The sequence below is a fragment of the Balaenoptera musculus genome, chromosome 4 (genome assembly GCF_009873245.2).
Source record: "Balaenoptera musculus isolate JJ_BM4_2016_0621 chromosome 4, mBalMus1.pri.v3, whole genome shotgun sequence".
NCBI classification, from domain to species: Eukaryota; Metazoa; Chordata; class Mammalia; order Artiodactyla; family Balaenopteridae; genus Balaenoptera; species Balaenoptera musculus.
The window spans coordinates 44170003-44242091 of NC_045788.1; positions in this window are offsets into that span (position 1 = coordinate 44170003).

The following is a 72089-nucleotide window of genomic DNA, read 5'->3' on the forward strand; positions in this document are numbered from 1 at the left end:
TCTTTCTTTCTATTTCATTTATTTCTGCTCTGATCTTTATGATTTCTTTTCTTCTACAAACGTTGGATTTTATTTTTCTTCTCTCTCTATTTCCTTTAGATGTAAGGTTAGATTGTTTATTTGAGATTTTCCTTGTTTCCTGAGGTAGGATTGTACTGCTATAAACTTCCCTCTTAGAACTGCTTTTGCTGCGTCCCATAAGCTTTGGGTCGTCGTGTTTTCATTGTCATTTGTCTCTAGGTATTTTTTGATTTCCTGTTTGATTTCTTCAGTGATCTCTTGGTTATTTAGTAATGTACTGTTTTGCCTCTATGTATTTGTTTTTTTTTAAAGGAATTCCTTTATTTTTATTATTTATTTATTTATTTATTTATTTATTTTTGGCTGTGTTGGGTCTTCGTTTCTGTGCAAGGGCTTTCTCTAGTTGCGGCAAGCGGGGGCCACTCTTCATCGCGGTGCGCGGGCCTCTCACTATCGCGGCCTCTCTTGTTGCGGAGCACAAGCTCCAGATGCGCAGGCTCAGTAGTTGTGGCTCACGGGCCCAGTTGCTCCTTGGCATGTGGGATCTTCCCAGACCAGGGCTCGAACCCGTGTCCCCTGCATTAGCAGGCAGATTCTCAACCACTGCGCCACCAGGGAAGCCCTATTTGTTTTTTTTTAATGTTTTTTTCTCTGTAATTTATTTCTAATTTCATAGCACTGTCATCAGAAAAGATGCTTGATATGATTTCAATTTTCTTAAATTTACTGAGGCTTGATTTGTGACCCAAGATGTGATCTATCCTGGAGAATGTTCTGTGTGCACTTGAGAAGAAAGTGTAATCTGCTGTTTTTGGATGTAATGTCTTATAAACATCAGTTAAATCTATCTGGTCTATTGTGTCATTTAAAGCTTGTGTTTTCTTATTAATTTTCTGCCTGGATGATCTGTCCATTGGTGTAAGTGAGGTGTTAAAGTCCCCCACTATTGTTGTGTTACTGTCAATTTGCTCTTTTATAGCTGTTAATATTTGCCTTATTTATTGAGGTGCTCCTACATTGGGTGCATATGTATTTATAATTGTTATGTCTTCTTGGATTGATCCCTTGATCATTATGTAGTGTCCTTCCTTGTCTCTTGTAACATTCTTTATTTTAAAGACTATTTTATCTGATATGAGTATTGCTACTCCAGCTTTCTTTTGATTTCCTTTTGCATGGAATATCTTTTTCCAACCCCTCACTTTCAGTCTGTATGTGTCCCTAGGTCTGAATTGGGTCTCTTGTAGACAGCATATGTGTGGGTCTTGTTTTTGTATCCATTCAGTGAGCCTGTGTCTTTTGGTTGGAGCATTTAATCCATTCACATTTGAGGTAATTATCAATATGTATGTTCCTATTACCATTTTCTTGATTGTTTTTGGTTTGTTTTTTGTAGGTCTTTTTCTTCTCTTGTGTTTCCCACTTAGAGAAATTCCTTTAGCATTTGTTGTAGAGCTGGTTTGGTGGTGCTGAATTCTGTTAACTTTTTCTTGTAAAGCTTTTGATTTCTCCGTTGAATCTGAATGGGATTCTTGCCAGGTAGAGTAATCTAGGTTGTAGGTTCTTCCCTTTCATCACTTTAAATATATCGTGCCACTCCCTTCTGGCTTGTAGAATTTCTGCTGAGAAATCAACTGCTAACCTTATGAGAGTTCCCTTGGATGTTATTTGTTGCTTTTTCCTTGTTGCTTTTAATAATTTTTCTTTGCCTTTAATTTTCATCAATTTGATTACTATGTGTCTTGCCAGGTTTCTCCTTGGGTTTATCCTCCCTGGGACTCTCTGCACTTCCTGCACTTAGGTGGTTATTTCCTTTCCCATGTTAGGGAAGTTTTTGAGTATAATCTCTTCAAATATTTTCTCGGGTCCTTTCTCTCTCTTCTCCTTCTGGAAGCCTGTAATGTGAATCTTGGTGCATTTAATGTTGTCCCAGAGGTCTCTTAGGCTGTCTTCATTTCTTTTCATTCTTTTTTTTATTCTGTTTTGCAGCAGTGAATTCTACCATTCTCACTTCCAGGTCGCTTATCCATTCTTCTGCCTCAGATATTCTGCTATTGATTCCTTCTAGAGCAGTTTTCATTTTAGTTATTGTATTGTTCATCTCTGTTTATTTGTTCTTTAATTCTTCTAGGTCTTTGTTAAACATTTCTTGCATCTTCTCGATCTTTGCCTCCATTCTTTTTCCGAAGTCCTGGATCATCTTCATTATCATTATTCTGATTTCTTTTTCTGGATGGTTGCCTGTCTCCACTTCATTTAGTTATTTTTCTGGGGTTTTATCTTGTTCCTTCATCTGGTACATAGTCTTCTGCTTTTTCATTTCATCTGTATTTCTGTGAATGTGGTTTTCATTCCACAGGCTGCAGGGTTTTAATTCTTCTTGCTTTTGCTGTCTGCCCACTGGTGGATGAGGCTCTCTATGAGGCTTGTGCAAGCTTCCTGATGAGAGGGAGTGGTGGTAGGTCTGTCTTCTCTGTTTTGCCTAAATTAATCTTGCCAGTGATTTGTCTGCTTACTAGTCTTTTCAAAGAACCAGCTTTTATCATTGCTGACCTCTCCATTATATTTTTGTTTTCTATTTTATTAATTTCTGCTCTTGTATTATATCTTTCCTCTACATTCTTTGAGTTTATTCTGCTTCTATTTTTCTAATTTTTTACGTTGGAAAATTTAACTTTGAGTTGTTTTTTTTTTTTTACTGTAAAAATATAATGATTAACTATAACTTTAAATACAAAATTTTTAAATCAAAATATTTGAGTACATTTACATAAAATAAAATTCACTAACCCAAAGTATAATGTTTGGTATCTTTTGATGGTTATATGTATGCATTCATATAACCATCACCCCAATCATCATAGATAGTATTTCCATCACCTCAAATATTTCCCTTATGCTCCTTTGTAGTTAATAATTTCCCAGTCTTAGGTAACTACTTATCTACTTTCTATTATTATAGATAATTTGACTATTCTAAAATCTCATACAAATGTAAAGATACTGAATGTATTTTGGGGATTACAGTTGCCAAAACTCACTTAGCCATTCTAACACAAGCACAAACTTGGAATTACAAAGGCGTTAACACTCCACAGGACAAAAAGGGATCTTGACCAATAGGACAACAGGACAGCAACTGATAAGTAAATACTTCCCTTTTCAATTCCTAGGGTAGACATATTCTATGTGGCTCCTCAGAAAGTCCCCAATGGAATTGAGCCCAGGTATTTACTCAGTGACCATCCTGGGATTGGGTTTCCCTCTTTTTCTTTTTACTCTTCTCAGTTCCCTACTCAAATTCCTTGAAAATCATTTTCCAATATAAACTACTCCATGCAAACTCTTGTCTCAAGCTCTCCTCTTTGTGCCAAACCACGCTAAGAAAAATTATATTAATGGAAATGCTCAGGCATAACCACACAAGACAATGAAAAGCTTCCTCAAATTTTCTAAAACCATTACTTCATATGGATAGTTCTGGGAACGTACCATATGTGTTTTTGTTTTTGTTTTTGTTTTTAATGTGCTTTCTACATGTTGTGTATGGTGTACTAAGCACATCCTTTAGATCAAGTTTATTACTTTTGCTATTCAAATTCAAATTGTTCATATCAGTGTGTCAAAAGAGTGGTATTTTACCCATCATTTTAGAAATATGTAGGAGAAATCTGTATTTTAGTAATCACAGTTATGGTGGGGGTGCTATTTTCATTTTGTCAGTGGAGGAGTTCTGGAGTGCTAAACATTCTTGCAATGCCTAAGAAAGTGCCCAACAATAAGCAGTTGTACCAAATGCTGCCTGACTGAACCAAGATTCTAACTTTCTTTTATGTACACAAAGTATTTTGTCAGTGTGTTTAATAATCCACTGAATTTTCAAAGCTTGCAATTACCATGAAGATTAAGGGAAGATAAAGTCAACACTGAGGAGGCAGAGTAGAGAGTCAGAAACTAACTGGATCCTGGGTGAACTTACTCTAGGCTGAATCAACTGATTCAAAATTTGTTCTAATTTGTACACCTGGTTATGTGTGCTAATACATTTCCTTTTTCGTTAAGCCCATTTGAGTTGGGTTTCCAAATATATGCAGCCAGAAGCAACCTAAAATAACTAGACAAGGATTTTTATTATGATTATCTATAGTATGTTATTTTGTTTAGCATGAATGATCACCCCCATTTTATAATCCATAAGTAAAATGCAAAAAACAACTTAATACTTCTACATTTATTTTAAATCTAGGCTCTTTAATAAACTTTATAAACAAAGTGCAATTTTATTTTCTAGTTATATAATTATATAACCACTGATAATCACCATTTTCAAACACTATAGTTGGAATTAGTATTGAATTTATCAAATGCTTAGTCAGCATTGAGACGATGACATTGTTATGTTTAAGAGGTTCTTTAGGATTTTTCTAATTTTAAAACCATTCATGAATTCTGTGACTAAGTCTCATGTGGTCAGGTTGATGACTCTTTAAAGAATTGTATAATTCATTTGATAGCTTTCTATTTGCTCTTTTTAAAATCTGTTTTAATCAGAGTCATAAATAAGTTTCTTTTTTATACTGCATTTGTAATATTTGGTAATGGATTGAGTTTGTTTCCATGCATTCTACACCATGAAAAGTTTAAGTAGCCTCTGAATTTTCAAAATTACTAGCAGAATTGTATATTTTTATAATTTAAAAGTATCCTTTATATATCTCATGATCCTATGTCTATTTCTTAATTTTATTTAATCTTCTCATTTTTTCCTAATTATAATTGTCAAACTTTTGCATATATTGTGTCTTACTTTATTTTAAAGACCGTCATCTCAAGTATATTTACTAATCCTGTTTTTTTATGTTTTTTCTTAATCTTGTAACTTCTGCCATTATTTTATTATTTATACACAAAATGTAGTTCATACTACATGTACTATTTTGTTTAACATCATTCATAATCAGTATATCTTTTTATGAATGTACAATAACTTGCTATTTCCTTATTTTGAATTATTTATGCTATTTCTAAATTTCCTCTTGTTACTATTATATATAACTGTGATAAATATCATTAGAAATTCTTGTGAATTTCTCTGATTACTTCCTGAGGATAAATTCCTGTACAAAATCACTAGGCTAAATACTTTCTCTCTTGCTCTCTTTCTTTTTTATGAAGCAAATTAATTGGATCTTAAGAAGTTTGTACAATATCTATTGGTATACATTTATGAGTTTGCTTTTGAAACATATGGAAATAAATTTAGATAATGTTTGACCTTTTTCCAACATTGCTCACTAAAATTATAATTGGAAGTCGATGATCTTATATTCCTTTTTTTCAGTTGAGAAAATTGATTGAAAAACATCTCAAAGGTATTTAGTTTTAAAATTATCTTAATGAGGAGGAAAAGAATAGATATGAAAATAGTAAATTTCCATAGATCTTGGTGTTATACACAGAAGAAATAATTTAAGTGATTTAGCAGTAAGTTATAAACTCTGAACTCTAACTTTTTTATAGTGTCATACTTTAACTTTATTATATAAATAGAGGAAGGGAAACATCTAGAGTTGTTAATGCTTTCACTGAGATAAAAAAAGGAATATCAATAGGGGGAAGCAGAATGAGGCTATTCTCTATACATTTAATAACCTCTCTCCTTCTAACTTTCAGCTTTCTTTCTTGTCAAATTCTCTGTACTCTTCAAGGACACTCTAACTAGTAGCAAAGCACACTTCAACAAAATTTAGAATAACAAAATAACTCTTCTGGCCTCCAGTTTTATATATTAAAATGATTGCCTAGAATAAAGGAATATGATTTTATATTATAAGCTTACCTGTTGTTTATATTTTTTTGTGGTCTGAAGAAAGATGGGAAGATATGAGCCATTGGCTTTGGAATTAGAAATAGCTGTGTTCAAATTTGTGTCTGCTACTTATTAATTTAGTGACATTGGGGAAGCTAATTAATATTTCTAAGTCTCAGGAATATTTAACAGTAGGATGAAAATTTATATACGTTTATTTACAAACTATTTTTATTACTTATGCTAATATGTTTTCACTGTTTAATTGAGGTGTGTGTGTGGTGTGCATTCGTGTGTCCAAACAATTTCATAGGTTCAAGAAGCATAAGCATATACCACAGTCATTTTTTTTCTGAAGGAGAAAACTTATTGAAGGGAGACTTGGATTCAGATTTCAGATTTACTATCCATTAGCTATATAACCTTGGATAAGTTACTTAATTCTTTTTTGTTTTATGCATCATCCATCTTCTTTCCTATACCGGCCAGTTGAAGAAATTGCTTAGGTAAAGTGGGTTTTATTCCTGGAGCAGATTCTTTATCTCTTCCAGACCTTTTATTATTCCCCTAGCTAACCATCTCATTATGCATACTGCTAAGGTCAGACAAAGGATGTCAAACAGCAAAAACCTCCTTTGTCTTTTAGTGTCATTACTACACATGCCGTATATTCTTTATACTAAACTACCACTTATTTAAATTCCTTTCTTCTGTCCATCAATACTGGTATAATAACAATATGAAAATTTTTTTAAATATGTACCAGTCTGCTTAGAACATGTCAAACTATTATTGCAAAACACTGGGTGAACCAATCCCCAAGAGCCATCTGTATTGAATCAAGAACTCTCTGGAGCTATGAATATTTTGTTTTGTTTCAGTAGTTTTTGTCTGTCTTTTCTTTTTTTCTTCATAATCTTTACTTGGGAAAAATTTACATTGAATTCACAATCAGGCTTATTCTGTTCTTCCCAACACAATAGTGGAAATGAAACAAAATGTATAGCCAGCATATTGTTGATATACTGTTACCGTAATGCTGGTGAATGTGGCATTTACATGCCTGACAGATGTTTACCTTTGTGATTATTTAGAATTATATTTTCCATTGCCTTTCTATAACGTCTATTAACAGGAAGCCGAGAGCTGAAAATTTAACTCTGAGTAAATTTTTCACTAACAATAATGTATAAGAAACAAGTAATGTCATTTTTATTTCTATTATTATCAATTATGTCTGATTCTGACAATAAATGTCAACCAGAGGCTGATCACCTGACTCTCCATCACCTTCTAAAGATGAGTCCTTCACACCCCTTCTTCACCAGCAACTGCCCCCTATAAAATCTTTTCTTCTTCCTCAGTAAATTGTATTTTATATACAAACTATATTATTTATTTCCAAACTGTTGTTAATTACTTAGGTAAATATGTTTTCACTGTTCAACTGATATATTTTTTTAACTGCAAAATTATTTGTGTCTGTTGCATTGAGATGGAATGCCTCATATTTTTTCCCATTAAAATTAATGGAGCTATATACAAACACACACGTGCATATACACACATACACATATACATATATATATATATATATACATATAGAGAGACATATGTGTGTGTGTATAAGCAAATTTTTCAGATACCAATAAAAATTATTAACTAAAAAAATATATGAATTTATTCCTGAGAGATTCAGAAGCCAGTATAACTTTTACTGTCTATAAACGTAACTTCCTTATTGAATATCATAAATGAAACTTTGGATTAAATATCAGTCATTATTAAATTCCATAAATATTGATAGCGTATTGCATACATAATGTTAAAAAGTATACACTTAAAAGGCATTTGGGAGGATAGAGAAGATGGCGGAAGAGTAAGACGCGGAGATCACCTTCCTTCCCACAGATACAATAGAAATACATCTACACGTGGAACTGCTCCTACAGAACACCCACTGAACACTGGCAGAAAACGTCAGACCTCCCAAAAGGCAAGAAACTCCCCCCGTACTTGGGTAGGGCAAAAGAAAAAAGAAATAACAGAGACAAAAGAATAGGGACGGCACCTGCACCAGTGGGAGGGAGCTGTGAAGGAGGAAAGATTTCCACGCACTAGGAAGACCCTTCGCGGGCAGAGACGGTGGGTGGCAGAGGGGGGAAGCTTCGGAGCCACGGAGGAGAGCGCAGCCACAGGGGTGCGGAGGGCAAAGCGGAGAGATTCCCGCATGGAGGCTCGGCGCCGAGCAGCACTCAGCAGCCCGAGAGGCTTGTCTGCTCACCCGCCGGGGCAGGCGGGGGTGGAGCTGAGGCTCAGCTTCGGTCGGATCGCAGGGAGAGGACTGGGGTTGGCGGCGTGAACACAGCCTGAAGGGGTTAGCGCACCACAGCTGGCTGGGAGGGAGACCGGGAAAAAGTCTGCAGCTGCCGAAGAGGCAAGAGACTTTTTCTTGCCTCTTTGTTTCACGGCGCGCAAGGAGAGGGGATTCAGAGCGCCGCCTAAACGAGCTCCAGAGACGGGCGCGAGCCGCGGCTATCAGCGCGGACCCCAGAGACGGGCGTGAGACGCTGGGGCTGCTGCTGCCGCCTCCAAAAATCCTGTGTGCGAGCTCAGGTCACTCTCCACACCGCCCCTCCCGGGAGCCTGTGCAGCCCGCCACTGCCAGGGTCCCGTGATCCAGGGACAACTTCCCCAGGAGAACGCACTGCGCGCCTCAGGCTGCTCAACGACGCCTCTGCCGCTGCAGGCTCGCCCCGCCTCCTCCGTACCCCTCCTTCCCCGCGGCCTGGGTGAGCCAGAGCCCCCGAAGCAGCTGCTCCTTTAACCCCGTCCTGTCTGGGCGGGGAACAGACGCCCTCAGGTGACCTACAGAGGCGGGTCCAAATCCAAAGCTGATCCCCAGGAGCTGTGCAAACAGAGAAGAGAAGGGGAAATCTCTCCCAGCAGCCTCAGAAGCAGCGGATTAAAACTCCACAAACAACTTGATGTGCCTGCATCTGTTGAATACCTGAATAGACAACGAATCATCCCAAATTCAGGAGGTGGACTTTGGGAGCAGCATATATTAATTTTTCCCCTTTTCCTTTTTTTGTGAGTGTATATGTATATGCTTCTGGGTGAGATTTTGTCTGTATAGCTTTGCTTTATAATAGCTTTATTTTACTTCACTATATTATAGCCTCTTTCTTTCTTTCTTTCTATTTTTTCTCCCTTTTACTCTGAGCCGTGTGGACGAAAGGCTCTTGGTGCTCCAGCCAGGCATCAGGGCCGTACCTCTGAGGTGGGAGAGCCAACTTCAGGACACTGGTCCACAAGAGACCTCCCAGCTCCACGTAATACCAAACGGCAAAAATCTCTCAGAGATCTCCATCTCAACATCAAGACCCAGCATCACTCAATGACCAGCAAGCTACAGTGCTGAACACCCTATGCCAAACAACTAGCAAGACAGGAACACAGCCCCATCCATTAGCAGAGAGGCTGCCTAAAATCAGAATAAGGCCACAGACACCCCAAAATACACCACCAGACGTGGACGTGCCCACCAGAAAGACAAGATCCAGCCTCATCCACCAGAACTCAGGCACTAGTTCCCTCCACCAGGAAGCCTACACAACCCACTGAACCAACCTTAGCCACTGGGGACAGATACCAAAAACAACGGGAACTACGAACCTGCAGCCTGTGAAAAGGAGACCCCAAACACAGTAAGATAAGCAAAATGAGACGACAGAAAAACACACAGCAGAGGAAGGAGCAGGGTCAAAACACACCAGACCTAACAAATGAAGAGGAAATAGGTAGTCTACCTGAAAAAGAATTCAGAATAATGATAGTAAGGATGATCCAAAATCTTGGAAATAGAATAGACAAAATGCAAGAAACATTTAACAAGGACGTAGAAGAACTAAAGAGGAACCAAGCAACGATGAAAAACACAATAAATGAAATTAAAAATACTCTAGATGGGATCAATAGCAGAATAACTGAGGCAGAAGAAAGGATAAGTGACCTGGAAGATAAAATGGTGGAAATAACTACTGCAGAGCAGGATAAAGAAAAAAGAATGAAAAGAACTGAGGACAGTCTCAGAGACCTCTGGGACAACATTAAATGCACCAACATTCAAATTATAGGGGTCCCAGAAGAAGAAGAGAAAAAGAAAGGTACTGAGAAAATATTTGAAGAGATTATAGTTGAAAACTTCCCTAATATGGGAAAGGAAATAGTTAATCAAGTCCTGGAAGCACAGAGAGTCCCATACAGGATAAATCCAAGGAGAAACATGCCAAGACACATATTAATCAAACTGTCAAAAATTAAATATAAGGACAACATATTAAAGGCAGCAAGGGAAAAACAACAAATAACACACAAGGGAATCCCCATAAGGTTAACATCTGATCTTTCAGCAGAAACTCTGCAAGCCAGAAGGGAGTGGCAGGATATACTTAAAGTGATGAAGGAGAAAAACCTACAACCAAGATTACTCTACCCAGCAAGGATCTCATTCAGATGTGATGGAGAAATTAAAATCTTTACAGACAAGCAAAAGCTGAGAGAGTTCAGCACCACCAAACCAGCTTTACAACAAATGCTAAAGGAACTTCTCTAGGCAAGAAACACAAGAGAAGGAAAACACCTACAATAACAAACCCAAAACATTTAAGAAAATGGGAATAGGAACATACATATTGATAATTACCTTGAATGTAAATGGATTAAATGCTCCCACCAAAAGACACAGGCTGGCTGAATGGATACAAAAACAAGACCCATATATATGCTGTCTACAAGAGACCCACTTCAGACCTAGAGACACATACAGACTGAAAGTGAGGGGATGGAAAAAGATATTCCATGCAAATGGAAATCAAAAGAAAGCTGGAGTAGCAATTCTCATATCAGACAAAATAGACTTTAAAATAAAGACTATTACAAGAGACAAAGAAGGACACTATATAATGATCAAGGGATCGATCCAAGAGGAAGGTATAACAATTGTAAATATTTATGCACCCAACATAGGAGCACCTCAATACATAAGGCAAATACTAACAGCCATAAAAGGGGAAATCGACAGCAACACAATCATAGTAGGGGACTTTAACACCCCACTTTCACCAATGGACAAATCATCCAAAATGAAAATAAATAAGGAAACACAAGCTTTAAATGATACATTAAACAAGATGGACTTAATTGATATTTATAGGACATTCCACCCAAAAACAACAGAATACACATTTTTCTCAAGTGCTCATGGAACATTCTCCAGGATAGATCATATCTTGGGTCACAAATCAAGCCTTGGTAAATTTAAGAAAATTGAAATCGTATCAAGTATCTTTTCCGATCACAACGCTATGAGACTAGATATCAATTACAGGAAAAGATGTGTAAAAAATACAAACACATGGAGGCTACACAATACACTACTTAATAACGAAGTGATCACTGAAGAAATCAAAGGGGAAATCAAAAAATACCTAGAAACAAATGACAATGGAGATACGACGACCCAAAACCTATGGGACGCAGCAAAAGCAGTGCTAAGAGGGAAGTTTATAGCAATACAAGCCTACCTCAAGAAACAGGAAACATCTCGAATAAAAACCTAACCTTGCACCTAAAGCAATTAGAGAAAGAAGAACAAAAAAACCCCAAAGCCAGCAGAAGGAAAGAAATCATAAAGATTAGGTCAGAAATAAATGAAAAAGAAATGAAGGAAACAATAGCAAAAATCAATGAAACTAAAAGCTGGTTCTTTGAGAAGATAAACAAAATTGATAAACTATTAGCCAGACTCATCAAGAGAAAAAGGGAGAAGACTCAAATCAATAGAATTAGAAATGAAAAAGGAGAAGTAACCACTGACACTGCAGAAATACAAAAGATCATGAGAGATTACTACAAGCAACTCTATGCCAATAAAATGGACAACCTGGAAGAAATGGACAGATTCTTAGAAATGCACAAACTGCCGAGACTGAACCAGGAAGAAATAGAGAATATGAACAGACCAATCACAAGCACTGAAATTGAAACTGTGATTAAAAACCTTCCAACAAACAAAAGCCCAGGACCAGATGGCTTCACAGGCGAATTCTATCAAACATTTAGAGAAGAGCTAACACCTATCCTTCTCAAACTCTTCCAAAATATTGCAGAGGGAGGAACACTCCCAAACTCATTCTACGAGGCCACCATCACCCTGATACCAAAACCAGAAAAAGATGTCACAAAGAAAGAAAACTACAGGCCAATATCACTGATGAACATAGATGCAAAAATCCTCAACAAAATACTAGCAAACAGAATCCAACAGCACATTAAAAGGGTCATACACCATGATCAAGTGGGGTTTATCCCAGGAATGCAAGGATTCTTCAACATATGCAAATCAATCAATGTGATACACCATATTAACAAATTGAAGGAGAAAAACCATATGATCATCTCAATAGATGCAGAGAAAGCTTTCGACAAAATTCAACACCCATTTATGATAAAAGCCCTGCAGAAAGTAGGCATAGAGGGAACTTTCCTCAACATAATAAAGGCCATATATGACAAACCCACAGCCAACATTGTCCTCAATGGTGAAAAACTGAAACCATTTCCACTAAGATCAGGAACAAGACAAGGTTGCCCACTCTCACCACTATTAGTCAACATAGTTTTGGAAGTGTTAGCCACAGCAATCAGAGAAGACAAAGAAATAAAAGGAATCCAAATCGGAAAAGAAGAAGTAAAGCTGTCACTATTTGCAGATGACATGATACTATACATAGAGAATCCTAAAGATGCTACCAGAAAACTCCTAGAGCTAATCAATGAATTTGGTAAAGTAGCAGGATACAAAAGTAATGCACAGAAATCTCTTGCATTTCTATACACTAATGACGAAAAATCTGAAAGTGAAATTAAGAAAACACTCCCGTTTACCATTGCAACAAAAAGAATAAGATATCTAGGAATAAACCTACCTAAGGAGACAAAAGACCTGTATGCAGAAAATTATAAGACACTGATGAAAGAAATTAAAGATGATACAAATAGATGGAGAGATATACCATGTTCCTGGATTGGAAGAATCAACATTGTGAAAATGACTCTACTACCCAAAGCAATCTACAGATTCAATGCAATCCTTATCAAACTACCACTGGCATTTTTCACAGAACTAGAACAAAAAATTTCACAATTTGTATGGAAACACAAAAGACCCCGAATAGCCAAAGCAATCTTGAGAACGAAAAATGGAGCTGGGGGAATCAGGCTCCCTGACTTCAGACTATATTACAAAGCTTCAGTAATCAAGACAGTTTGGTACTGGCCCAAAAACAGAAATATAGATGAATGGAACAGGATAGAAAGCCCAGAGATAAACCCACACACATATGGTCACCTTATCTTTGATAAAGGAGGCAAGCATATACAGTGGAGAAAAGACAGCCTCTTCAATAAGTGGTGCTGGGAAAATTGGACAGGTACATGTAAAAGTATGAAATTAGAACACTCCCTGACACCATGCACAAAAATAAACTCCAAATGGATTAAAGACCTAAGTGTAAGGCCAGACACTATCAAACTCTTAGAGGAAAACATAGGCAGAACACTCTATGACATACATCACAGCAAGATTCTTTTTGACCCAGCTCCCAGAGAAATGGAAATAAGAACACAAATAAACAAATGGGACCTAATGAAACTTAAAAGCTTTTGCACAGCAAAGGAAACCATAAACAAGACCAAAAGACAACCATCAGAATGGGAGAAAATATTTGCAAATGAAGCAACTGACAAAGGATTAATCTCCAAGATTTACAAGCAGCTCATGCAGCTCAATAACAAAAAAACGAACAACCCAATCCAAAAATGGGCAGAAGACCTAAATAGACATTTCTCCAAAGAAGATATACAGATGGCCTACAGACACATGAAAGAATGCTCAACATCATTAATCATTAGAGAAATGCAAATCAAAACTACAATGAGATATCATCTCACACAGGTCAGAATGGCCATCATCAAAAAATCTAGAAACAATAAATGCTGGAGAGGGTGTGGAGGAAAGGGAACACTCTTGCACTGTTGGTGGGAATGTAAATTGATACAGCCACTATGGAGAACAGTATGGAGGTTCCTTAAAAAACTACAAATAGAACTACCATACGACCCAGCAATCCCACTACTGGGCATATACCCTGAGAAAACCATAGGTCAAAAAGAGTCAGGTACCAAAATGTTCATTGCAGCTCTATTTACAATAGCCAGGACATGGAAGCAACCTAAATGTCCATCGACAGATGAATGGATAAAGAAGATGTGGCACATATATACAATGGAATATTACTCAGCCATAAAAAGAAATGAAATGGAGGTATTTGTAATGAGGTGGATGGAGTTAGAGTCTGTCATACAGAGTGAAGTAAGTCAGAAAGAGAAAAACAAATACAGTATGCTAACACATATACACGGAATCTAAGGAAAAAAAAAAAAAAAGGCCATGAAGAACCTAGTGGCAAGACGGGAATATAGACACAGACCTAGTAGAGAATGGACTTGAGGATATGGGGAGAGGGTGGGGTGAGATGTGACACGGTAAGAGAGTGTTACGGACATATATAAACTACCAAATGTAAAATAGATAACTAGTGGGAAGCAGCCGCATAGCACAGGGAGATCAGCTCGGTGCTTTGTGACCACCTAGAGGGGTGGGATGGGGAAGGTGGGAGGGAGGGAGATGCAAGAGGGAAGAGAAATGGGAACATATTGTATATGTGTAAGTGATTCACTTTGTTATAAAGCAGAAGCTAACACACCATTGTAAGGCAATTATACTTCAATAAAGATGTTTTAAAAAAAAAAAGGCATTTGTATAATTGTTGTTATGAATTTCAAATATTATTTGTCATATAAATGATATATGAATCTTAACATTCTGTTTTAAAAGTCCAGAATTTAGAAGTACCAAATTTTGATAGTAAATATGTCTAATTTAAATTTAAATATGTGAAACAAAAGACTGTGACCACAGAATCTAGTCTTTCTTCTTAGAAATTAGGATTTATTTTTTATTTTTGTCTAACAATTTAACTTCTTTATGCTCATAAATAGCATAATAATATGCTATTTATAATGCTATTTATATAATAGCATTATTAATACTCAATAATAGCACAATAATAATTGTCTAACAATTTAAATTCTTTATGCTCATAATTCAAATTTATCCATTTTATTATCTATTTTAAAGTAAATTCTTCCTACATCTCACTGTTTACAATAATGGTTCCTTCAAAAAACTATTCCTTAGAATATATATATATATATATATATATGTAAAATCCCTTAGTGGCAATAGTGAAGGTATGGCGTCTTCATCAGCACTTGTGACTTTGTCCTTGTAAACATGGATAAGTCATAATTCGGATGGTGACCTTCTATATCTCTTTATCCATCCATCTAATATCAGCTTGTCTCTCCATCTATCCATCTACCCATCTGTCCATCCCTATCTACCTATATATTTATCTACCTACCATCTGTCTGTATTAGACTTATTCATTTCTTTAAGAAAAAATATATACTTGAAGCTTATATAAATGTAATAAAGTGCATTTGACCTTGTTTGAAGAAAAGCTCCATGGATCCTCCTGGATGGTGTTATTATGGCATAAGTTACCTAATTGCAACAACTTAATCCGTCGAAAAAAATTAGGCATATTTCTTTTGACTAAGTGCTGACTGCATCAATATTTCAGATAGAGGCCACAATTGTTAAAATATAAACCCTTGAAATAACCAATTTACCAGAATCAGAGAAGAATAAAAAGAAATATTTAGTGATTTTGTTAACATATGAAAGGACCATAGATTTTTTTAAAACTAATTAATTAATTAATTTATTTTTGGCTGTGTTGGGTCTTCGTTGTTGCACGCGGGCTTTCTCTAGTTGCAGCAAGTGGGGGTTACTCTTCAATGCGGTACGTGGGCTTCTCATTGTGGTGGCTTCTCTTGTTGTGGAGCACAGGCTCTAGGTGTGCGGGCTTCAGTAGTTGTGGCTCGCAGGCTCAGTAGTTGTGGTGCACGGACTTACTTGCTCCATGGCATGTGGGATCTTCCCGGACTAGGGCTTGAACCCGTGTCCCCTGCATTGGCAGGCAGATTCTTAACCACTGCACCACCAGGGAAGTCCAGGAATGGCTTTCTTGACATATGAGAAACCATTTTTGCCTTAGCCATTTTGTGATCTAAGCCTGGCCACAATGCTTGCCCTAGTAGAGGTCTCAGGAATTAAAGATCTTAAGGGAATAAAGGAATGCAGAAACATAGCCTGCTATCAGGCAAGAGAAGTAACAATAGTAAAGATAATATATCAGTTGTAATGACTCCCAGTTATGTTTCAATAGTAAAGATTAGCCTGAAGCATTCAACCACCAGATCAACTGGAACCTAAGGGATGTTGATGATGACCTTTCTGACCCTCCTGACTTCAATCAACTAAAGTTTGGACTCCACTGAAAGCCCAAGCCCCTTCATGAATAGGCATGTACTTTTAGCTTAAAATATCCCCTTGGACTTCCCTGGTGGTCCAGTAGTTAAGACTCTGAGCTTCCACTGCAGGGAGCATGGGTTCCATCCCTCATTGGGGGAAATAAAATCCCGCATGCCTCAAGGCCCCCTCCAAACAATAACTTTGCCAATTTTGCTGTTGGGGAGACACTGCATTGGGAAAGATCCCCAGTGTCCTCCTTAACTTGCTGCAAGTAATAAGTCCTTCCTGGGAATTCCCTGGTGGTCCAGTGGTTAGAATTCCAGGCTTTCAACTGTTGGGGGCCCGGAGTTGGATCCCTGGTCAGGGAACTAAGATCCGGCAAGCCACATGATGGGGCCAAAAGTAAATAAATAAACAAACCCTTCTTTTGTGCTTTGGCTTGGTTACTCTGTTGGCTCCACACCCACCAGAGGACAGTAACACTGTCTCTAACAGTTTTTTTGTTTTTTGTTTTTTTTTGGTTGTGTTGGGTCTTCATTGCTGCCCATGGCCTTCTCATTACAGCGGCTTCTCTTGTTGCAGAGCATGGGCTCTAGGCGTGTGGACTTCAGTAGTTGTGGCATACGGGCTCAGGAGTTGTGGCTTGTGGGCTCTGGAGCGCAGGCTCAGTAGTTGTGGTGCATGGGCTGAGTTGCTCCACCACATGTGGAATCTTCCCGGACCAGGACTCGAACCTGTGTCCCCTGCATTGGCAGGCGGATTCTTAACCACTGCGCCACCAGAGAAGTCCCTCTAACAGTTTTAAGGTAAAAGATTACATCGCGTGGGACACGTCTGTCAAAAATCAATTTTTTTTTTCTTTTTGCCTTGCTACGTGGCTTGTGGGCTCTTTGTTCCCCAATCAGGGATCAAACCCTGACCCTTGGCAGTGAAAGTGCAGAGTCTTAACCACTAGACCACCAGGGCAGTCCTAGAAACTGAGATGTTTTCTTCAGGGACCATAGATTTTTTAATCATGGGAAGTATCCACTGAGACTAATTACAAAGTTAAAACTGAGTTACCAATTTAATGGCTTTGGCATGAGGAGAACCTGACTCTTGTTCTGATAGTGATAATAATAGTGATAAATCATAATAATATCAATCCTAATATTAATTACTGTTACTACTACCACAGCTAACATTTGCTAAACAGTTAAAACTGGCAAGACATTGTACTAAGTATTGAATATTTTGCCTTAATAATTTTATTTGATTTCACATTCTCAATGTGAAAAATACTATTATTGCTTATCATTTTACAGATGAGGAAATAAACTTAAAGAAATTTAAAGAAATCTATCAATAGTTTCTCAGCTCATAAACTAAGGATCTTGGATTTAAAACCAGGTTGTTTGACTATAGAATCTACCTTCTTAACCACAATGCCCCATCATTCTGAAAATAATCACCTTCTCAGGATCTCCATTTCTTTATCTGTAAAATGAGAAATATCAGATTAACAATATCCAATTCTTATGCAAAATTTCTAATTTTCTTAAGTATTATAAAGAAGGGAACATTTAAGGAGAAAAATTTTACTTGGTTCTTTTTATTCTCTGTAATAACACAGTGCGTAGCCTAAATATTTGTATCCACAATATGCTTTGCTTTTCCTTGATTAATGTTTGTAGAGTTAGGGAATCACTTTATAAATGTGTAAAGAACACATAGTCTCTACTGCACAAAGTAGTCTTTTTATCTTTTATTCCCATTTCTCTAATTTATTGTTTTTTTGTAGTGTTTTCTTAAGCTCAGTTATTTATTTTGAGGCTTTTTTTTGTAATAAGTTTTGTGGCCTATTATTTATTATATTATCAACTACCATGAAATCATATTCATATTTTTTAAAAGAGCATTCCATTATTGATCATTATTCATAAATTTCCTAATCGCTTTTAGCATTCGTAGCAAATTATCTTCCTTGTCTCAAATTGGTTAATTATGTGTAATAGAATCTCCTTTTCCTGTGGTTCAGCCCATCCATGATCAGTTTTTTGATGTCAAGAGCACTCAAGTGGTAACTGAAAGATCTAATATGTTTTAACAAAAGTTCATTTAATTCAGCTGAAATTATGAAAAAAAGCATCAATATTCCACATAATTCTTGATATACTCAGGTCAGTCTTAGCATTGTAACTCTGATATTGTACCAAAAAATGTAGATATCTTACTAATGGCATTGTCATTATGTTTAATTTGAAAAAAGGAAGGTAATCACCATATGAGTTTTTAAATAGATGCTTTTTTTTTTTAATTTCTCCTTTCCTCTTGGCCGATTTAATGGCCCCTATCACTGTGTGACTTATAAAGTCAATTACTAGGCAAGGGATTAAAATCTGAGAGATAAGTTTTACAAGGTACATTGAAATATTCTACATGCTGGTTTAAGACGTGACCCTCCAGAGTAACATTTCAGTGTGCGATTAATAGAAACTACACTTAACTATACTATACATATGGAACTTGTCTTGTTCCTTGTGCAGTATGGTAAATCTCTTCTTTGTTGTGTCTGTGGTAAACAAGTAATAAACTTGTTTACCACAAGTTTACTTGGGTACAAGTTGTTGTTTCTGTGGTACAAATAGTAAACTTTATTTCTTAAGAATATATAAAGTGAACTGGAGTTTTTATCTCCTAACAGCTAAATAGTTAAATTGGGCTAAACTAAAATGTGGAAGAGCTTTAGTCAAGATAACATAATTCAAGGCTGGGATTTACTTTCCCTGATCACAATTAAATAATACAAGTTTTATGGGAAATAAAAACAGTTTCAGTATACTTCTGTGTCTTTGGATCCTTTTTCATTATTATTTTAAACAACTATAGTAGAAAACACATCTGAGAAATAAAATGTGTTCTAGTTTTATTATTTCCTCCTTATTACTAATTATAGACACATTATTTAAAATATTGCATATAAACATTCAATGGCTATAGTGTTTATTAGTACATTTTATTTTTGTCATAATATATTCTTATTAAATAATCACCAAAGGTTAAATATAAGTTAATGTTATCCTGAAATACCATTATCATGACAAACCATTAACTTTTCTAAACTCACTTGACATAACTTGTCATTATGTTTAAATGTGCTCAGAACACTATTAATTATAATTTATAAAAAAAATTTATTAGCATTATAGGTTAAAATATGATTGAATGCAGATTGCACATGACCAAGTCAGTTACAATGATTGTAATAACTTTACTTGGGATAAATATTTTTACTAGAAATTAGTTAATTCATTGTGAACATGATTGTTTCATTTACAAAATGAATCCTATTGGCCAAAATAATTAAAAGTATCCAATAAGTGACAAAAATTATCAAAGAAAAACTGAAAAATACCTCTTTAGTTTATAATACATCATATATTTTATATTTGTTCCATGCCTACTGTTAAAAGACTTTTAAGGTGACAATTTTAAAACAAACATATGCAAGATAATTTTGTCAATTTTTTTAAAATGGAGAAATAATATAACAAATAGCTTAGGTATATTGTTTAAACCTTTAATATACTAGAATAATTTGAGAACAGATTAGATAATGTATTCAAATTTCTCCCTGTAGGTTAAGTTATAATAAATATAGCTAATTAAATTCATAGAGAATTCCCAAGCCTCTTTTTTAAGAAATAAAATTTTCAGATCTGTATTTCTCGCTGCCCATTTTTACTGCTTATTTTCTGTCACTGGGAGTTCAGTGATCAAAAGAACAGAATTGAAAAGGCTTACAGACTCTGCACTTAAAAAGATCACTCAACAGAGTGATGAGTACCTGAAGTATATATGTTGAATTCATAATCAGACGTCAACAGAAAGAGGGAAAATGTTCATATATGTATTCAGCATGAAAGGACTGCCTTCTACAGTGGCCTATCCATGTAAGGGACCTGGCAAGTGTGGGCACAGATGGTTAGAGCACAGCTGGAAGAATTACAAACATTTGGACATCAATGACACCAATGCTGAACAACTTATAGTCACAATTTTTTTTAAAAAGAAAAAGAAAAAAATCCCTTAGGCTATTTCATCAACTTTAGCAGTTTCTGGAAACCTTACTTTTGGAGAAACTGATTTTTGCTGGGAACCAAAAGAGACATCTATCAAGAGTATGAGAAGGCAGCTCACAGACTGGGAGAAAACATTTGCAAAACACATATCTGCTAATGGACTGTTATCTGAAATATACAAAGAAGTCTTAAAAATTCAACAATAACAAAATGATCAACCAAATTTTTTAACTGGGCAAAAGACCTAAACAGACACCACACTAAAGAAGATAAACATATGGCAGATCAGCGTATGAAAAGATGGTCCACATCATGTGCCATCAGGGAAATGCAGGTTAAAATGATATATCACTACACACCTATTAGAATGGCCAAAGCCTGGGACACTGACAACACCAACTGCTGGTGAGGATGTGAGCAACAGAAACTCTCATTCATTGCTTGTGAGAATGCAAAATAGTACAGCCATTTTGGAAGAGAGTTGGGCAGTTTCTTTTTTTTTTTTATAAGTTTATTTATTTTTGGCTGTGTTGGGTCTTCGTTGCTGCGCACAGGCTTTTTCTCTAGTTGCGGCGAGCAGGGGCTACTCCTGGTTGCAGTGTGCGAGCTTCTCATTGCAGTGGTTTCTCTTGTTACAGAGCATGGGCTCCAGGCACACGGGCTTCAGTAGGTGTGGCACACAGACTTAGTTACTCCGCGGCACGTAGGAAATTCCTGGACCAGGGCTCGAACCCATGTCCCCTGCACTGGCAGGTGGATTCTTAACCACTGTGCCACCAGGGAAGCCCCTGCAGTTTCTCGCAAAATAAACATACACCTACCAAATGATCCAGCAATCATGTTCCTTGGTATTTACCAAGGAGTTGAATGAGTTCAAAACTTATGTTCACACAAAAACCTGTACACAGATGTTTATAGTGGCATTATTATATTATATATATTATTATATTATAATTGCCAAAACATGGAAGCAACCAAGATGTCCTTCAGTAGATGAATGGACAAAATAGTTCATTGTCTACTTGTACCACAGTGCTGTCAAGCCATGAAAAAACTTTTAGGAACCTTAAATGCATATTACTAAGTGAAAGAAGTCAACCTGAACAGGTACACACTCTGTTATTCCAACTGAATGACATTCTGGAAAAGGCAAAACTATGGAGATGGTAAAAATATTAGTGATTGCCAGGGGTGGGGGGGAGGAAAGGATGAATAAGTAGAGTACAGGGCATTTTTAAGTCAGTGAAACTAATCTTTATGATAATATAATGGTGGATACATGGCATTATACATTTGTCAAAACCCATAAAATGTACAACTCCAAGAGTATATTCTAATGTGAATTATGGATTTTGGGTGATAATGATGTGTCAATATAGTTTCATTGATTGAAACAAATACTTCACTATGGTGGGGGGTGTTGATAGTGAGAGAGGTTTTGCATGTATGGAAGAGGGCTGTAAAGGAACTCTCTGTATTTTCCAATCAATTTTGCAGTGAACCTAAAACTGTTCTAAAAAATAAAGTCTATGGAAAAAGAGAGAGGAAGAGAGGGAGAGGGAGAAAGGCAGGGAGAGAGAAAGAGGGAGAGAGAAAGAGAGCACAGTCAACCATTGAAGCTCAGAAAAGATAAATCTGAATAGACCAAGGGAACCAGAAGTGAAAAATTTTGTCATAGCTTTTTGGTTATAGACCTTTCCCATTGAAGTGGGAAATATGAATCATTCAAACCCAATCATAAGACCCCTTACACCCTTTCATACTTTTTAGATTATGACCCACATAAGAAATACATTTTATGTTGGGATCCATTGTGCACAGACAATCATTATATATATATGCACAAACAATTGAAAGAAAACATCCACTAAACAATTTTACACTTAATACATGCAGTGTACTCATATTTTCTCTTTTAGTCAACATTATTAAAAAATATGCTGGACAAGTTTCAGTTAAATGGCTATTTTTCTTTTTTTTCCACAACTCCAGTTTACAAAACATCACCTGGAAGGCAGTCTAGTGTTGAGATCAGAGATCGTGTTGAGGTCAGTCACACAAATGATTGCTGTTCTTTGGTATTTTGCAGATTGCAGAATGGATAGATTAAACTAGTTCAGAATCTTATGTCTGCCTGGACATTTAGGGGTTGACTTCATCTAAGACACTAAGGGACATCTTGTGGTTGAACTCACACATGAAGGACAGGACGTAGCAAATATTCCATCTTCCTCTTCTAGCCAGGAGCATAGCACTAGTGACTGACAGTTATTGAATACTAACTTCCAAGTGCTTGTTTCCTGGGAATTGATTAGATTAGCCAGAAGAGTTCGTGATGGATATACGCAGCCAAGGAAAGTCACACATCATCCCTCGGTTATCAGAAAGGAATCCTACCCTACACATAGAAAAAGATTAAAAGAGTTGGTGTTGGACTAGGGATACAAAGGATCACTGTCACTGACTGACATTTTATTCCTCTGTATGGAATACTGCAGAGATTTGACTTGGTGAAAAGAAGACAGAGAATAAGTCTTGTACATGTGTACTCAATGCTTTATTCCTTCCCATGGTCACAAAGGAGAATTTTGCCTTTATCTATTCAGGCTTTCCTATCATTTCTTTTCTTTACCACCAGGAACTCCTGTTAGCTTGCCCCACCACACAAAGGACTGCCCTGGAGGGAGCTGGAGAGTTGCATCTTTACTTGATTAGCTCCAGGCATGTCTGTATCAGAGTAATACCTGGACTTGTATGAGAGGTAATAGTGGGAGAAAATCATAACCATCATCACCATAGTCAGATAGAGAAAGGGGAAAGCGGCTAGAAAAATAAGAATCTACACAAGGTGGATTGGGATAATGTTCCTTTGAGGTTATTTTGAGAGGAAAAGAGAATTTTGAGGAGACTCTATCCTGCTTATGAGGGTAAGATAAAAAGACGAAGGAATTTTATGTCGTGTTGCCCTACATTAAAAAAAACCTCCATTGGTGTTTTCTTCAGAAATTGCATTAAAGATTTAAATTGCTTTCAATCATATTTTGGTTGAAATTCTTCACGTTGTTGCATTGTTATTTTTGTTGTAGAGTAGTAATAATAATAATATTATTGTAAATAATATTAAAACAATACTCAAATCATCATTACTATTATTATCATTACCATTACTATTGTTTCAAGAATACTATGTGCCAGGAGTTATCTACAACTGATAGGAGTTAAATAAAAACTGAAAATTAAAAGTGTTAAAATCTCATAAAGTTAATTTTTCCAACATTATATAATACCTAGGATTGCTCTTTAATCCACCTCTAAGTCTCAACTCACATTTTTTTTTTTAATTTATTTATTTTTGGCTGTGTTGAGTCTTTGTTGCTGCGCATGGGCTTTCTCTAGTTGCGACGAGCGGGGGCTACTCTTCGTTGCAGTACGCGGGCTTCTCATTGCGGTGACTTCTCTTGTTGCAGAGCACGGGCTCTAGGCATGCGGGCTTCAGTAGTTGTGCCACGCCGGCTCAGTAGTTGTGGCTCGTGGGCTCTAGAGCGCAGGCTCAGTAGTTGTGGCGCACGGGCTTAGTTGCTCTGTGGCGTGTGGGATCTTCCCGGACCAGGGCTTGAACCCGTGTCCCCTGCATTGGCAGGAGGATTCTTAACCACTGTGCCACCAGGGAAGTCCTGAACTCACATTTTGAAGTTGCTGGCAAAGGGAGGGATTTAGAATATTAGTAAACCTAAATATAGTATAGGTATAAATTCAAGGAAGCTAATTTCAGTTATTGAAAATACATTTTTAAAATATGAGTCATTTCCTTTTTCTCTTATTAGGAATACAATTGAAAGTTTAAAGGCAGTATACAGTATACTCAGCAACCTTGGGAAAGATTAAGGCTCAAATCTTAAAGCAACAAAGCAGACAGCCATGAGAGTTTACATATATTTCAATTTTACAAAGTTTTCTTTTTAATGTCCCAGTAGTTGATGGCATTATTAGACATATTTTACTATCTACTAGCTCCATCAAATAGCAGACAAGATAGAAATTATGAATGGAGATCACTATTCCTTGTGGATTAAATTTGACATGATATACTATGGTGTTTCGAATACCCAGTTTTATGTATCTCTGCTGAGAAATGGAAATCTTTATTTTGTCTCCTTTATCCGATTTATTACACTATTGAATCCAGAAACTGCACTTAATCCAGTATGATTCCTCATCTGTCTTTCAGCTGAAAATAACAACCAAAACAAAAATCAATGACCATTTTTTTATAAAAAGATCCCTCTCATATTAGAAAAAAATAGCAAGGCTTTTCTTTAAACAATTATTAGCCTGGCCAGGGAGAATCATATTCAGGGAACTTGTTTGATAAATATTAATGTCTAGTTCAATATTAATACTTTGTTTTTAGTTGTGACACTGTAATATTAGCAAAAATGTCATGTGACACAATCATAAACCTATATATTGAAGTGAGATTACATCAATTGTTTGTTGGACTTGAGGGGAGAATTTTGCTTCCTCCTTTGAGGCATTCTATGACACTGTTTCTCAAAGTCTGTTCTGAGGACTACAGACATTAATCACTTGTTAAAAAAATTCCTCAGTCTTGTCCCTAGTCCTACTGACAAAAATCTTCCAGAGTTACAACTCAGAACCTACATTTTTATTTAATTAATTAATCAATTTATTTATTTATTTAAAATATTTATTTATTTATTTATCTATGGCTGAGTTGGGTCTTTGTTGCCGCGTGCAGGCTTTCTCTAGTTGCGGTGAGCGGGGGCTACTCTTCGTTGCGGTGCACAGGCTTCTCATTGCAGTGGCTTCTCTTGATGCGGAGCACAGGCTCTAGGCGCACGGGCTTCAGTAGTTGTGGCACATGGGCTCAGTTGTTGTGTCTCGCAGGCTCTAGAGCACAGGCTCAGTAGTTGTGGTGCACGGGCTTGGTTGCTCCGTTGCATGTGGGATCTTCCCTGACCAGAGCTTGAACCCATGCCCCCTGCATTGGCAGGCAGATTCTTAACCACTGCGCCACCAGGGAAGCCCAGAACCTACATTTTTAAAAAGTACATCTAGAATGAGAAATACTGGCCTGTGTTTCAGAATAAATTCATAGTCCACAGAAATCTTTAATTTTCTAAGCAACTAGAATTAACTACCAAGGATGTTGTAATTAATAATAACAGATAATTTATAATTAATATTAAGTAGAATTTAAATTATATATTTAATTCAATTTGAAATATTATCAATATTTTAAGAAATAAAATATTTTCATGTCAATTTAGAAATATGCATTAAAATTTTAATTGTTTAATGGTAATTGAGAATCTAGTTAAAAATTAAGAAATATATAATATGTAATATTAAATTTTAATATTTAATAATATTTAACATTACCATGACATTATATATTCCAAAATAGGTTAGTGTTTAATGTTCTTTACAGAAGACTTGTACCAGGGAATTTATTTTTAAAGAGATAACAGAGTTTATAATATATTATGGGTAGAAGGAGGCTTAGGGATCTGCTACCCCAAAACTTCCACTATCATGATGAGAAAAGAGAAGCCCAGGGAAGTAGCAGAACTAGGATCTGCACTTGGCTCCCCAGAGCTTTTTTTTCTTACACTATGCGTCATTCTGAGTTGTTATACATGTGCCTTTCAAACCGGTGGAAGAGGATGCTGGTTAAGAACATACACTTTGAAGTCAAAGAGATTTGGACTTGAACACTAATCTATTTTTGTAACATTAGAAAAGTTTCTTAATTCTCTGTATCTCAGTTTTTCAGCATATTGGGGAAAACAGAACCTATCTCATTGGATAGACATAAATATTAAATCAGATACAGCATTTCAGGTGTCTAACCCTTTATTGCTCTCTACCTTATATATATTTACATATATATAATGGTCATACATATATATAAATAATGATTTATTTATAACCATTTATATTTTGAATTTAATATATTTTCAATAGATAATGCATTCAAGTAGTTGTTTTTAAAAATTAAAGCATTATGAAAAGCTATACAGTAAAAATTCTCCCACTTTGCCTCTACAAGTCTCCTTCCCCTTACCTGTAGATAACCACATTTGTGTATGTGTGTGTGCCTGCTTCTAGATTTTCTTTATGTAAATACCAAAAAGTACAAATTAATATATATTCTTTTTTCCCTTCACACATTAATGATGGCCACACACTGTTTTACAGATACTTTGTTTTAACTTAACATTATATCTTGGAGGTCACACAATGTCAAATTACAGAGAATGTCTTCAATTCTTTTTTACAGAAGACTCATAATAGTAGTCATCATTTTTATGTCAATTAGCATGCGCGAGACACTATTTTAAATGTTTTAAGTGCTTTACATATATTAAGACATATGTAATGGCATATTCTTCAAAACCACACTAGGAAATGTATGTTTATTTCATTCCTATTTATAGCTGAAGAAGCCATGTTTATGAATGTTGCCCCAATGAACCATAACTTATTTATCCAGTACTCTACTAATGCAAAATCATGTTGCTTCCAAACTTTTCTTTTTATTAAAACCAGTGCTGCAGTAAATAATCTTGGACAGAAAAATATTTGCAAGTATATCTATAGGATAAATTCTTAGAAGTCGGATTACTGAGTAAAAATGTAAATGCCTTCGTGATTTTGATAGATGTTACCAAATTACCCTCTTTAGTGATTTTTAATGTGTAGTTCCACCAGCAATGTATGAGTGTTTATTTCCCCATAGCCCTGCTAACAGAGTATGTTGCCAAACATTTAGATTTTAACCCCAAATAGGACAAAAAAATGCTATCTCACTGTAGTGTTAATATTAATTTTTCTTACTAGGAATTAGGTTGAGCATCTTTTCATTTCTTCAAGACCAATTTGTATTTCCTTTTCTGTTCATAACCTTTGCCTATTTTTAAAAATTGGACTGTTGGTCTTTTTGTTTTTTAAATAAATATCTAGGAATCCTTTTTACGTATTCAGGAGATTGACTCTGAATACAATGTGACAACACTTTTTTTCAGTTTTCACTTTTAGAAATAGACTTTATTTTCTGGAACAGTTTTAGATTTACAGAAAAATTGAAAAGATATTACAGTGAGTTCTCAAATATCTTGCACCCAGTTTTCCATTTTAATATATCACATTAGTATGGCACATTTATTACAATTAATGAACTAATATTGATATATTATTATTAACTAAAGGCCATATTTTCTTCAGGTTTCCTTAGTTATTACCTAAGAAGCAACGTACCATTTTCATCACATCATGTGAAGAGTACATGCTGTCACATGATTTATCACTGTTGGTATTGACGTTTATCACCTAGCTAAGGTAGTGTTTGTCAGTTTCTCTACTGTAAAATTACTCTCCCATCCTACCCCCTTTCCCCTAGGTCTTTGGGGAAAAGCCACTGTGCTCAGCCCCAGCTTGAGCATGTAGAGTTATGCTTCCCCTTCTCAAGGGGGTAGTTTCTGTACATAAATTACTTGGAATTTTTCATGAGAGATGCATTCATTATCCTCTCTTGAAACATTCCTTCGCTTCTTTTTATTAGTATGGAATCTCTTTTTTGTGTGTGTGTGTGCTTTAGGTTAAAATTCAATACTATTTTTTATATTTTATTGTTAAAAAAAGCTTTGTCCATTGGGAGCTCTTTCAGTTGGCTCTTGTGTGTTCTTTTTGACATACCCCCATTAATGCTTGGTTTGAGTACTTCTCACTTTCTAGCACTACAAGATTCTCTAGGCTCATTTTTTTACAGCTCCAGTCCTAGAATCAGCCATTTCTTCAAAGAGTCTTAGTTCCTTTTATTGTAGAATGATATTAGAAACCAAGATCTGGGCAGTATGTGTGCTTCATGCTTGGGTGCTATTATTGCCTTCAGGCCTTTTCAGCCAATAAAGGGAGAAAATATAAGTGTATATATTACCTCGTGTGTGCATATGTAATTTCTATATGCAGCTATCTGTATCCATATTAATTAAACATGAGTTCATATGGATAACTCCAATTCTAATCCATTACCACAAGGATTATTCTAGCTCTCTCCCCTTGATTAGCTATAAATTCCCACTCCAATGGTGAAAAACCTGGCTTCCACAATCTGCTATCCACTTAATTATTCAATTCCAATATATGTATAGAATTATCAAAATTAACTGGTACCCGCTTAAGAACTAAAGTGTAGTGCTTTTGTGCAGCCCATATGCCTTTAGTTTTACAGATTCAGATCATCTCCAGAGTATGTAGGCCAGCACATTTTCTGCCCATCTCCTTTAGTGAGGTTGTTTCATATATTTGTAATAGGTTGTCTCTTTTTATTTTTTTAACATCTTTTTTGGAGTATAATTGCTTTACAATATTGTGTTAGTTTCTGCTGTATAACAAAGTGCATCAGCTATATATATACATATATCACCATATGCCCTCCCTCTTGAGCCTCTCTCCCACCCTCCCTATCCCACCCCTCTAGGTGGTCACAAAACACCGAGCTGATCTCCCTGTGCTATGCAGCTGCTTCCCACTAGCTATCAGTTTTACATTTGGGAGTGTATATGTGTCAATGCTACTCTCTCACTTCATCCCAGCTTACCCTCCCCCTCCCCGTGTCCTCAAGTCCATTCTCTACGTCTATGTCTTCATTCCTGTCCTGCCCCTAGTTTCATTAGAACCACTTTTTTTTAGATTCCATATATACATGTTAGCATATGGTATTTGTTTTTCTCTTTCTGACTTAGTTCACTCTGTATGAGACTCTAGGTCTATCCACTTCACTACAAATAACTCAATTACGTGTATTTTTATGGCTGAGTAATATTTCATTGTATATATGTGCCACATCTTCTTTATCCATTCATCTGTCAGTGGAAACTTAGGTTGCTTCCATGTCCTGGCTATGGTAAATAGTGCTGCAGTGAACATTGTGGTACATGACTCTTTTTGAATTGTGGTTTTCTCAGGGTATATGATCAGTAGTGGGATTGCTGGCTCATATGGTAGCTCTATTTTTAGTTGTTTTTTTTTAATTTAATTTTATTTTTTTTTATACAGTAGTTTCTTATTAGTTATCTATTTTATACATATTAGTGTACATATGTCACTCCCAGTCTCTCAATTCATCCCACCACCATCACCACCCCCTGCCCCGCTTTCCCCTTTTGGTGTCCATATGTTTGTTCTCTATGTGTGTCTCTTTCTGCCTTGCAAACTGTTGCATCTGTACGATTTTTCTAGATTCCACATATATGAGTTAATATACGGTATTTGTTTTTCTCTTTCTGACTTACTTCACTCTATATGATGGTCTCCAGGTCCATCCATGTCTCTACAAGTGACCTAATTTCATTTTTTTTTATGGCTGAGTAATATTCCATTGTATATATGTACCGTATCTTCTTTATCCATTCATCTGTCGATGGGCATTTAGGTTGCTTTCATGACCTGGCTATTGTAAATACTGCTGCAATGAACATTGGGGTGCATACGTCTCTCTGAATTATGGTTTTCTCTGGGTATATGCCCAATAGTGGGATTGCTGGGTCATATGGTAGCTCTATTTCAAAGTTTTTTAAGGAACCTCCATACTGTTCTCCATAGTGGCAGTATTAATTTACATTCCCACCAACAGTGCAAGAGGGTATCCTTTTCTCCACAGCCTCTCCAGCATTTATTGTTTGTATATTTTTCTGATGATGGCCATTCTGACTGGTGTGAGGTGATATCTCACTGTGGTTTTGATTTGCATTTCTCCAATGATTAGTGATGTTGAACACCCTTTCATGTGTTTGTTGGCAATCTGTATATCTTCTTTCCTGAAATGTCTATTTAGGTCTTCTGCCCATTTTTGGATTGCATTGTTTGTTTTTTTGTTATTGAGCTGCATGAGTTGTTTGTATATTTTGGCAATTAATCCCTTGTCGGTTGCTTCTTTTGCAAATATTTTCTCCCATTCTGAGGATTGCCTTTTCGTCTTGTTGATGGTTTCCTTTGCTGTGCAAAAGCTTTTAAGTTTCATTAGGTCCCATTTGTTTATTTTTGTTTTTATTCCATTTCGCTAGGAGGTGGGTCAAAAAGGATCTTGCTGTGGTTTATGTCATGGAGTGTTCTGCCTATGTTTTCCTCTAAGAGCTTTATAGTGTCCAGTCTTACATTTAGGTCTCTAATCCATTTTGAGTTTATTTTTGTGTATGGTGTTAGGGAGTATTCTAATTTCATTCTTTTACATGTAGCTGTCCAGTTTTCCCAGCACCATTTATTGAAGAGGTTGTCTTCTCTCCATTGTATATTCTTTCTTCCTTTATCAAAGATGAGGTGACCATATGTGTGTGGGTTTATCTCTGGGCTTTCCATCCAGTTCCATTGATCTATATTTCTGTTTTTGTGCCAGTACCATATTGTCTTGATTACTGTATCTTTTTAGTATAGTCTGAAGTCAGGGAGCCTGATTCCTCCAGCTCCGTTTTTCTTTCTCAAGATTGCTTTGGCTATTCGGGCTCTTTTGTGTTTCTGTACAAATTGTGAAATTTTTATTCTACTTCTATGAAAAATGCCATTGGTAGTTTGAAACAGATTTCATTGAACCTGTAGATTGCTTTGGGTAGTATAGTCATTTTCACAGTGTTGAATCTTCCAATCCAAAAACATGGTATATCTCTCCATCTGTTTGTATTGTCATTAATTTCTCTCATCAGTGTCATAGTTTTCTACATGCAGGTCTTTTGTCTCCTTAGGTAGGTGTATTCGTAGGTATTTTATTCTTTTTGTTGCAATGGTAAATGGGAGCGTTTCCTTAATTTCTCTTTCAGATTTTTCATCATTAATGTATAGGAATGCAAGAGATTTGTGTGCATTAATTTTGTACCCTGCTACTTTACCAAATTCATTGATTAGCTCTAGTAGTTTTCTGGTAGCATCTTTAGGATTCTCTATGCATAGTGTCATGTCATCTGCAAACAGTGACTATTTTACTTCTTTTCTGATTTGGATTTCTTTTATTTCTTTTTTTTTTTTTTCTCTGATTGTTGTGGCTAAAACTTCCAAAACTATGTTGAATAATAGTGGCGAGAGTGGACATCCTTTTCTTGTTCCTGATCTTAGGGGAAATGCTTTCAGTTTTTCACCATAGAGAATGATGTTGGCTGTGGGTTTGTCATATATGGCCTTTATTACGTTGAGGTAAGTTCCCTCTGTGCCACTTTCAGGAGGGTTTTTATCATAAATTGGTGTTGGGTTTTGTTGAAAGCTTTTTCTCCATCTATTGAGATTACCATAGGGTTTTTATCCTTCAGTTTGTTAATAGGGTGTATCACACTGATTAATTTGTGTGTATTGAAGAATCCTTGCATTCCTGGGATAAACCGTACTTGATCATGGTGGAGGATCCTTTTAATGTGCTGTTGGATTCTGTTTGCTTGTATTTTGTAGAGGATTTTTACATCTATGTTCATCAGTGATATTGGCCTGTAGTTTTCTTTTTTTTCTGACATCTTTGTCTGGTTTTGGTGTCAGGGTGATGGTGGCCTCGTAGAATGAGTTTGGGAGTGTTCCTCCTTCTGCTATATTTTGGAAGAGTTTGAGAAGGATAGGTGTTAGCTCTTCTCTAAATGTTTGATAGAATTCACCTATGAAGCCATCTGGTCCTGGGCTTTTGTTTGTTGGAAGATTTTTAATCACAGTTTCAGTGCTTGTGATTAGTCTGTTCATATTTTCTATTTCTTCCTGGTTCAGTCCTGGAAGGGTCTTCTTTTCTAAAAATTTGTCCATTTCTTCCAGGTTGTCCTATTTATTGGCATAGAGTTGCTTGTAGTAGTCTCTCATGATCCTTTGTATTTCTGCAGTGTCAGTTGTTACTTCTCCTTTTTCATTTCTAATTCTGTTGATTTGAGTGTTCTCCCTTTTTTTCTTGATGAGTCTGGCTAATGGTTTATCAATTTTGTTTATCTTCTCAAAGAACCAGCTTTTAGTTTTATTGATCTTTGCTATTGTTTCCTTCATTTCTTTTCATTTATTTCTGCTCTGATCATTATGATTTCTTTCCTTCTGCTAACTTTGGGGTTTTCTGTTCTTCTTTCTCTAATTGCTTTAGGTGTAAGGTTAGGTTGTCCATTTGAGATTTTTCTTGTTTCTTGAAGTAGAATTGTAGTTCTATAAACTTCCCTCTTAGAACTACTTTTGCTGCATCCCATAGGTTTTGGGTTGTCGTGTTTTCACTGTCATTTGGCTCTAGGTATTTTTTTATTTCCTCTTTGATGTCTTCAGTGATCTCTTGGTTATTTAATAGTGTATTGTTTAGCCTCCATTTGTTTGTATTTTTTATAGTTTTTTTCCTGTTATTGATATCTTGTCTCATAGTGTTGTGGTTGGAAGAGATCCTTGATATGATTTCAATTTTCTTAAATTTACCGAAGCTTGATTTGTACCCAATATAGGATCTATCCTGGAGAATGTTCCATGAGCACTTGGCAAGAAAGTGTATTCTGTTGTTTTGGGATGTAATGTCCTATAAAAGATCAATTAAGTTCATCTTGTGTAATGTGTCATTTAAAGCTTGTGTTTCCTTATTTATTTTCATTTTGGATGGTCTGTCTTTTGGTGAAAGTTGGTGTTAAAGTTCCCTACTATTATTATGTTTCTGTCGATTTCCCCTTTTATGGATGTTGGCATTTGCCTTACGTGTTGAGATGCTCCTATGTTGGGTGCATAAATATTTACAATTGTTATATCTTCCTCTTGAGTTGATCCCTTCATCATTATGTAGTGTCCTTCTTTGTCTCTTGTAATAGTCTTTATCAGTCTGCCTTCCTTCCTGGGATTCCTCAACCTCCTAAATGTTTTCTTTTTTTAATTTGTATACATTAAGGTTCACCTTTGTGCTTTAAATTTTGGTGGGTTTTGACATATACATAATTTTATATCTGACATTACAATATCATACAGAATATTATCACTACCTAAAATATTCCTTGAGCTTCACCTATTAAATGTGTTTTTCCTCAGAACCCCTAGAAACCACTGATCTTTTTGTCTCTGTAGTTTTGCATTGTCCAGTATGTTGTATAATTGGAATCATATAGTATATAGCTTTTTCAGACTGGCTTTTTTCACTTAAAAACATGTATTTAAGGTCCGTCCACATTTTTTCATGCTCTGATAGCTCACTTGTAGTTTATTGCTGAGTAATGTTCCACTGTATGGATTTACCATAGTTTGTTGACCTATTCACCTATTGAATAACATCTTGGTTAAATCCAGTTTTACAGTTATTATGAATAAATCTGCAATAAACATTTGTATGCATGTTTTTATGTATACATAAATTTTCAAATAATTTGGGTAGATATATCTGGGAGAGTGAGTACTGAATGATATGGTGAGGGTTTTGCAAAAACTGTCAAACTGTATTCCAAAATGAATATACCATTTTGCATTCCCAAAAGCAATGAAAGTATTGTTCCATGATCTTTTCAACATTTGGCATTGTCAAATTTTTCAAGTATTAGCCATTCTAGTAATGTGTAGTTGTGTCTCACTGTTACTTTAATTTGCAGTTCCTTAATCACAGATGATATCTTTTCATACGTTTATTTGCCATTGATATATATTCTTTGATGAAGTGTCTGTTTAGATCTTTTGCCCATTTTTTAAATTGTATATTTTGCTTTCTTTTTGTTGAGTTTTAAGAGTTCTTCATTTATTTTGGATAACAGGCCTTTATCAGGTATGTATTTTGGAGATATTTTTTTCCCAGTTTGTGGCTCTTCTTTTCCTTTTCTTAACAGTACCTTTTCAGAAGGTTTTAATTTCATCAAAGTCCAATTTACCAATTTTTACTTTTATGGATCATGCTTTTGGTGTTGTAACTAAAAATCTATTGCCAAACCTAAAGTCTCCTTGATTTTCTCTTATGTTTTTTTTCTAGAAGTTTTATCATTTTGCATTTTACATTTAGGTCTATAATCATTTTGAGTTGATTTGATTTTTAGCATTTCCTTTTGATTTTTTTCCTAGCATTTCCATTTCTTTGTTTATATTACCCATCTGTTCTTTCATGTTTTCAACTTTTTCCATTAGAGCCCTTAACATATTAATCATAATTGTTCTAAATTCCAATCTGTGTCATATCTGCTGCTTATTATTTTTCTTCAGACTATATTTTTCCTTGCCTTTTTGCATGTCTCAAAATATTTTGTTGAAACCAGACGTGATGTACTGGATAAGAGGAACTAAGCTAAATGGGCCTTTAGTGTTAAGGTATTATGTTAATCTGACTTGGAGTGCGCTGTATTTAATGTTTGCTGTGGCTGTAGTTGCCAGATGCTTCAGATTCCTCTAGTGTCCCTGTTTTTGTCTTTCCTGCTGTCTTTGGATTCTCCAAAGAACTCTTCCTTAAATGGAATTTGGGCCTTGTAGGTCTTTCAGTTCTAATCCACTCTCTATATGGCATTAAATGTGTGGGAGGGGAAGCATTCTAAAATCTTATCATTCAATCTCAGTCTTTTACTGGGTTTATATCACTGGGCTGTTACCTTCACAAGTATTTCTTAGTCCCCTGCCCACCATCACCCCATCCCACCTTACATGAGACAGGAAGGCTAGAGGGGCTGGAGTTGGGTAAATGCCCTTCCCTCTAGATGAAATGAGGCTCTGGTAGTCTTTTCCCCTCAAGAGATCGACTTTGTTATGGAGAATGTTCTGAGTATATTTCAAAATGACTTTTTTCCTGTGTCCCTGCCAGAGACCTGAAGGAATATTTCTTGGCTTTTCTGTGATAATCTAGTGGAGTTCCAGAAATAAAACACACAAAAGCATGGGAGTATTCCTAAGTCAGTGACCCCAGAAATTTCTCACACCCGTGCTAGTCTACATTCAGACTCCAACAATTTGTCAAACTTATTATTTAAATTTTCCTAACAGTCTATGGCTTCATCCACTTATGCTTCATGTAAGATGATCTTAGCTGTGATTCTTCATATTTATCTGTCTCACCAGATTTCTGGGTGGCAGTTACCCAGCAACCTCATTTGTCTAATAGGTCCAAGAATAGCCATTAATGTTGTTTGTTTAGGTTTTTTTTTTTCTGATTGTAAAGATGGGAGTGACAACTTCCAAGACATGCTGGAGCTAAATCCAAAAGTTCTATCATTTGTTTTTTGACTGTTTAGAGGACTGATTGATTGATTTACCATGTAGATGTTATATTGTTTCTGAAATGTTGCATAAGTCACAAACCATTTTAATTATTGAGAATTTATAAAATACTTGAATATATAGTAGGGCTACCACCCTTTTTAAACTAGTTTTCTATTGCCTTATAGCACATTACCCACAAAACATTGAGTTAACACAATAAACTTTTTTTTTTTTTTATCTCACACAATTTCTGTGGGTCAGAAATTCTGGAACAACCTAGTTGACTCAAGGTCTCTCAAGATGTTTCAGTCAAGGTGTCAGCCAGTACTACAGTCATCTTAAAGTTTGACTGAGGCTGGAGGATCTGTATTCACGTTTTCTCTCAAATGAGTTGGAAGCTGATGCAAACTGTTGCCATTTGGCCTCAGTTCTTCACCTCCCATACTTCTCCCTTGGGCTGCTTGAGTGTTACTACAACATGGTAGCTGACTTCCCCCAGAAATAATGATCCAAGAGAGGACAAGGAGGAAGTGACAGCCTTTTGTGAAATATTCTTGGATGTCACACATCATCGTACTATATATTCAGCTAATAACACAGGTCAACCCTAATCAATGTGGGAGGGGACTTCTTTAGTCTGTGTAGGTAGAAGGATCATTGAAGGCCATATTGAAGAAGGGCTGTGACATCCTTTTTTAACTGTCATCTGCAGGATTTTCCTGGTTATTTTCACTTATTTAATTTTTTTATATGAACTTTAGATTCAGCTTGCCCAAATTTAAGTTTTTTTTTTTTTTTTTTTGGCAGGGGGGTGGGGAGGTGGTAACATTACATTTAAAAATTAAGTAAGGGAGAACTGACATCTTCATGAAGTAGGGTCTTATATAAGAATATGTTATAACTTTCAGTTTGTTCATATGTACTCTTATGCTTTTTGTGTCTTAACATTTTCTTCATAGAAGTTATCTGTATGTCTTGTTAAGCATGCTTTAGGTGCTTTATCCTTTTTTATCTGTGTGTGTGTCTATTTTAATGTCTTTTTCTTCCATTATACCTTCTAACTGATAATGATTTTTTTTATCATAAGATAATTGATTGCTGTGTATTAAATTTGTACCCTAATATTTTATCACATTATTTTATTATAGTAGTTGAGTAGTTTATTCTCTGGTATAGTCTAGGCATAGTTAGCATATACAAAAAAGTGAGAATATTACATCTCTATTCCAGTGTTTATAACTTTAATACCTATCTCTTGTTTAACTTATGTGTGTATGTATGTGTGTGTGTATATGTAATTTGGCTTCCTCTTACAGAAGGACTAAGGATATTTGGACTAGTTAATAAACATGTCCTTTCTATCCCTTTATTTTAGGATTTATTGCAAATTGATGAAGTAGCTTAGTCTGCTCTGCTTTTCTCTCAAGTCTCAGAGCTCTAAACAGGAGTCTTCCTTCTGTAGAGGGTTAGGCTTTAAGGAAAAGTCCATTCCTTCCTGGTGGTTGGTTTAAGAATGGAAAAGGGGCCAAAGCCCAAATATGAGCTATTCTGAATGCTGTTATTCCTCAGCCTCCTGCCCTGTGTATTTGCTGATTCTGGGGCTGTAGTATCCCCAAAGCTCTCTTAAAAATGACAGAACATACCTTGCTTTTCTCACAAGATTTTACTGTTTTGATTTCTCCCCTATTCAATTATGTATGCCTTTTATTTTTCAAATTCTCTAATGGGATTTCTCCTTTCCTCACTGCTATTGTGGTTTCATTATGTTTTAACTTAATATATATTTTTTATAATAACTTTTTGTAATTTAAATTCAAAACTTAGAATGGTGGATAAGAAAACATTTGTGCCTAGTCTGCCATTTTCAAACAGAATTTAATCTGCCATAACCTAACGCTTATTTTTATTTTGATTGCAGACTGTATGAATTATATTGGAATAAAGTTGTTAAATGTACAGTTGATTAACAGACACACATCTGTTGTAATAATATATTATTTTCACTACATGAGAAATCTTTGGAATATATGTAAGGTGTGTTGGGAGAACAAACTTTTTCCTCTTCCTGCTTGGTTCCAGTGTTTGGGGATTTGCAAATTAATTGACAATAAGCAGATTAATATAAGTAAAGATAAAGTTTATTTACACTTCTCATGCAGGAGTTGCTCAGTAATGAGTAATTCACTGAATAGCCAGAAATAAAGGTTTGTATACCAAAATCAACAAAAATGGAGAGGGAGAATTTAGGGCTTCCATGAGAAGGTATGGAAGGTTTTCCTGAGCTTTTTTTAAATGCCAATGGTAATGGGCAGTCTGTCTCCTGGACAGCTAAATTCACAGGAAACTCCTTCTGAGGGAAATTCATGGCAGCTGAATTTTCAGGAGGCTCTGCTTTAGTCAGATAAAGGACGTTCTGATAAGATTTTTTTCTGCCTCTTCTGTAGCTCAAATGTTTTCACTTTACAGTCATCTTTATACCAACTCCTAGAGTCTAAATGGGTCCTGACATTTCCCCCACTTGAAACTTCCTTAGAAGTTTCATTAAAAAAAAAAATTGAGGGAATTCTCTGGCAGTCCAGTGGTTAGGACTCAATGCTTTCACTGCCGAGGACCCTGGGTTCGATCCCTGGTTGGGGAACTAGGATCCCACAAGCCGTGCAGCATAGCTAAAAAAAAAAAAAAAAAAATCTGTATAGATTGGTGTGGAGAGAGATTCCAGTTAGAAATTGTGAGGTAAGAAATCTACCAAAAGGAAAAACAGCATTGATTAGAACAAGGATGAATAAGCAGAAAAGAACAAATCTAAAGACATTACTCCATATCCCAATGGACCAGTCCTGCCATAGGTAGATCAGTCCAGTTAAATGGTTGTGTCTTATAGAAGGAAGCAATGGTGAAGGTGGGAGCACAGCACAAATCAAAGTCAGGCTTCTATATAGTAGAAGTGATCAAGCATCAAATGAGGGGCATTTCTATGGAAACAAAAAGATTTTTAAAAAGAACAATGGTTGGAGCAGATGATAAGCCTAGTTTCTGAGTCCAGAGTGCAGAGTTAAGAAGATTAGGCTCAAAGTGTCTGTAGATGATGCAGAGAGGACAGCAACGGCAATCTGGTGGATTCCCCAGTTTATAGTTTCAGTGCCCTTGGTGATGGCGTAGACATCAGTGTCATCGTCATGGTTATTTTCAGGAGCAGAGAAAGATGCAGGGATTCAGACGAACTTCCCAACTGACTCAAACTATTGTAAGTCCTTTCAAATTATGTCAAGTTGTCCAGCGTCAGCTTACAGGGCTTTGGGAAAGGAACAGCTACTACACAACCTAGAATCTCAATAAAGATCTGGACAGTCAGTTTTTAGTTCTCAGTGACACCAAGTCTGGAGGGTGGGAGAAAAATTGGAAACATTAATTATTGACAAATTAATTACTGACAAAATGCTCAGGATAGCAGGATCCAATTTACAAAGGGGTGAAAAATGCTCAAAGACAGTGAACAGGACCAGAATCTGATAAGCCACATGGTAGATTATAGAGTTTCATTGAAACATAAAATTTCTCTCTACAATAACTCCCATTTTGTCCAAAGATAATCAAAGCGAGATGATTTTTGTTTACAAACTTAGTCTTATTAAATTGGGCCTAAATATTTACATAAGTGAAGCAAGAATAGTAACTGAACACATAGGCTTCTGTTTAAGTTTGCTTTACTGCAACTTTTTATAGAGAGCCTTAGATTGGACTTCTAGAAGCCATGCCAAGAACTCACGTACTTTGCCTGCAATACTTAGAGATTTGGATGGACTCTTCTCTCTCAAGGTACCCCCAAATATCCTAAGGTTCCTGGGCCTGCCAGGAAGTAACCTTCTTCACTTACTTGTAAATCTGGAACCCTTTTATGCTAAGTAACAGATCAGTTTTTCCCAAGAGAGCTTTGTAAGCATTGGCTCATAAAGTCAGTCTTAGTTCCTTAAAACTGTCTAGTCACATCTGATTCTATGCACATCATTATCAAATATGACATTCCACTTAAAGCCTTGATAATATTCATTTTCCCAATTATGTCCTATTACAAGAACAGATTCTCATTGAATTTATGCAAATATCTATATTACCATGTAAGAATACTTAATGAGAGTTTCTGAATTCTAGAGTGATCAGGCAAGGAGAAAAGATAAATGTTTCATTTCTGCTTATACAATTATAATCTACTAAATTTTTGTAAGTTATAGATAACTTAGGAGAAAAGGAAAAAAAGGGTTTCTTAAACCTGGAAAAAAGAACATTAAAGAACCAAGCAATGTTCCGAAATTGTTCACAGAAAACATAGTAATTATTTATTACTTCATCTAATTTCATATAATTAGTTCTTGTTCTGCTTGATCTTGGGTTAATAATTTCATGAAACCATCAGCTTTTCCACCAGAGTTCTAGAAATTCTTGCTCAGTCCAGTGGTATGACTTCAAAGTTGTTAACACTATCTGAAGCTTATACCTCAGAGTACCTGTCATGGTTCTTTCCATGGTTCTCTGAGACAGTCCTTTTTGTTGAAGATGAAGGTTTCTGGCTTGTAGCTGGTTACAAGAGTTTTCAGGAAAGCGTCAGATCAAAACAATAACTAACTGTGGGTGATAAAACACTTAAAATAGCTGTGGTTAAATATCTGAATAGAGCTCATTAAAATAATGCAATTTATAAGGAAATTTGATTTTCTACAGTATACATTTTAAATAATAAATGGAATTATTGATGATAACTTTATACCATTGTTTTCTACTATCACAAAAAGCAACATAAGGATATATTATGGACAGCAAGGGCATTGAAAATTTTCTAGAAATTTTATATAATTCCTGAAATACTAGTATTGATAAAATGTACCCATACAAATATAACCTAGGGAAAGTTAAGTGTCTCTTCTTCCTTGACAATGTTTTCCATGACAGTCAACATAACAAACAAACCTAATTATTTTTTAAACATCTCTCTTTTTACAAGGTGAAAGAACACACTATTTGAGATTTTTAGGGGCCCTCTGGGAAACGTCACAGGTCAAGACCAAGATTTTATTTAGGATTTGTTTTGGGGAAGGCAAAATATCAAAAGTTGTCAAAAATGTCAAAAGTTGAACACTTGATTAAATAGGATCACAGGTCACAATAAAGCAATTCTTAGTTATCTATTCAACCAAAGTGACAGAAAAGATGTAAAAAGTATATGTAGGAGGTAACATGACTATAAAACAAACAAAAGAAACCACTTAAATTGTTTAACAGAAAATTTGTTTCTCTTAAATAATTGAGGACATGATAAAGACAACATAAAATAAGGAAAATCATTCTGATAAGATATAGAATCTTTCTTCCCTAGACAGATTACTCAAAAAGTACAAACAAACAAACAAAACCCATTTACTCTCTTATTAAGAGCAGACTACTAATTCAAGAAACTTTATCTTTTTAAGAGAGAGAAAACCAAGCTCAAGTTCTGCATTGGTACACTATTACTATGATAGCTCATTTTAAAACCTATAATGAATCTATTTAATCTTACTTATCTTGATCACACAAGATAAGATATCCTCTCTCTTTCTCTCTCTCTCTCTCTCTCTCTCATTTTCTTTACTGCAAGACCCTTTACAACTTTCTATATCCATCCAGGTTTTTTGTTCTATGTTTTCATTTTTTCATTGTTGTTTTTGTTCTCTGTTTTCATTTTTTCTCATTTTGTTAAACAAACTTTAATCAACCTCTAAATTACTACTTTAGGACAAAATTACTCTTTTTTTTCCTAAGAAAAACACATCCTACATTCCTCAAAAAATTTTTGTGATGGTTAATTTTATTTGTCACCTTGACTGGGATATGGGGTACCCTGATGAAACATTATTTCTGGCTATGTCTGTGAGGTTGTTTCTGGATGAGATTAGCACTTGAATTGGTGAACTGACCAAAGCAGATTGCCTTCTCCAATGTGACTGGGCATTATCCAACCCACTGAGGGCCTGAATAGAACAAAATGGCAGCATAAGAACAAATTTACTCTAATTTATTGAGCTGGACATCAGTCTTCTCCTGCGCTCTATTGGGACTTACATCATTGGCTCTCCTGGGTCTCAGAACTACACCACTGGTATTCTTGAGGTTGCAACCTGCATATTGCACATCATGAGATTTCTCAGCCTCCATAATGGCCTAAGCCAATTCTATATAATAAATCATATATATATATATGGCCTATTAGTTTTCTTTCTCTGGAGAACCCTAATACATTTTTCATACAAAGTTGTGTTTTTTTCCCTTCATCCATATTGTTTAGAGTAGTTTCATATATATATATATATGAAAATTTTATATATATTATAATTTTTAACCATTGGTAGCCTTTATTTCACAGAGAAAACTAGGAAGTAGATAGTTATGAATTGCTCCTCATACACAAGCTTTCTGTAGTAGATTAGCAAATTTTTATGAATATAGTATTTCACAGTTTCTAGAGGCATATGCTTCTTTATAGTACAACTTTTCAATGGGATAGAAAGGACATGTTTATTAACTAGTCCAAATATCCTTCGTCCTTCTATAAGAGGAAGTCAAATTACATATACACACACACATACATATATAATATATATATATTTAAATGTATGTTTAGTAAGTAATGTTTCAGCATTTTATCTATTTAGAAATAATCTACTTATTGAATAGCCATTACTTAACTTAGAATAAGCCTAAGGTTTCAAGTTACCAAAAAGATTTTGGAAACTACTTTTAAGCAAACACATCATAAAACAGAATTATTGTTAAAATAGAGTTTTTAAGAACACTGACTAAATTTGATTAAAATCAAATCTGTAAGTTTTATAATTAAGAATCTAGTATATATAATATTAGCTTATTTGACTAGTAAGACCAGGTTCAGCTGCTTGCTGCTCACAAACCAATAATTTGAGAGGCAAGTGTCAGTAGAAAGGAAAGGTGCTTTAATCAGAAAAGCTGGCAATCTGGGGAGATGGTGGACTTGTGTCCAGAGACCAACTGTGAAGATTCTGCTCAGCTGTGACGGCTTTTTTAAAGGGAAAAATGTGGGGGAGGGGGGAGAATCTCAGTGAATCATCGAGGCAGGAGGTTGGGCTCTGCATCATTCTCCACTGAGTGCAGACTGGCTAACTCTTTCTTCAGATGTTATCTTACCCACATGATCTGCCTGCACAATTGCTAAGGGGGCTGTTTGGGTAGAGAGCTAGTCATTTTTAACTGCTTAATTCTTCATTCTTCTTTTTATCTAGGAAAAGAATCAACAGGTTAGACAAGGCATGGTGTGCATTCAGGAGAGCATAAGTCTGGAGTTAGTTTCAATTGCTTAGTGAGCTCATTTCTATAATTAAGTTCTTTTAAGGTCAGAGGGGAAGAGAAATGGGCAAACAGGAAAGGGGCAAAAGAGCTGCTTTCACAGGTTGAATAAAAATTTATGTCTGGGGCTTCCCTGGTGGCGCAGTGGTTGAGAATCTGCCTGCCAATGCAGGGGACACGGGTTCGAGCCCTGGTCTGGGAAGATCCCACATGCTGCGGAGCAACTAGGCCCGTGAGCCACAATTACTGAGCCTGCACGTCTGGAGCCTGTGCTCCGCAACAAGGGAGGCCGCGATAATGAGAGGCCCGTGCACCGTGATGAAGAGTGGCCCCCACTTGCCACAACTAGAGGAAGCCTTCGCACAGAAACGAAGACCCACCACAGCCATAAATAAATAAATAAAAAATTAAAAAAAAATTTATGTCTGTATTGTAGTTAATGATAACAACTCTGAAGACATACCAGTTTTACTAAACCAACAATATTAAACTAGTCCTATTCACCAAAGGTTTATCCAAATCATATAAATTTGAAAAGCAATTGGATTGGTTCATATATTTCTGAGAGTTTTAGAAGTATTTAATTTATACAAGTGCTTATTTTTCTCTAAGTGAATTAGAATAGAGCTCCTTTATTAATTTGGTAATACCATTTGAAGATCAGAAAATATCACAAATATACAACATATATACATCCAGATAGATTACAAATAGAGATCTTTATGGCTTTCATTATAAAATTTTAACAATGAGTCAGGCATAAATACAGTAACACAAAAGTCATTAATTTCTATATGAGTCAGTTCTCATCTTTGCTCCACTTTATATTTTTATCCGAATTGTGTTTTGGGGGATAGAACATGTTGTTACCTGCTTAACTTGAGGGCTAAAGCTTTCCATCAATATTTTTGGAGACTTTTAAGGTTTTCTTTTGTTCTCACATGGAGGCAAGGGACTAATTCTGTTTCCAATTGCCTAATTAAAAAAAAAAAAATTTTGAGTGTCCCTGAGTCCCTTGAAAGCCCCTGGGGTGTAGCAGGGGAGCCTAAAGTTCCAATAATTATAGAGAGTTGAGGGGCTCTGGAGTAGGAAGGGAAGGTCTTAGTGAAGCCAGCTTGGGAGATTTACCTTTTCTCAAAGGAGCCGTTACAAACAAACTTGGTGTTCTAGCATAGCTTCAGAGAGTATACTTGTTTTAAATGTGACTCAGCCAATAAGTGTTTTTATGGCTTAATCATGGACATAATACTTTTCCCCAAAATGGCACTGAAAATGCAGTCCCCATACCCCAAAATAGCCAAAGGAAAAAAGGCAAGGACACTCATTGCTGTAGACAGTAAGCAAAGGCAACAGTAGTGAAAGAAGAGTCCTTATGGGTTGAGACCTTTTATTTTTACTCAAAGGAAATCCCAGAGAGCTGGCAATGATCAGTAAGATGACAGCTGCAAATGGAGTGTTCAGGCTGCCCACAGTTCTGCCTAGCTAGCTACAAATTGTTGGTCCCCAACCTGACCTCCAATCACAGATCTGACAGTCTCCACACAATCCACCCCAGGCAGGTAGAAAACCAAAGAGAACACTCTCTCTGGATCCAAACCAAGTTTTTAGAATACAAAATTGAGGCAGAAGGAGAACTTTATCCAGTATTACTGGTGACCCACAAACTCACCAGCCTGTGAAGTGGGTTCAAACAATAAGTGTTGGGGAGGAAAAATGTTTCCTCTACCTTCTTGGTTCTTTGGCTGCTCTAATAATCAGATTAACATCAAACGGATTAACAGGAGAAAAATAATTAGATACATGTATGTGGGGCCCCATAAAAATATGAGACACAAAGGCAATCAGGCAGTTGAGGCTTATGTGCTATCCTGAGCTAAGGAATGGGATAGGGCTGTGGGGCTTCAAAGGGGAGGAGGGTTAATTCACAGGACAATGAAAAGAGCACATGTTTTGTAATTAGATGTTTACCCTGGCATACAGATAATTCATTCAGATAAAAGTTATCTCTGGCAATAACTCTTTCTGAGCCAGGCCTCCTATTGAAATTCTTTCAGGCAGTTGAAGGGGAGGTAAAAAGCTCTTCCTGCATCTTTTGAGCCTCCAAAGTCTTCAACTCTAATCCAACTTGTCATGTTTTGGGGTGGCTTGTTCTGAGACCCTTCACAGGCTTATAATATCTATGTGTGTGTTCCACACTATGATTCTCCTCAACAGCACAACACAAAAGACAGAGACAAACAGGACACATGGTGATATATATCAAGAGCCACAATATCCAAAGAACTAGTTCTAACCGAAAGTTTTCTGTAAATGTAAATCTTACTGCCCTTGCTCAACAAGACCCTGAGGAGAGATCCAGGAATCTGACTATTAAAAACAGTTACCTAGGACTTCCCTGGTAGCACAGTAGTTAAGACTCTGCCTGCCAATGCAGAGGACACAGGTTCGATCCCTGGTCCGGGAATATCCCACATGCTGTGGAGCAACTAAGTGTATGTGCCACAACTACTGAGCCTGCACTCTAGAGCCCGCGAGCCACAACTACTGAGCCCATGTGCCATAACTACTGAAGCCCGCTTGCCTAAAGCCCGTGCTCCTCAACAAGAGAAGCCACCACAGTGAGAAGCTTGTGCACTGCAACAAAGAACAGCCCCCACTCGCCGCAGCTAGAGAAAGCCCGCATGCAGCAATGAAGACCCAATGCAGCCAAAAATAAATAAATTTATAAAATAGAAAAAAAAACAGTTTACCTTTGTCGGCTTGGTCAGAGGTTCCAAGATGTCAGTTGCAGTCTCATCTCCGGAGTGAGTGGGGAGTCCTAACCATCCTGTCTTAGTCAACAAAACTGTTGAAAGGCAAAATGTTTTTTCTCTTCCAACTTGGGTCCTGTAAAGAGGGCCTGCAAATTAAGTGACAACTGACAGATTAACAAGAGGAGAGACAAAGTTTATTTACACTTGCACGTGTGGGAATTGCTCAGTGATAAGTAAGTCACTGAACAGCCAGAGATAAAAGTTGATGTACCAAACTTAACAAAAGGAGGGGAAAGTTTAGGCATCAATGGGGAAGTATGAAAGTTTATATTGGGCCTTTTTGATGCTAATGAGAGTGGGCAGTCTGTATTCCTGGCAGCTGAATTCACTGGAAACTCCTTCAGAGGAGGGTTAATGGCATCTCTATTTTCAGGAAGCCCTGCTTTAGTCAGATAAGGAAATTCATATAAGATTTCTTAAGGCATCCTCCGCAACTCAAATGTTTTCATTTTATAATAATCTTTATACCAATTCTGGAATCCAAGTGGATCCCCACAGATGCTTAATATAACATTTCAGAAATTTTTAATTAAGTTGGATTGAATTTAAACAACAACAACAAAAAGCATACACATTCTGGAGTAGACATGAGAATTGAAAACAAAATTAATTATTTGGGACATAACACAAATAAAATTAGTAAATTACTTTAGAAATATGCAAATATACTCTAGGAAAATTTACTCCAATACTCTTTTTTCTCAGTTTATCAGAATCTAAGTCTAAGAGCCCAGAAAGAGAGTATGTCCTCTTGAACATTATACAAGACAGGTCACCATAGGTAATGTAACAATACTCAAACCCATACACATCAGCTGAGTTTTATTTCTAATACTGAGAAAACAGTCATAATCTGTCCTTATAGAGACACTATTGGAATGGTCTGCCTCTACATCTGTATTTTCCTTTTGTTTTCTCTTTGTAGTAAGTAACTGAACATCGTCTTTTTTCCTTCCCTTCTTTCCCTTTGTTTTCTTCCTTATTTCGTTGACCTCTACTCAGTGTGACATTTTATGCAGTTCTGTGCCACAAATACCTCTGACTTACCTATGTCTCTGCTCCTTGTCACACTTCTTGGATATTTTGTTGCTGGACAAAAATACCACCTCTCCCGATTGCTTGTTCTCTGCAATCAAAGCACCTTAGTAACTATTTGAAAATATGTTTGTAATGTCTCTTAGGGTAATATTAAAAGATAATTTGAGATAAAAGGTAAAATTTTCTGTTGTGTCTGCTCTCATGAGGTGGATTTCGTCATGGGCTATTTAACATGTAGCTGTGAGCTGTAAACTGTATTTGTGGGAATCCCTCATGCTAGAAGTTTTGTGTCCACTTGCTGGGTCCCTTGGTTTTGAGTCAGGAGATAGATGGACCCCCAGGGCAAACGGTTTGAGTTCGTCCCTGTGGACCGATACTGCGAGACAAGAATAACAGGACAGTGTATATATGTCAATGCCATATACACTATCAAATGTAAAATAGATAGCTAGTGGGAAGCAACCACATAGCACAGGGAGATCAGCTTGGTTCTTTGTGACCACTTAGAGGGGTGGGATAAGGAGGGTGGGAGGGAGATGCGAGAAGGAGGGGATATGGGAACATATGTATATATATAGCTGATTCACTTTGTTATACAGCAGAAACTAACACACCATTGTAAAGCAATTATACTCCAATAAAGATGTTAAAAAAAAACACAAAATAAAATAAAAAAAAAAAAAAAAAAAAAAAAAAGAATAACAGGACAATTGAGAGAGGAGGCTGGGTCCTGCCCAGATAGAAGATAAGAGACCACATATTCCTCATTCTCGAAGTCAGGAGACCTCCCCGACTACACAAGCACAGAAAGTCAAAAGGGGAGTGATGTGAAGTGGCTAAATCTACCCATAGGCCTCTTCGATAGAATCCATCTTGGCTAAGAGATGCGCATGCACACATGGGAAAATCCTGATGTATACCAAATACGGACTTTGAACCAGCCAAATTAAAATGACTGGCCAAAGGAAACCTGGAAGAAATGCCCCATATAAGTGATTTAAACTGCCACAAGGGCGCAACTCTCTCTCTCAACCTGCCCGTGTGTCTATCCACACATACTATACTCTTTTTTTCTCCTAATAAATACTTTACTTGTTTCACTGTTTTCCGTCTTTGTGGGAATTATTTTTCTGCAAAGCCATAGGGCCAGGGCCTTGTCACTGACCACTGGTCTAGTGAGTAACATTCAGCGCTCTCACTGCTGAGACCCGACCTCAATCAGTGGCCAGGAACTGAAATCTTGCTTCAAGCAACTGCACGCTGAGGCCACCCGAGATCAGTTTCAAGTTTCTTAAGTGCAGAAAGTCCTGGATGAGTAATCAAGCCATCATTGCTATTTTAAATTAGCTATTAACATACTTCATATATATTATTTATTTTTCAGGGAGTCACTGAGTATTGGTTATTGTGTTTGGGTTTATCTTTAGTATATTTTAGATAACTTTTAAATTCTCTTCACAACTAAATTTGATTTGTGATTAATATATTTTATTCAACAAAACACATTAAACTCTCTATACCAAATTCCCATGTCATTTTAAAATCACATAACTCTTTTTAATCTCACAATTTTTTTTAAAAAATTGATCTTCCTATTTTTAAAATAGAGTAATATTTTTCCAAATATTTACTACCTCAAATAATACCAGGTCTTATTAATTTGCCCAGAAATAATTAGAAGTAATTTAAGAAAAACTTTATCTTTCCAAAAGAAAAAAGGACAAAACAGAACTATATCATAAACTTAAGAATGTTAGAGCTGGAAAATTCTGCCTTAAAAATCTTCATTTTATTACATTTCAAGTCCAAGCATGAAACACACTGTCAACTGGAAAAAAAAAAAAAGTGCAATGTAAGAGCTGTAAGTTGAGTTTTATTCAGTGTCATACCGAGGTCTACAGCCCAGGAGACAGCCTCTCAGATAGCTCTGAGGAACTGCTCTGAAGAGGTAGGTGGGAGGGGGATAGTATGTATGTGGTTTTTGCTTAAGGAGTATATGCAATCCAACATACATCTTGGTAGAAAGTTACCACTAGTCACAAGGAACAGATATCTCAATTAATAATCTGTGTGCTTTTCTAAGAATGGAAAAATGCAGGAATCTGGGTGCATGAATATTTTTCCTGAAATATATCTAACTGTCTAAGGGTCTGTTTTGCCTGTTTTCCTAAAGCATATAGTGCCTCATCCTATTCTTCATCCTGAATTCCTTTCAGGGTATACTGTAAGTCAGTGACTGCAATGGCTAATGCCTTAATCCTTGTGGAACCAGATGGTGAGCAACGTTCCTTGTTTTATAGCTTCCATCATTTTTAAACTTTTAAAAGAGATTCTATGCATTGCATGGTTCTTGTTTTTAAATTCGATATCTTTGAGACAACTAAAAGTTATTTAATGAGACTTGGATCACTAAGCAAAAGTTGTAGATGAAAATTTAACTTATTAATATTAGTTTTAAGCATAAAATTTATATTTTATGTACATACATATTTAGATTCAACTATATACAGAAAACAGTTCAGATTTTTAAACTGAAGTAAATAATTTAACCTTAAGGTTTAGGAATTTTTTTAGAGCTTCCTACAAATATATGACATCATCATCTGCTACATTTATGCATCACAAAACATATTAGCTGGATGCTTCTTAACTATGAATTATCTGTAAGCCTGTAATTCTATTTTGCAATTCTCATCTAAACCAAATTAATTCTTCTCTCTTCAGTAGTAGAACAAAGCCTGGCATAAAGTACATACATAAATGTTCATCAAATGAGCAAACAGATGAACAAATGCAGTCTCAACTGGAACTACTATGTGTATATATTTATGGCTTAGAAGGAAAAGGAAAAACTAACCAATTTTTCAATGATGAGATAGTTTCCCTCTGAACATTTTTAGAATGATAATACATTCCACTTTATGTAGAATAGTCCTGTTTTATACTTGTCATCTTATTGTAGCTATTATTATATTTCCTTTCACTCTTCAAAAAGTCCTGGTTTGAGCAATAAAGTATATGGTTCTTCTGGTACTTACATTTAAGTGCATATGTGAAAGAGAATAGAGAAATGCCTGTCTTGCTTTACTATTTTCATGTCTTTCCTGGACCTTAAACTAAATGATTTTCCTATATGGATATGACCAGTTTCTACCTCAAAATACTACTTTGGTTGTAAAAACCTAATGTCAAATTTCTCATATCGTTAATTTATTTGAGTCAAGGTATTGAATGCCTGTCTTTGCTTGGTGTACATCATCAGATAAACTAGTTTATCTTCTAGGAAGACACTAGTGAAATGGCAATGGGAATAAGTAACTTTTAAAGCACTACATTAAAATTGTATATGGGATGTCTGCTTATTTCTGAGCCCTCACTAGTGTAGCTTTTTATTGTCATCATTAAGATAGTAATGTGTCAAAAAGTGATATGAATATCATACAGACAAAAAGTAGATGACAGTAATAGTTATTACAGCTTTTGTGTCCAGTTAAATATGTTCAGCTTTCCTTCTTCTGGACATATAATAGAATTCTCTTTGTTGCCCCTTTGAAACTAAACTAATGGCCAAAGCAGAAATTTTACAATCCAGTTTATGATTTTTCTGCCTTCCCTTTCCATGATAACTTGAATCAAGAATAAACTTCTGTATAATCTGGACTCCTGAGTAGCAAATATGAGTGGGACTCCTGCTGTTCTGAATGTAGCATGAATGGAAAATAATTTTTTTTGTTATGTTAAGTCACTGAGATTTTAATATACTTTGTTACCATAACATAACCTAGCCTAACCAAGCCTCCATCAACTGCTAAAATCACCTTCTTAAGTGGTACCTATCAACTTCCTGTGAAAAACAATTGCACTATTTCCTTTCAGAGCTGTATACCATTTCCCAACCCCTCCCAGCACCTTGGCGGTCTATTCAGCTAAGGTCAGCTGGCAACTAGTATGTTTTGACTGCATGGTCTATAATCCCTTTATGAGGAAAACAGTCATGGAATTGTAGAGCTGGAAAGATTTTAGGGATTATGTAGTTCAGCTCCACCATTTAGACAGGTCATTTGGAAAAGCACAAGTTAAATAGGCCCTGATAGTCACTTATGTGAATGCAACCAAGATACTTAATCTTTCTGACTTTACTTTTCTTAACTATAAAAGTGAAGATAATTACACCTTCCTGTCAGGTTTATTTAAAAGATTAATTAAGTTTAAGTGAACCCATCAGTTATTGTGGTCACAGGGCATCTACACATTCCTTCACTCCTTAAAAGTTTCATTAGGTTAGACAGGTAAAAAGTGGCAGAGCTGGGACTTAAAAATAACATTCATGAAGAGTTTTATAATTTTATTTTCATATCCATTAGCAATATCATATAAACTTTACAACCAACTTGTTATTCAGGCAAAGCTGGAATCATTATTATATCTATTTCATAATAGTCAGTTGAGACCCAGAAAAGCTGTGATTTATCCAAGATCATCCTGCTAGTAATATATAGCAGAATCAGAGCTTGAACCAACAGCCTCTGACATGAACATCACACTCTTTCTTTTTCACCACCTTGAAGCATAGACTTGGTGCTATGGACATTCTAGCCAGAGCTTTTCCACTATAAATAGGCTTTGTAGAAGTGAATATTTCTAAAATTTCTCAATACCCAATCCACAATAATAATAGTTAACATAGTATTGAATACTAATTGATATGTTTTAGAGTATATTGATTGAAGAAAAAAAAATCAAAATAAACTCCTGGCCTTTGTTCCCAATTCCTGGGAGGTAGCCTCTAAATCCTTAGAATTTCCTTAGTGATAGGACTGTCTTTGTTATTCATGGTGGGCCCTGATGATAAGCTTATGCTAAGGGGGTGACTAATAGGAGGTCCCTACCTGGTGTGTGCTAATGAGTTGACTCAGGATAGGGACTGGCCAAGCCAGAAAGACCAATCACTTAATTAAAAGGTTGGGGGTTTTAAGCCACACCATATCAGCCCATTCTCCAGGTACAAGAGGGTGGCCAGAATTGAGTTTAATTTTATAGTAAATGAGTAAATCATTCATGCCTATGTAATGAAACCCCAATAAAAATTTTAGGAACCAAAGCTCAGATGAGCATTCCTGGTTGGCAATAATCTGTATATTGTCACACATGGATGTGCCAGGAGGGTAATATGTCCTGACTCCACATGGAGAGGACAATGGAAGCTTCCTATTTGGGACCCTACGATATATTGTTATTTATCCTTTTGCTATAATAAATTTGTACAAGCATACCTCAGAGATGTTGCAGGTTCAGTTTCAGGTTATAAAGTGAATACTGTAATAAAGTGAGTCACAAATTATTTGGTTTCCTAGTGCATACAAAAGTTATGTTTACACTATACTATAGTCTGTTAAATGTGCAATAGCATTATGTCTAAAAAAAGTACATACCTTAATTTAAAAAAATACTTTATTACTAAAAAATGCTAACCATCATCTGAGCCTTTGGTAAGTTGTAGCAGTAACATCAAAGATCACTGATCACACATCACCATAACAAATATAATAATAAGGAAAAAGTTTGAAATATTGTGAGAATTACCAAAATGTGACACAGAGACATGAAGTGAGCAAATGCTGTTAGGAAAATGGCGCAAGTAGACTTGTTAGATGCAGGGTTGACTGAAACTTCAGTTTGTAAAAAAGAACAATGTCTGCAATGAGCAGTAAAGGGAGCATAATAGAATGAGGATGCCTAAATCATATCACTTTCCTGAGTTCTATGAGTCATTCTAGTTAGTTATCGAACTTGAGGGGGTGTTGGAAACACCTGAATTTACAGCAGCTAGTCAGAAGTGTGGCTTGGGGACCCCTGAACTTGTGACTGGTGTCTGAAGTGAGGGCAGTCTTTTGGAGGAGTGTGTCCTTAACTTTGAAGTTCGGCTAGTCTCTAAGCAGCTGATGTCGGAAGTTATTTCATAAACATACTTCAAAACATATATATATATATATATATAAATATATATATATATATATATATATATAAACTTTAGAAAGCCTTCTTTCTTATACTTTTGACTCATAGGTAAAGATAAATAACACCTGGTGTTACTTCATTTTTTAAACGTTTTACATTACTTTTACATTAAATAATCAAGGATATTTCCAGATCTTAGAATTTTTGTCTTGATTTTTTTCAAAAATTTTTAGAGCTAGTTAATGTTTATTCTGGAAGTTCTTTAAATAATTATTTTATTTATTTTATGAGAACATCATTTTAAAAACCTAAGATACCCTTATTTGAAGGAAATATGACAGAAAGTTAACATTTTTCTTTTGGGGACATAGATACATGAGTTGCTTCATTGTATATTCTCTATATTTCTGCATGTGTGAAATATTTTCTTAAGTGTTATCTATGATTCAATAATAATTTTGCTTCATTCTCTGGCAATGCTGAACAAGAAAGTCATTATAAAAATTTAACAGTATGAAAGCAGAGCACTTCAGGAATTTGCAAATGCTATAATTCAAGACTTTTTCTCCACCTGTGGAGAGCTGGTGTTAAGTAGCCTATAATTGCGTAGTGGTCTTTTTCAATCTCCTGGACAATACAAACACAATTTCTACCAGAAACACATTCTATTAGTAATTTGCTCTGCAGAATTGGTACCTTACTGGATGCAATGTTATATTGCCTACACTGTTGCTGATTGGCAATCTCACCATGCATTCTGCCCAGTCATTACCTGCCAACTCCATAATGAGAAAAAGGCTGCCATTCACAAGGTTCTCAGTTGGTGAAATACTTTAGTTTCATGTAACTTCAAAATGTTGAAATTTGTTTTTTAATGAATTCACCTACTGTCTCCCTGATTTGCACCAATAACCTTATTAAAATTTGAATAGATAATATCTTAAATTCATGACCAATAAAACTATTCATCTTGACAGTACATCAATAGTAGCAGTATATAAATTTTCCTCTTGATAATAAAACATATTTAATTTATACAAAGATTATTTTTTAGTTACCATTCAATGAACATCAACTTCATGCCAAGTGTTAAGTAGTTTTCATATTTTCATTTTCCAATTTTTCTCAAAACCCCTTCAGGGAGATAGGCTTCACATATATTCTATCCTGCATTAGAATATAAACCTCATTAGAGAAGGAGTGTTGTCTACTTTTTCAATGAAATATCTGAAGAGCCTAGAACAGCACTAGGAACATAGTGGATACTCAATAAATATTAGTTGAATGAATGAGTGGTTTTAACTATTGTATAAACAAATAAAATTTAACTTTTCAACATCTCATAATTTATAAGCCTAATGCAATAGTTTCCATGAGTGCTTTCTCTTAGTTATGCCATAATAGCAGTTATACAACAATTAGCTATACAACAATAATGTATTCACCAACAGGGAACTCTCTGTCTGGCAACCCTTTTCTTATTCTGGAGTTGGCAGAAAGCATGGAAAGATTCATGACTAACCAGAATCAGTGAAGGAATTATACTGTGGTATCCAGCAAGATAATTATCTCACACGGATATTTGTCTGTTTTGCTCCATGATTTAGTTAAAGCCCCTAGAATAGAGACTAGCACACAGTTGGCAGTAAGCTCGATAAATATGTGTTGAATAAGCAAATTTTGTTTTCAATGTGAATAAGATTAACAAAATTTAAGATACTTCAGAGTGAAAGCTACAGTTTAAGTGTTTTCCGTTATACCATGTTTTTAAATACTTTTCAGTACTCTTTTCAATATTTTATTTGATTCTAAGAATAACTTTGAAGATGTATAAAGCAAGTATGATAGTTATCTTTTAATAAATATATGTGCTAAATTGTGCAAGGTCAAATGAATTTTCTGAGAATACAGAATTCACTGAAAAACTATGATTATGTATTGGTCTTCTGCCTACTTTTTTAATAAAACAGGGCTTTTTAAGGCATCAGATTTTGCTGTCATTTGAGTAATTTGAATGATTTCAAATAATTATCTGATGTGGATGAATGGCCACAGAGTGAGGGACAGCCACCCCCACCCCTCCAGGGAATTCCAAGACCAGCAGCCATGTGGCTGACAGGGTCTTGGTGATCCAGACAGGTGTCAGGCCTGAGCTTCTGAGGTGGGAGAGCCGAGTTAGGAAATTGGTCCATCAGAGACCTCCCAGCCGCACGTAATATCAAACAGCGAAAGATCTCCCAGAGATCTCCATCTCAATGCTAAGACCCAGCTCCACTCAACAACCAGCAAGCTACAGTGCTGGACACCCTAAGTCAAACAACTAGCAAGACAGGAACACAACCCCACCCATTAGCACAGAGGCTGCCTAAAATCATAATAAGTTCACAGAAACCCCAAAACACACCACCGGATGTGGTCCTGCCCAGCAGAAAGACAAGATCCAGCCTCATCCACCAGAACACAGGCACCAGTCCCCTCCACCAGGAAGCCTAAACAAACCACTGAACCAACATTACCCACTGGGGGCAGACACCGAATACAAAGGAAACTACAAACATGCAGCCTGAGAAAAGGAGACCACAAACACGGTAAGTTAAGCAAATGAGAAGACAGAGAAATACACAGCAGATGAAGGAGCAAGGTAAAAACCCACCAGACCTAACAAATGAAGAGGAAATAGGCAGTCTACCTGAAAAAGAATTCATAGTAATGATAGTAAAGATGATCCAAAATCTTGGAAATAGAATGTAGAAAATATAAGAAACCTTTAATAAGTACCTAGAAGAACTAAAGACCAAACAAACAATGATGAACAACACAATAAATGAAACTAAAAATTCTCTAGAAGGAATCAATAGCAGAATAACTGAGGAAGAAGAATGGATAAGTGACCTGGAAGATAAAATAGTAGAAATAACTACTCAGAGCATAATAAAGAAAAAAGAGTAAAAAGAATTGAGGACAGTTTCAGAGATCTCTGTGACAATATTAAATACACCAACATTCGAATTATAGGGGTCCCAGAAGAAGAAGAGAAAAAAAAAGGGACTGAGAAAATATTTAAAGAGATTATAGTTGAAAGATTCCCTAATATGGGAAAGGAAATAGTCAGGTCCAGGAAGCACAGAGAGTCCTATACAGGATAAATCCAAGGAGAAACAACCCAAGACACATATTAAGCAAACTGTGAAAAATTAAATACAAAGAAAAAATATAAAAATCAGCAAGGGAAAAGTAACAATTAACATACAAGGGAATCCCCATAAAGTTAACAGCTGATCTTTCAGCACAAATTCTGCAAGCCAGAAGGGAGTGGCAGGACATATTTAAGGTGATGAAAAGGAAACACCTACAACCAAGATTACTCTACCCAGCAAGGATCTCATTCAGATTTGATGGAAAAATTAAAGCCTTTACAGACAAGCAAAAGCTAAGAGAATTCAGAACCACCAAACCAGCTTTACAACAAATGCTAAAGGAACTTCTCTAGGCAGGAAACACAAGAGAAGGAAAAGACCTACAATAGTAAACCCACAACAATTAAGAAAATGGTGATAGGAACATACATATCAATAATTACCTTAAATGTAAATGGATTAAATGCTCCAACCAAAAGACATAGACTGGCTGAATGGATACAAAAACAGAACCCATATATAAACTGTCTACAGGAGACCCACTTCAGACCTAGGGACACATACAGACTGAAAGCGAGAGGATAGAAAAAGGTATTCCATGCAAATGGAAATCAAAAGAAAGCTGTAGTAGCAATTCTCATATCAGAAAAAAATAGACTTTAAAATAAAGAATATTACAAGAGACAAAGAAGGACACTACATAATGATCAAGGGATCAATCCAAGAAGAAGATATAACAATTGTAAATATTTATGCATCCAATATAGGAGCACCACAGTACAAAAGGCAAATGCTAACAGCCATAAAAGGGGAAATCGACAGTAACACAATCATAGTAGGGGATTTTAACACCCCACTTTCACCAATGGACAGATCATCCAAAATGAACATAAATAAGGGAACACAAGCTTTAAATGACACATTAAACAAGATAGACTTAATTGATATTTATAGGACATTCCATCCAAAAATAACAGAATACAGTTTCTTCTCAAGTGTTCATGGAACATTCTCCAGGATAGATCATATCTTGGGTCACAAATCAAGCCTTGGTTAATTTAAGAAAATTGAAATTTTATCAAGTATCTTTTCCAAAAACAACACTATGAGACTAGATATCAACTATAACAAAAAAATCTGTAAAAAATACAGATACATGGAGGCTAAACAATATGCTACTAAATAACCAAGACGTCACTGAAAAAATCAAAGAGGAAATCAAAAAATACCTAGAAACAAATGACAGTGAAAACACGATGACCTAAAACCTATGGGATGCAGCAAAAGCAGTTCTAAGAGGAAAGTTTATAGCAATAAAATCCTACCACAAGAAACAAGAAACATCTCAAATAAACAACCTAACCTTACACCTAAAGCAATTAGAGAAACAAGAACAAAAAAAAAAACCAAATTAAGCAAGAGAAAATCATAAAGATCAGATCAGAAATAAATGATAAAGAAATGAAAGAAATGATAGCAAAGATCAATAAAACTAAAAGCTGGTTCTTTGAGAAGATAAACAAAATTGATAAACCATTAGCCAGACTCATCAAGAAAAAAAGGGAGAAGACTCAAATCAATGGAATTAGACATGCAAAAAGAGAAGTAACAACTGACTGCAGAAATACAAAGGATCATGAGAGATTACTACAAGCAACTATATGCCAATAAAATGGACAACCTGGAAGAAATGGACAAATTCTTAGAAAAGCACAACCTTCCAAGACTGAACCAGGAAGAAATAGAAAATATAAACAGACCAATCACAAGCACTGAAATTGAAACTGTGATTAAAAATCTTCCAACAAACAAATGCCCAGGACCAGATGGCTTCACAGGCTAATTCTATCAAACATTTAGAGAATAGCTAACACCTATCCTTCTCAAATTCTTCCAAAATATAGCAGAGGGAGGAACACTCCCAAACTCATTCTACAAGGCCACCATCACACTGATATGAAAACCAGACAAAGATGTCACAAAGAAAGAAAACTACAGGCCAATATCACTGATGGACATAGATGCAAAAATCCTCGACAGAATACTAGCAAACAGAATACAATAGCACATTAAAAGGATCATACACCATGATCAAGTGGGGTATATCCCAGGAATGCAAGGATTCTTCAGTATACACAAGTCAATCAATGTGATAGACCATATTAACAAATTGAAGGATAAAAACCAGGCGATCATCTCAATAGTTGCAGAAAGAGCTTTTGACAAAATTTGACACCCATTTATGATAAAAACCCTCCAGAAAGTAGGCATAGAGAGAACTTACCTCAACATAATAAAGGCCATATATGACAAACCAACAGCCAACATCGTTCTCAATGGTGAAATACTGAAACCATTTCCAATAAAATCAGGAATAAGACAAGGTTGCCCACTCTCACCACTATTATTCAACATAGTTTTGGAAGTTTTAGTCACAGCAATCCAAGAAGAAAAACTAATAAAAGGAATCCAAATCAGAAAAGAAGAAGTAAAACTGTCACTGTTTGCAGATGACATGATACTATACATAGAGAATCCTAAAGATGCTACCAGAAAACTACTAGAGCTAATCATTGAATTTGGTAAAGTAGCAGATTACAAAATTTATGCACAGAAATCTCTTGCATTCTTATACACTAAAGATGAAAAATCTGAAAGAGAAATTAAGGAAACACTCCCATTAACTATCACAACAAAAAGAATAAAATACCTAGGAATAAACCTACCAAAGGAGACAAAAGACCTGTATGAAGAAAACAATAAGACACTTATGAAAGAAATTAAAAATGATACAAACAGATGGAGAAATATACCATGTTCTTGGATTGGAAGAATTAACATTGTAAAAATGGCTATACTACCCAAAGCAATCTACAGGTTCAATGCAATCCCTATCAAACTACCAATGGCATTTTTCACAGAACTGGAACAAAACATTTTATAATTTGTATGGAACCACAAAAGACTCTGAATAGCCAAAGCAATCTTGAGAAAGAAAAATGGAGCTGGAGGAATCAGGCTCCCTGACTTCAGACTATACTACAAAGCTACAGTAATCAAGAAATTATGGTACTGGTACAAAAACAGAAATATAGATCAATGGAACAGGATAGAAAGCCCAAAGATAAAGCCATGCACCTGTGGTCACCTTATCTTTGATAAAGGAGGCAAGAATATACAATTGAGAAAAGACAGCTTCTTCAATAAGTGGTGCTGGGGAAAATGGACAGCGACATGTAAACAAATGAAATTAGAACACTCCCTGACACCATACACAAAAATAAACTCCAGATGGATTAAAGACCTAAATGTAAGGCCAGGCACTATAAAACTCTTCAAAGAAAACATAGACAGAACACTCTATGACATAAATCACAGCAAGGTCATTTTTGACCCACCTCCTAGAGAAATGGAAATAAAAATAAAATAAACAAATGGGACCTAATGAAACTTAAAAGCTTTTGCCCACCAAAGGAAACCATAAAGAAGTTGAGCTTACCCTTCCCCCTCCCCATATCTTCAAGTCCATTCTCTAGTAGGTCTGTGTCTTTATTCCCATCTTGCCCCTCAGTTCTTCATGATCTTTTTTTTTTTTTTTCTTCTTAGATTCCATTTATATGTGGAAGCAGCTGCATAGCACAGGGAGATCAGCTCGGTGCTTTGTGACCACATAGAGGAGTGGGATAGGGAAGGTGGGAGGGAAGGAGATGCAAGAGGGAAGAGATATGGGAACATATGTATATGTATAACTGATTCACTTTGTTATAAAGCAGAAACTAACACACCATTGTAAAGCAATTATACTCCAATAAAGATGTTAAAACAAAACAAAACAAAAAAAAGAAGTCGAAAAGACAGCCCTCAGAATGGGAGAAAATATTTGCAAATGAAGAAACTGACAAAGGATTAATCTCCAAAATATACAAGAGCTCATTCAGCTCACTATCAAAAAAACAAACAACCAATTCCAAAAATGGGCAGAAGACCTAAATACACATTTCTCCAATGAAGATACACAAAATGCCAACAAACACATGAAAGGATGCTTAACATCACTAATCATTAGAGAAATGCAAATCAAAACTACAATGTGGTATCACCTCACACCAGTCAGGATGGCCATCATCAAAGAATCTACAAGCAATAAATACTGGAGAGGGTGTGGAAAAAAGGGAACCCTCTTGAACTGGGAATGTAAATTCATACAGACACTATTGAGAACAGTATGTAGGTTCCTTAAAAAACTAAATATAGAACCACCATAGTACCCAGCAATCCCACTACTGGGCATATACACTGAGAAAACCATAATTCAAAAAGGGTCATGTACCACAATGTTCATTGCAGCTCTGTTTACAATAGCCAGGACATGGAAGCAACCTAAGTGTCCCTCAACAGATGAATGGATAAAGAAGATGCGGCACATATGTAAAATGGAGTATTACCCAGCCATATAAAGAAATGAAATTGAGTTTTTTGTAGTGAGGTGGATGGACCTGGAGACTATCATACAGAGTGAAGTAAGTCAGAAAGAGAAAAACAAATACCATATGTTAACACATATATATGGAATCTAAAAAAAAAAAAAAAAATTGTTCTGAAGAACCTAAGGACAAGACAGGAATAAAGACCCAGACATAGAGAATAGACTTGAGGACATGGGAAGGGGAAGGGTAAGCTGGGCTGAAGTGAGAGAGTGGCATGGATATATATACACTACCAAATTTAAAATAGATACTTAGTGGGAAGAAGCCACATAGCACTGGGAGATCAGCTTGGTACTTTGTGTCCACCTAGAGTGGTGGGATAGGGAGGGTGGGAGGGAGAGGCAAGAGGGAGGAGATATGGGGATATAAGTATATGTATAGCTGATTCACTTTGTTATACAGCAGAAACTAACACACCATTGTAAAGCAATTATACTCCAATAAAGATGTTAAAAACAAAAAACAAAACAAAACAAAACAAATAAATAAATAATTAGCTAAGAGCCACAATTACTACCTCATTTTGTGAAAATGTTTAAACAGTTTTTTCAATTAATACTCAGAAATGGGACTGCTGAGTGATATGGTAGTTCTATTTTTAATTTTTTAGGAATCACCATATTGTTTTCCATAGTAGCTGCAACATTTTGCATTCCCTGCAAAAGTACACAGTTTATAATTCCTCCACATCCTACTCAACGTGTGTTTTTTTATTTGTTTGTTCATTTTTGTTTTGTTTTGTTTTAAATAATAGCCATTCTAACAGGTGTAAAGTGAAAATCTTTGATTTGACTTTATATCTCCCTGATGATTGGTGACTTTGGATATGTTTTCATATACCTGTTGGCCATTTGTATGTCTTCTTTTGGAGAAATCTCTATTCAAGTCATTAGCTCACTTTAAAATCAGGATTTTGTTTGCTTTTGTCATTTTTGTGCATGTGTTTTTATTTTTAAAACCGTTTTTTCTTTATTTTTGTGTAAGGTATAAGATAGGGTCTAATTTCATTCTTTTGTAAGTGGATATCCAGTTTTCCCAGCACCATTTGTTGGAAAGAGTATCCTTTCCCCAGGTGTGTTCTTGATACCCGTGAAGAACAGTTGACCTTACATGTGTGGATTTATTTCTAGGCTTTCTATGCTTTTGCATTGGTCTATATGTCTGTCTTTATGCCAGTATGACATTGTTTTAATTACTGTAGCTTTGTAATATATTTTGAAATAAGGAAGTATGATACCTCCAGCTTTTTTCTTCTTTTTCAAGATTGTTTTAGCTATTCTGGGTCTTTTGTGGTTCTATATGTATTTTTTTTTTTTTTTTTTTTATATATGTATTTTAATATTATTTTTTGTTTTCTGTAAAAACTGCCATTGGGATTTTGATAGTGATTGTGCTCAATCTGTAAATACCTTTGGGTAGCACAGACATTTTAATAATATTGTCTTCCAATCCATGAACACAGGATGTCTTTCCATTTGTTTGTATCTTCTTTAATTTCTTTTATCAATGTTCTTTAGTTTTTGGTTTACAAATCTTTCACTTCCTTAGTTGCATTTATTCCTAAGTATTTTATTATTTTTGGTTCTATTACAGGATTTCCCTAATTTCCTTTACAGATAGTTCATTTTTAGTGTATAGAAATGCAACTGATTTTTATATGTTAATTTTGTATTCCATAACTTTATACTGAAATTGCTTATTATGTCTAATAATTTTTTATGGAGTCTTTAGGGTTTTCTTTATATAAGTCCATGTCATGTGAAAACAAGGAAATTTCTTCTTCCCTTCTGATGTGTATATCTTTTTATCTCTTTTTCTTACCTATTTTTTCTGGCTAGACTTCTAGAACTATGTTGAATAAACTTGGCGAGAATGGGACATCCTTGTCTTGATCCTGATCTTAGAGGAAAAACTTTTAGTTTTTTTACCATTGTATATGGTATTAGCTATGGAGTTTTCATAATGTTTATTATGTTGAGATAATTTTCTTCTAATTATAGTTATTTGAGAGTTTTTTTTATCATGAAAGGGTATTGAGTATTGTTAAATGCTTTTTCTGTTTCTTTTGAGATTATCATGTGATTTTTATCCTTCACTCCATTAATGTGGTGTATCATATTAATTGATTTTAATATGTTGTAACATCCTCGCATCCTAGGGATAAATCTCACTTGGTTATGGTGTCTGATCCTTTTAATATGCTGTCAAATGCAGTTTGCTAGTATTTTGTTGAGAATTTTTATATCTATGTTCACCAGGGGTATTAGCCTATAGTTTTCATTTCTTGTGGTGTGTTTGTCTAGTCTTGGTATCAGGGTAATGCTGGCCTAAAAATGTTCCTTTTTTTCTTTATTGAAGGGGATGGTCGTGTAATGTTAACCAACCAAGGACATTATTTGAAAATAAAAAAAATTCCTTCAGCAAAAGGAAACAAAGCAGATGACATCAGCTATAAGAGGCAGTATGAGTTAACCATGACATAGCAGAAGATAGGAGTTCATAAAGAAAATATGTTGACTTTAGACTTAGAAGATTCTTCTTTGAGTGGTAAGGTTTGAAGAATGTCAGTTTATATTTCTTTCCCTATAGATCCAATCCCACAACTCAATTCTACATTGGATACTTATTCACATGGTCTTAAATTTTAAATGCTGTTTAATGGTTTTTGACTTTTAGGAAATCTATAAATAATGCATAGAAGAAAAGTATAACTACAAGTTAGTACATAAATACTAGATATTAAGTTGTATAAGTCATCATTATATACTTACATATACATTAACTTGTTTATATGTAATACCTATATATAATTAAGGTTTATAATACAAAAATTGGGAGGTGAAGATTGGGTGAGAAGAGTTTGAAGAAAGTGTAAATATTTTATCTATTTTCTCGGTTTTCCCCAAGGTTTCCCCAAAGGCTGTGAAGCTATTATTTATGTCTGGTTCTCTAGAAGCAGAGCTGCAATGGGAAATTTCATGCTCATGATTGATTAAGGGGGTGTTCTCAGGAAAAACCAGTACGGGAATGAGGGAAGCAGGATAGAGAAGGAGAAGGAGCTGTATAAGATGTAGTTTCAGATGAAGTCTAGGTTCTCTCTAAATCCTCTGGGAGCTTTGGATAATAAATGGCAAGATGGCCTGTTATGACTTGGGGTCAGGAAGCAAGGCCTTTGTACACCTTTGACACCCCAGGTTGTCATTGACTATCCAAGGTGGATGAAGGGAGAGGATGCTTCAGTTAACTCCTAATTACTTCTAGGAAAGTGAGTATGATGGTTAACTTTATGTCAATTTGACTGAGCCACAGGGTGTCCATTTGGTCAAACATTATTTAGGGTGTCTGTGAGGGTGTTTATGGATCAGATCAATATTTGAAGCAGTAGAGTAAAGCAGACTGTCCTCCCCAGTGTGGGTGGGCCTCATCCAATCAGTTGGCCTGAATAGAACAAAAAGGCTCATCCTCTCACAAGGAAGAAGGAACTCCTCCTATATGACTGCCTTCCAGCAGAGACATTCAATTTTATGCTACCTTCAGCCTTGAAATAAAACATAAACTCTTCCTGGATCTCAAGTCTGTCAGTCCTTGGCCTAGAACTACACTCTCAGCTTTCCTGGTTCCCAGGCCTTCAGACTCAGACTGGAGCTGTCATCGGCACCCCTGGGTCCTCAGCTTGCGAACTACAAATCTTGGGACTTTAGCCTCTATAATTGGGCAAGCCAATTCCCCATAAAAACTTTCTCTCTATATATATGTATATAGATAGCTGGATAGACAGATAGATAAATATATCCTATTGATTCTGTTTCTCTGGAGAACAATAATACAGTGAGAGGTGGATTCCATAGCATAAGTGAAATCCTCCAGAAAATATCAGTCAATGTGAGGCATTGGTAGAAGCACCCCCCCAGGAAGTAGTAAAAGTAATTCCAAGGGATTTGGAGTGGGCACCAACAACATCTGCTGCAAGTATGCATCCTCCTTTTATTAAGTGATCTGTGTCACAGTAGGCTCTCCTTTATACATTCTAGGAAACTACCTGCATACAAATAGCATCTCCATCCAGCCTTTCTCTCCCAACCAATACTCCAACCAATCCTTGTGAAGATTGAAGCTCTGTGCATGCCCTTAAACAAAAATCTTGACTCTTTCAACTTATCTGATAGTAAACTTTGTTTTCTATTAATTATACACCTATAATAGTTCATAGTCTATTCTAAAATAATTTTTAGGATTCTAAATTTACTTAATTTTTATGTAGGTGCCCTGCCTTTTGCTCTCAACAAAGCTATTCTATGCCAAATTACTGTAATGCTCTTTTTAAATACTTAGGTTTCCAAAAAATTCTAAAAGATATAAAAATGCCATAGATAATCCAAAAGCTGATCAATCTATTATTTGAAGCTAAAAAACATACTTCTTAGCAAATGTTGGGGTACTTGGTTACTTAGTATTGAGAGTGCCACAGCTCCCTTTGAAAATGATATAATCAAATAATATATTCATAAAGCTTTAGGCTGGAAGTTTCATAGAGATCCTCTTGTGCAACATACTTTTTCTTCATACAAGTAAACTGAGGAAGAGAATATGAAGTCAACTGAGGCATATAGGATATATATGAGATAACATTTTACTTTATATTTTTAACACCTTGATCAGCAATTATTTTTAGTTGGAACTCAGTATAAAGTCATTTATATACAATACATTTTTAATGTTGAAATCTTATTGCTTATGGCTCTAAATTCAACTCAGAAAATGCCTCAGATGCAATTTTTCAGTAAATGTTTTATTAAAAAGAATGTATCCTTTATGGAGAACAGATGATTACGAATGAGATAGAGCCATGATTTTTAAAATAGTTTATCACTACAAATCTTTGAAGAAAATAGTAATAATGATGACAGTGACAACAACTATATCAACAGCACAAGCATATTAACCTATTTAATCCCTAAACAGTCCCGTGAGGTCAGTACTTTTATTACCTCCTATCTTCATTATGTGAAAACTGTGGAATCTGACTCTAGTTATTCTGGCTCACAAAATTATCTTCTCAACCACTGTACTCTTCTGTAGAACAAATATACTCCGAACACCTAACTACTATTTAAAGCAGTTGAATACACATTTAAACCTTTTTCATAGACATTTTCCAGAAACTTATGAATACTGTTTCACTGTTTTTGTTTCATCTGTGAAGATAAAACAGTGGACAGTTATTAGATGTAATTTAGCGATCAAGTGGAAAATCATGTGCTTCAGCACAACCCTTAATTGGTTTTTGAGTAATGCAGTTTGCAATTTGAATGTGAAGATGCTGATCCTGATTCACTGTCAAAGGGCATATTTGTGGGGTTGATTTTACAGTGAATGAGGGATTGCATAAACTATGATAATCATTTTTAGAAGAAAGTGCGATGGTACAGAAGTCAGCGGGCCTAGGTTTTAATTTCTGCTTTGTGAGTAACCATTTGGTTTTAGCCAAGTCCCTTAACTTTATGAGAATTATTTTCCTCCCCTTTAAAGTAAGGAGGTTCAAGTTTTGACCTACCCCAACTTGAAGATTCCCTCTAGGTCTATTCTAACATTCTATGATTCTATGACCTAGACCTCATTAGTGGAGTATTAATAGTCAAAATTAGGCACAAATGAAAGACATTAGGTTGTTTTTCATATGTAACAGATACTGTTGGATTTGAGATTCCAATTTTTAATTTCCATTTTGATATCCTCATCTTCCTGCTCTATGCTCTTTCAGAAATGTTTGCTCTTAGAAAAAAACCAAAGTACATGGAGTGAAGAGATAGTCTTTTGAGTATTTTAAAATTATTTAACCACCTAATTTAAAAGGATTTAATAATAAGTTAAATATCTAAAATTTAAAAGCAAACCTTAAGTCAGTCTATCAGCTGTTCCCTGTCTGAACTGGAATGACAAATAAAATACATTATCACCCTTTTCCACGTGGACAAGTGATGTAATGTGTCAAGAGAGAAGAATGACTTTGGTAATGCCCTCTGGAAAAGATGCCCTTACTTGGCATTCTTCACTCTGATCCTTTAACAGTGTGCCTGAGCAGCTGGAAGCAGGCTGGAACAATTGAAAAACACTGAATTAGTGGGAGGTAAGGGAGATATCTGCAAAAGCTGAAGCAAAATGAATTTTTCTGCCGAGAAAAGCAGCTTAGTTACAACCCTCTGAGATTAGATGTCAATCCATCCCCAAGCAGGACAAGTGTGGGTGATATATGGAAAGTATATTTTTAAATCTGCTGGAGCTTGCCAATCTGGAGAATCGCCCAGGAAAGAGAGCCTCAGAAAAATCACGATGGAAACAAGCAAATTTTATCATATTTATGCAGAACTTGAGAGCCACAGAAACTAATTGGACATACTCCCATTGCTAAGCAGATAAAGATTTCATCATTAATAATTACCACGACAGAAAGCTCTTTTAACTGTTTCTCTCCAGTATCTGTTGCAGTGATTAAATAAGTATGTGTACTAGTTTTGTGTGACATCACAATACAAAGAATACTTTCCACACATGCCCTTATAAAGCTAAAACCTGCTCTCTTGTAACTTGCTGAATCAAATTAGTTTTCAAATATGGCTATGCTGTCAAATAGAAGTGGTAGAAGCATTTCTTTCTGAAATCAGAAGCATTTTATTTTGACTGTTCAAGAAAATCACAAAAGCCAATTGTTTTGTTCCTTTAAAATGAAGGTGTTTAACATTTTGAAGTATGAAAAATATTTGTGACACTAAATAATAATAATGAACCTTTTCTTTAATATACACAGAATCATTTTGTCTGCAAAGTGAAACACCCTGTATTAAAAATAATATTAATACTAATTGGCTGTGTATGTTATTATCTTTTGCAGACATCAGTTGAGTCACCATGATTTGTTCCAAATGAGATATTTTTAATGAAAATGTATCACATAGACAAGCTAAATCATTTCCAGTAATATTGTAACAGCTTCAAAAAGAAGCACTGTGGTGTTAAAAAGAAGCATATGATTCTTGGTGTCAGTGCCAGAGAGCTATAGTTTTAATGTGTTGAATCAGTACAAGTGATGACAAGAATGATTAAATTTTACAATAGCAACTTAATTTGAAGGAAAGAGGCATTCTTATTGAGAGATTTACCTAAAATTTCTTAAAGTTATAAAGAATTAAAATTTGCCAAAGTTTTCATTCAACTTATATTTTTAATATAAAATGAACTTAAAGAAGTAGCAATTAATTTTATAGGCAATGCAATAGTTTTGAGTTAGTGAAAGTACTCTAGACAGAGTATAAGTAATCATATTTACTTTTTTCCTAATGGATATATATATATATTTTTTTAAATTAATTAATTAATTTATTTATTTTCGGCTGTGTTGGGTCTTCTTTTCTGTGCAAGGGCTTTCTCTAGTTGTGGCTCACGGGCCTAGTTGCTCCATGGCATGTGGGATCTTCCCAGACCAGGGCTCGAACCTGTGTCCCCTGCATTAGCAGACAGATTCTCAACCACTGCGCCGCCAGGGAAGCCCCAATCATATTTACTTTTGCAAAAATATTTAATATTTAGCTGTTGAGATGGTCATCCTAAACTTTATTTATTTAAGGGTACAAAATTCTAGTATCTCAAATTACAGTTCTGTTTTAGGACAGGTAGATAAATAAAACAGGTTAACATTATCAACAATTGAGGAATTAAAATCATAGAATCCATAGCAAACAAATTAGGATAAAAATCACTAAAGGTTTAATTCACCTGTGCTCTTTTGCAATGTATTAACACTGATGCGCTCATTTTAAAAGACCAGCAATAAAACTATAAGCCTGATTATCACAGGTCACTGCTGATACCCAGACAACAGTTATTATTGCATGTTGTCAATAAAGCTATTGTTTTAGATCTTATATAATGTAACATGGAATAAATGCTGGCCAGTTGTAAGAAATTGAAGGAAACTACATTCAAATTAAAAGTGATATTTAAAGAAAGGGCTCACTAGTAAAATGTTAGAAAGTAACTCTTTTAGTGTCACCTGGCATCTTTAAACCACCTCTAAACTTAGTATATTTTCTACTTTATTCTTTTTGCAAGTGGCATAGGACATAATTATCTTTGGGGTAAATCATATTTTCCAGATTTTGTGGTTAGGAATAGATTTGTTGCAGAGAACATGTTATTTAGTTTTGGTAGCTTTTGTTTTTTTTTTTTTTAATCCATCATCAATTTTATACACATCAGTGTATACATGCCAATCCCATTCGCCCAATTCAGCATACCACCATCCCCACCCCACCGTGGTTTTCCCCCCTTGGTGTCCATATGTTTGTTCTCTACATCTGTGTCTGAACTTCTGTCCTGCAAACCAGTTCATCTGTACCATTTTTCTAGGTTCCACATACATGGGTTAATATACGATATTTGTTTTTCTCTTTCTGACTTACTTCACTCTGTATGACAGTCTCTAGATCTGTCCACATCTCAACAAATGACTCAATTTTGTTCCTTTTTATGGCTGAGTAATATTCCATTGTATATATGTACCACTTCTTCTTTATCCATTCATCTGTCGATGGGCATTTAGGTTGCTTCCATGACCTGGCTATTGTAAGTAGTGCTGCAATGAACATTGGGGTTCATGTGTCTTTTTGAACTATGGTTTTCTCTGGGTATATGCCCAGTAGTGGGATTGCTGTATCATATGGTAATTCCGTTTTTAGTTTTTTAAGGAACCTCCATATTGTTCTCCATATTGGCTGTATCAATTTACATTCCCACCAACAGTGCAAGAGGGTTCCCTTTTCTCCACACCCTCTCCAGCATTTGTTGTTTGTAGATTTTCTGATGATGCCCATTCTAACTGGTGTGAGGTGATACCTCACTGTAGTTTTGATTTGCATTTCTCTAATAATTAGTGATGTTCAGCATCTTTTCATGTGCTTCTTGGCCATCTGTATGTCTTCTTTGGAGAAATGTCTATTTAGGTCTTCTGCCCATTTTTGGATTGGGTTGTTTGTTTCTTTAATATTGAGCTGAATGAGCTGTTTATATATTTTGGAGATTAATCCTTTGTCTGTTGATTCATTTGCAAATATTTTCTCCCATTCTGAGGGTTGTCTTTTCGTCTTGTTGATGGTTTCCTTTGCTGTGCAAAAGCTTTGAAGTTTCATTAGGTCCCATTTGTTTATTTTTGTTTTTATTTCCATTACTCTTGGAGGTGGATCAAAAAAGATCTTTCTGTGATTTATGTCAAAGAGTGTTCTTCCTATGTTTTCCTCTAAGAGTTTTATAGTGCCCGGTCTTACATTTAGGTCTCGAATCCATTTTGAGTTTATTTTTGTGTATGGTGTTAGGGAGTATTCTAATTTCTTTCTTTTACATGTAGCTGTCCAGTTTTCCCAGCACCACTTATTGAAGAGACTGTCTTTTCTCCATTGTATATCTTTGCCTCCTTTGTAATAGATTAGTTGACCATAGGTGTGTGGGTTTATCTCTGGGCTTTCTATCTTGTTCCATTGATCTATGTTTCTGTTTTTGTGCCAGTACCATATTGTGTTGATTACTGTAGCTTTGTAGTATAGTCTGAAGTCAGGGAGTCTGATTCCTCCAGCTCCGTTCTTTTCCCTCAAGACTGCTTTGACTATTCGGGGTCTTTTGTGTTGCCATACAAATTTTAAGATGATTTGTTTTAGTTCCATAAAAAATGCCATTGGTAATTTGATAGAGATTGCATTGAATCTGTGATTGCTTTGGTTAGTATAGTCATTTTCACAATATTGATTCTTCCAATCCAAGAACATGGTATATCTCTCCATCTGTTGGTATCATCTTTAATTTTTTTCAGCAGTGTCTTATAGTTTTCTGCATACAGGTCTGTTGTCTCCCTAGGTGGGTTTATTCCTAGGTATTTTATTCTTTTTGTTGCAATGGTAAACAGGAGTGTTTCCTTAATTTCTCTTTCAGATTCTTCATCATTAGAGTATAGGAATGCAAGAGATTTCTGTGCATTAATTTTGTATCCTGCAACTTTACCAAATTCATTGACTAGCTCTAGTAGTTTTCCGGTGGCATCTTTAGGATTCTCTATGTATAGTATCATCTCATCTGCAAACAGTGACAGTTTTACTTCTTCTTTTCCAATTTGTATTCCTTTTATTTCTTTTTCTTCTCTGATTGCTGTGGCTAGAACTTCCAAAACTATGTTGAATAATAGTGGTGAGAGTGGACATCCTTGTCTCATTCCTGATCTTAGAGGAAATGCTTTCAATTTTTCACCATTGAGAATGATGTTTGCTGTGGGTTTGTCATATATGGCCTTTATTATGTTGAGGTAGGTTCCCTCTATGCCCACTTTCTGGACAGTTTTTACATAAATGGGTGTTGAATTTTGTCAAAAGCTTTTTCTGCATCTATTGAGATGATCATATGGTTCTTATTCTTCAATTTGTTAATATGGTATATCACATCGATTGATTTGTGTATATTGAAGAATCCTTGTATCCCTGAGATAAATCCCACTTGATCGTGGTGTATGATCCTTTTAATGTGTTGTTCGATTCTGTTTGCTAGTATTTTGTTGAGGATTTTTGCATCTATATTCATCAGTGATATTGGTCTGTAATTTTATTTTTTTGTAGTATCTTTGTCTGGTTTTGGTATCAGGGTGATGGTGGCCTCATAGAATGAGTTTGGGAGTGTTCCTTCCTCTGCAATTTTTTGGAAGAGTTTGAGGAGTATGGATGTTAGCTGTTCTCTAAATGTTTGATAGAATTCACCTGTGAAGCCATCTGGTCCTGGACTTTTGTTTGTTGGAAGATTTTTAATCACAGTTTCAATTTCATTACTTGTGATTGGTCTGTTCATATTTTCTGTTTCTTCCTGGTTCAGTCTTGGAAGGTTATACCTTTCTAAGAATTTGTCCATTTCTTCCAGGTTGTCCATTTTATTGGCATAGAGTTGCTTGTAGTGGTCTCTTAGGATGCTTTGTATTTCTGTGGTGTCTGTTGTAACTTCTCCTTTTTCATTTCTAATTTTATTGATTTGAGTCCTCTCCTTTTTCTTGATCAGTCTGGCTAATGGCTTATCAATTTTGTTTATCTTCTCAAAGAACCAGCTTTTAGTTTTATTGATCTTTGCTATTGTTTTCTTTGTTTCTCTTTCATTTATTTCTGCTCTGATCTTTATGATTTCTTTCCTTCTGCTAACCTTGGGTTTTGTTTGTTCTTCTTTCTCTAGTTCCTTTAGGCGTAAGGTTAGATTGTTTATTTGAGATTTTTCTTGTTTCTTGAGGTAGGCTTGTATAGCTATAAACTTCCCTCTCAGAACTGCTTTTGCTGCATCCCATAGGTTGTGGATCATCGTGTTTTCATTCTCATTTGTCTCTAGGTATTTTTTGATTTACTCTTTGATTTCTTCAGTGATCTCTTGGTTATTTAGTAATGTATTATTCAGCCTCCATGTGTTTGTGCTTTTCACTTTTTTTTGCCTGTAATTCATTTCTAATCTCATAGTATTGTGATCAGAAAAGATGTTTGATATTATTTCAATTTTCTTAAATTTACTGGGGCTTGATTTGTGACCCAAGATGTGATCTATCCTAGAGAATGTTCCGTGCGCACTTGAGAAGAAACTGTAATCTGCTGTTTTTGGAAGGAATGTCCTATAAATATCAATTAAATCTATCTGGTCTATTGTGTCATTTAAAGCTTCTGTTTCCTTATTTATTTTCATTTTGGAT